Here is a 69626-nt window from a genome sequence, read left to right on the forward strand (position 1 = left end):
ACATAAAAACTGTTTCCTTTTTTTTTTTTTTTTCTTTTTTTGGCTGCACTGCACAGCATTTGGAATCTTAGTTCCCTGACCAGGGATCGAACCCAAGCCCCCTGAAGTGGAAGCCTGGGCTCTTAAACCACTGCACTGCCAGGGAAGTCCCTATAAAAACCTTTTTTCAATAAAACATAAAATTGATAAAATTTGTAGGGATTTGTTTTTGAGCCTACACTCACCAATCACAGCACAGAGCACCCAACTGCTTCCTACCTTACATGGCCCAGCTCAGAGAAGAGCCATTTTGAACTCAGGAGCATTTTCCCATTTCATTGACTTTCTGGCGAAACTCCTTCCAGAAGAGGTGCCTTGATCACAAGGATCTTTCTGGGGAAAGCATGGACGTAGTGGAAATCAATTCACTGATTAGACAAACCCTGAGCACCTACTTTTTTTTTCAATTGAATCATAGTTGCTCGACAATGTTGTGTTAATTTCTTCTGTACAGCAAAGTGATTCAGTTATACACACACACACACACACACACACACACACACACACACATATCAGTTCAGGTCAGTCGCTCAGTCGTGTCCGACTCTTTGCAACCCCATGGAGACTGCAGCACACCAGGCCTCCCTGTCCATCACCAACTCCCGGAGTTTATATATATGCATCCCTTTTTATTTTCTTTTCCATTATGATTTATCACAGGATGCTGACTATAGCTCCCTGAGCACTATAATAGGACCTTGTTGTTTATCCATTCTATATACAATAATTTGCATCTGCCAACCCCAGACTCCCAAACCATCCCTCTCCCAAGCCCACCTCTTGGCAACCATCCATCCATTCTCTGTATCTGTGAGTCTGTTTAGTAGATAAATTCATTTGTATCGTATTTTAGATTCCACATATAAGTGGTATCACATGGTATTTGTCTTCCTCTTTCTGACTTGCTTCACTTAGTAAAATAATCTCTAGGCTCATCCATGTTGCTGCAAATGGAATTGTTTTCTTCTTTTTTTATGCCTGAGCACCTGCCTTGGATGTGAAGGCTGTACGATCAGTGCTATCCCCACTGTTCTCCAGGCCCCCATCAGGACAGAAACCATGCAGGGAGGAAGGGACCCAACCCCACCCACCAAGGCACCCACACAGACCACCATGGAGACAAGCCAGGAAGATTCCACACACTGTCTTCTGACCCCTTCCCGCAGCTCATCAGATTCTGCTTACCATGTTCCTACATAGACACCCACACACAGACATGTATTCTTTCTTTTCTTTTTTGGCAGACGTGCATTCTTAACCGCTTGTTCTCTGTCTACAACTTTCTGTCAGGCTAAACTCCTCCAGTATGTGTTTTCATTTCTGGTTTCTTTCTAGACTCCAACTCTCATTCCAAAGACAATGCCACCTGGGTCCAGCAGGTGTCACCCTTCACTGGGAATGATCAGCACCTCTCCAGTTCAGCTCAGTTCAGTTTAGTTCATTCGCTCTGTCATGTCTTTGCGACCCCATGGGCTGCAGCACACCAGGCTTCCCTATCCATCACCAACTCCTGGAGTCCACCCAAACCCATTTCCATTGGTCAGTGATGTCATCCAACCATCTCATCCTCTGTCGTCCTCTTCTCCTCCTGCCTTCAATCTTTCCCAGCACCAGGGTCTTTACAAATGAGTCAGCTCTTCGCAATCAGGTGACCAAAGTATTGGAGTTTCAGCTTCAACATCAGTTCCTCCAATGAATACCCAGGACTGATCTCCTTTAGGATGGACTGGTTGGATCTCCTTGCAGTTTGGACTCTCAAGAGTCTTCTCCAACACCACAGTTCAAAAGCATCAATTCTTCGGCGCTCAGCTTTCTTTAAAGCACCTCTCTTGTCCTGTGTGAAATCCAGTCCCAAACAGTGGATGCCCCATGGGCTCCAGGTGGAGGGAATGGAAGGAGGGCTCTGAAGAATGGTGTGTGCGCCAGCAGGAAAGTCCTCAGAATACAGCAGCCTAGTTACTTCCAGCTCAGGCAAACTGACATCCCGTAGAGAATTTGCTGTTCGACCTTGGGCAGGCTATTTAACCTCTCTGAACCTCACTTTCATCTTGGGACTTGGAGGCAGACCATTTCCCCCTTACCGGGTGATTGTGGAGCATGAATGAGATGCAGCGTAAAGCACCTAGCCCACTGCCTACATCGTGACAAGCACTCGAGCTGTGGTCCCTTTCCCATGCTGGTTGTGGAAGGAGTAACGGCCCAGAATTCAGATCTGAAGTTGAGCTCTGCCCCTTGAACCCTGCCTGAGGGTCTGTCAGAGTTGTGATGAAGATCAAATGAAACAGAGCAAGTAAAGCACCTGGTAGGAAGCCTGGCCCGGAAGGCAGAGTGACCGCTAACAGCTAACTTCACGGCGGCGGGCTGGCTGGGTGCCAGGTAATGTTCTTGGCCAATTACAAGCATGAACTCATTTAAGCCTCATTAAGATCCCTTATGAGTTCAGAAAACTGTTAACCTCCTACTATCTCTGACTCTGTGACTCCCTCCCACCAAAGTTTAAAGTCTTCTTATGAATTATCCAGCAGAAAACAGCCCCCAGTTCTGTCGTGTCCAGATGGGAAAATGGGAGGAAACACCGACTGGTGCGAATCAAGCCCAGCCCGACTGCCCGCTGTCCCTCCCCAGGACCGCAGGAAAAAGCATGGAAAAAAACAGGATTCCACCAGTTTATTCCTCAGAGACAATCAACAGTGACTCACGCCCTCTGTGACACAGGGGGGCCCCCAAGAGGGTCTTTAACCTTCCTCCCCAGATGATATTCACCCCAGATATTTAACCCTGGGGTCTGCCTATGGACAGCACCTTGGTTACAGAATATTTTTACCAGGAATGAGTTTCCCCAAGTTACTAAGGTTCACATAGGGAAGTGAAGTGAAGTGAAAGTCGCTCAGTCGTGTCCAACTCTTTGTGACCCCATGGACTTTACAATCTACGGAATTCTCCAGGCCAGAATACTGGAGTGGGTAGCCTTTCCCTTCTCCAGGGGATCTTCCCAACCCAGGGATCACACCCAGGTCTCCCTCATTGCAGGCGGATTCTTTACCAGCTGAGCCACCAGGAAAGCCCTCACATAGGGAACACTGGGAAATTCAAAGAATTAAATAGAGAAACCATAGGGTCCAAGAAGATGTGGAGGGCCCCAGCAGCATCCCCAAGAGTTCAGACCTCCTCCTCACGTGGAGGGAAAGCTGTAGGGTTCTGCCTCTATCAATCGTGATGACCTGCAGAGAAATGAAAAGGAGATAATAATGCTTCGAGCCAACTTGACCCCATCGTTTGTCCCTATAACCATCCATGCCAGAGCCCTTAACACAGTGATGTGGAAAATTCTAGATCACCAAGCACTAGAAGCCACTTTCAGACACACTGTCGGGCAGAAGCGGAGGGGGCCGGTGCTCCTGCTTTCTGCTCTTGAGCCCAACAGCAGCAGCTTCAATCACACTCAGCCTGATCCCAGCGGACGCGCACCGCCCCCGCCATCAGCCCCAGAGATAACGCCCTCTGTCTCCCCCTCCAAGGGACCAGGAGGCGCACAGACCAACAGAGACATTACCTTCTGGATAAGTGGACCCCGGGAGGAAAATGTAGCCTAGGAGAAGAAAATATTTGCGTTGAGGACAGTCTTTTCTTTTCTTTTTTAATTTGTATTAGACTATAGTTGATTTACGCTGTTGTATTGGTTTCAAGTGTACAGCAAAGTGCATACATCTACCTATACCCCCTCTCATCTTCGATTCTTTTCCCATCTAGGCCACTGCAGAGTACTGGGGAGTTTTCTGTGTTATACAGCAGGTTCCTGTTAGTGATCTGCTTTATCCATAGTAGTGTGTAGATGCCGATCCCCACCTCTCAGTTGATCCCTCCCGCCCAGGACAGGCCTGGTGGATGAAAGTCTCCTCCATGGCAATGGGGGACGCCATGGGAGAGCCAGTCACAAACACAAAGTGAGCAGAGGTTGGGTCTGACGTTTCGGGAGGCTCACTCACCGGAGGAGGAGGCTCTCTGCCAACTGCGCAGACCAAAAACGAAGACGATGAAGCCCAGGACCAGCGTTACCAGAGACAAGGAAACCTTCACCGTCTGCACAGGCAACAGTCCAGGAGCTGCAGACACAGGAACTGAACTGCAACCAGTTCCCAGAGCTGGTCCCCAGAGCGCCTTCGCTGACTGCGACCTCCGCCCAGAGGTTCAGAGGTGCTCATCCGGGGCCCAGGGCTCACACCAATCCAGGCCTGAGCAAGTGGCCTTTCCTCAAAACCCCTGTCCCGTGGGTGTCTGTTCCTGAAGGTCCCTGAGGAACCCCTCTCCCCAGGTTTGTACCCCGGCTTCCAGATGCTCTCTGAGACCGTAGGGCCCTCCAGGCTTCCCGTTTTCTTTCTTCACCCCAAAGGCACCCTGACCGGAGAATGCAGGGCCCCCCACTCCTCTCTTCACTTGCCTGTGGTGACAATACTTGCCCCCTTGACTGCTTTATTCGAGCATTTTCCCATTAAATTTTCTTTCCACCTTTCCTTTCTGCAGTTCCTTGCTATCCGAGGGCTTAGGTGTCTCTGCCTGTCTACTTTCAGATTGGCCATGGGTCCTTCCAGAACCTGTGTCTATCCCACCTCCACAGCCCCCACATCCTGGAACTGGTCCTAGTCGGAATCCGGTGCCCCTCCCAAATTCCTTTCCTTTAACCACTTCCAGTCCTGGGGTTCAAACAGTGATGATTGGCTTGACGCGGTAGCCCTCAAACGTGCACATCAAACCATCTGTCAGCCTGGGCTTCCCCCCTCTGACACCAAGAGGCTCCTCGCTCTCCTGCGATCTTTATTTCTTCAGTTCCCATCCCTGACCTGACAACGGAACAGTGGGAATTTGAAGATCCTAGAATACTGCATCACAATCTGGGGCTCTGAAAATATGGTTACCAAATCGACATCCTCTTCTCAGGACAATCAGGCTCCCCTCCCACCTTCCAACAAGCGCAGAACACCAACCACAGCACCATAGCAACGGCAAGGATGATTAACTCTTTATGCCCCAGTATCCCCTGGCCCCATCTCTGGTCAAGCACGCTCCACGAGTTCCTCCAGACTTGCTCATTTTCAGCATCTCCCTCTCTTTCCTGTACCGTGGACCTCTCTACAGCTTCCTCCCTCTGCCAAAGTACCGGTGTTTTTTTTTTTTTAAACCACCTACTTGCAGTGCTGCTGCTGCTGCTAAGTCGCTTCAGTCGTGTCCGACTCTGCGACCCCAGAGACGGCAGCCCACCAGGCTCCCCCGTCTCTGGGATTCTCCAGGCAAGAACACTGGAGTGGGTTGCCATTTCCTTCCCCAATGCATGAAAGTGAAAAGTGAAAGTAAAGTCGCTCAGTCGTGTCCAACTCAGCGACCCCACAGACTGCAGCCCACCAGGCTCCTCTGTCCATGGGATTTTCCAAGCAAGAGTGCTGGAGTGGGGGGCCATCGCCTTCTCCAACCCACTTGCAGTAGCTCTCTGCTTTTTGTTGTTATTGTTGGCCACGCTAGAGCAGCACGTGTGGGTCTCAATTCCCTGACCAGGGATCAAACCTGGGCCCCCTGCAAGTGGAAGCGAAGAATCTTAGCCACTGGGCTGCCAGGGAATCCCAGTAGCTCTCTGCTTTAACGCTAATTCCTCCCGCCTGCTGCACACTTACTCCAGTCCTGAAGGATGAGTTCAGGAGCCCCAATGTGCTCAACCACACAGGTGTAGGTGTCCCCAAAAGAGGGGGTTGTGGCCAGATGGGAGACGGTCTGGTACGTCCAGTCTCCATTGGGCTGGATGATCCTCCAGGCTGTGCCGTGTGGGAGGACCTCCTGCCCGTTCCTCCTCCACGTGATGGCCACGTCCGCTGGGTAGAAGCCCCACACGTAGCAGGCCAGCATCACAGACTCCCTCGTGTTAAAAGGAGTGGTTCTGGCTACCTGCACGGTCGGCGGGCCTGCACAGGAGGAAGAAACAGTCACGAAGGAGGGTACCACCCTGGCTTTTCCTCCAACCTGGTTTCTCTCCTACTTCAATGCTTTTAGGATTTTGCCCACCCACCCTCCCCGCCCTCACCCCAGGCCTGCACACATCCCTCTGAAAATGAGAGGCTGGAATATATTCCTCTGTACTCTTTCCTGTCTCCCACTCCATCCCTGCTCCTTCCTTTCTCGTTCCTCCAAAATCCTGTTTGATCACTGTAAGTAGAAGCTGGGACTGAACTGCAAGCTGTTTCAGAAGGCATTGTATTCATTGCAAGTACTTAAAAGCAAATTGTCATCCAGACTTATAGATGGGGGTGAGCAAAAGTAGGAAAACACCCTTGTCCTCAAATCACATTGAACAGATTAACTTGGTAAAGAAAGTATTTTTTTTCCCTTGAAGAGTTTAAGGCCTGTGTGCGTGCTCAGTCGTGTCTGACTCTTTGCGAGCTCAAGGACTGGAGCCTGCCAGTTTCCTCTGTCCATGGGATTTCCCAGGCAAGAATACTGGAGTGGGTTGCCATTTCCTACGCCAGGGGATCTTCCTGATCCAGGGATTGAACCCCTATCTCCTGAGTCTCCTGCACTAGCAGGCAGATTCTTTACCACTGTGCCATCTGGGAAGCCTGAATAGTTTACGGAAGCAAGACTAATTCAGGACTAACTCTTAAATTTGGATGAGGGTGGACCCAATTCATCAGATCGTTCATATTGCCCTCTGTTAGTTATTTATTTTTCTAGGTGACCCTTCAGCTTGCTTGGGTGTCTTTCAAATAAAATCCTCAATAAAAATCCAAGATATTGTGTTAAAATGCAGATTCCCTAGCCTGCATCCCTGGATATTTTTATTCAACAGATCTGCAGTAGCTCTCAAGGACTTACATTTTTATTTTTATGTTTTTATTTTAAATTTACTTCTGTTTTTGTTTTTGGCTGTGCCACACAGCTTTCGGGATCCTAGTTCCCTGACCAAGGGTTGAACCTGAGCCCCCTGCACTGGAAGCACTGATTCTTGACCACTGGACCACCAGGGAAATCCCAGCACTTGCATTTTTAACAAGCACCTTCCCCAGGCAATTCTGAGAAATGATATCTTGAGATACAATACTTTTTAAGATAGAGAACTTCAAGTTTGGGGTGTTTTTTTTTTTAACCAATCTCAAGTCATTCTCTATGCAAGTGATTAGGGAGAGAGTTTGCTTCCCTTGTGACTCAGCTGGTAAAGAATCCGCCTGCAACGTGGGAGACCTGGGTTCGATCCCGGGATTGGGAAGATCCCCTGGAGAAGGGAAAGGCTATCCACAATATTCTGGCCTGGAGAATTCCACGGACTGTATAGTCCATGGGGTTGCAAAGAGTCGGACACAACTGAACGACTTTCACTTTCACTTTACTTCAGAATTCCCTGGGAGGCTTTCCAAATTGTCCCATGCCTGGGCCCATCTTAGACCCGGGACACCAGAACCTGGGATACAGAGGCACAAGCATTTCGAGGAAAGCCATTCTGGTTATTCTGACAGTTCAACCCCTGGCTGAACTTGGATCTGTCTCCTGAGATGCCCTGAATCGAAGAGCATTCTTACTCTCCCTGCAGAAGCTCCTTGCCTGCTCAAATATCACCACCCCGTTCGCATCCCATCCCCACCCCTGTCAACCCCCTTGCTTCCCTCTCTTTCTACATCACAGGTCCTCCCATTTATCTGCTTCTTTTCTGCCCACATTAAACCCCCTGTCAGTGGAGGGAGCCTTCACGGCCTCCCCTCTCCGCACCATCCCTCTGCTCCCCTCTCTCCTTACGTGTCCTGTGGGTCAGAGAGCTCCAGAAGGGCTGGGTGTGCACGGCACAGTCCTGCAGACCACTGGACAAGCGCTGGATCAGGACATCGTTACTGTTGAGGGACTCTGAGAGGTACTTGGCCAAGCCGTTCAGCACCCCAAATTCACGAGGAACCATACTGGCCTGCAGGGGATCCCAGCAGGTCAGCAAGTCCTTGTTGAAGGAGACGCAATACGTGAACTCTTTTGGACTCCCATCATCGTCCAACAGACAGGTGCTTTCCACGTGTGCCACAAAGCCACCTGCAGGAGCCAGAGAAAGGGGGAGGCTCAGAGTCCTCTGCAGGAGCCCAAGCCTCAGTTACACCTGGTGAGGAGGGTACAGAATTCCTGCCTGAGGCATCATCTGCTCACCAAGCTCATGAACAGGAGTCTCTGCAAGTCTTGATGCAGGCCCTAGGTAATCCTAACAGAGAAGTTCCTAGATCCCATTTCCTCTTTACATAAGACTCAGCATGGAGACACAAGTGACCCAAAATTATTTGTATGTTTAAACACAACAATTTACCCAGGATTAAGATTTTCAGTAAGACCAATGACTGAGTGAGAAAAGGGGGTTAAAGGAAAGAGTCAGGCTTGTTCTGTGCTGGATACATTATTAAATATCCATGCCACGTGTGTATCTGGAGGACTCGCCGTGTGCCGGACACCACGCAAGAAACTGGGGACACAGCAGCCATCAACAGGGCCGTCATCACCTTTGCCTACATTCCAGCAAGAGATATCTGTCACACAAATAATTACACAGCTTAATTACACTAAATTTGCTACACGGATGAACAAGTTTCTACTGTGTAGCGCTGGCAGCTATAGTAATATCCTGGGATAAACCATAATGGAAAAGGATATAAAAAAGAACTATACATGTGCATAACTGAGTCACTTTGCTCAGCAGAAATTAACACAATATTGTAAATCAACAATACTTCCATTTAAAAATATAAATTCAAAAAATTGCTGCAAAGCTACAGTACAAAGTGTGGTGGGAGTATATAATAGGGAGATAGACTGCTTTGGGGTATCCGAATCCAATAGCAAAACAGAACCCCCCAATCCAAAGGGAGCAGCGGAAGGGAGAGTCCTTACCTGCTCCGGTGCAGCCCAGGCTGAGGCCCAGCAGCAGCGGCAAGAGGACAGTCATTCTTTGCTCTGGGGAGACACGGGGAGTTCGGTCCCCTGGACCAGCGCCTCCAGGGGCCCTGGGTCTTCGTCTACCCCAAAAGTCCCAGCCTGGGTAGAGTATCTCTACACACTAAGTGGGAATGTGGTACTGCCCGGGGCCCCTTGATGCTGTCTAAATGAGCAGTCTGGGGCTACTAAGGCCCGAGATAATAAACCTGTTCCTTGCCAGATCATCTGAGCTTTCCAAACTGAGAATTGTCAGACTGCCTAGGTAGGCGGGGACAAGTATAGAGACAAATCATTGAGCAGCTCAGCCCAGCATCATCAGTTACCAGGTAGATCTCATCCTGCCCTGGGCTTTTAGCAACTGGTCTCTTACTATCCCTCAGAACAACCAGTCTGCAGGTGGATTTCCCTTGAGAAGGAAATGGCAACCCGCTCCAGTGCTCTTGCCTGGAGACTCCCTTGGACAGAAGAGCCTGGTTGGCTGCAGTCCATGGGGTTGCAGAGTCGGACACGACTGAGCAACTCTCACACACACACACCTACACACACACACAGGAGGATTTCCCTAGATTGGTGGAGAGAATAACCCTGTATTCCCAGGATGTATGCAGCCTAGACTGCCCACTGGTCTAACTGTTTTCTATCAAGGTCTCCCCAGATACTGAGACAAGGTCACCTCTCTTGCTCCTTTAAGGGAAGTTACTGGGGAACTTAACCCTTGATTACATAACCCATGGTCTGTCCTGTCACCCAGGAAACAGGTGGACAAGAGGCCCTTCTGGAGAATGGGGTAGAGACAGGGCTGCTAAGAGTGCAGTTGTCTGGCGTCAAAGCAAGATGGCAGAATAAGAAGCACTGTTCCTAAGAGCTCAGGGCCACAGCCCTGAACAGTCCCTCCCTGGGCTCCCATTGCTTCTTCCGTTCTAGCCAGATGAGTTTCATTTTCCCCTTTCTGCTTTCTGGAGCCAGGGCACCCTATCCTTTGAACCATCTCAGGGCAGACCGCTGGGCAACCCCACTAATCTGCTTGATAAATAGCTGGTCATGAGCCAGTGCCCAAAGCTCGCTTGTCTCCCCCAAACTCAAAATTCCCCTATGTGTTTGCCTGACAGGTCCCATCTGTCTTGGGGCAGGCCCTCCTCGCATGTGAAGCCACTAGGAAAATGAGATAAACGGTCCCTGTTCTTCTTCCCCAGGAAAAGACGAACTTCACGTAGCAGTCCATTCTCACCTGTGACCTATACAACTGGTAGATTTTTCCATTACAAAGGTAAAACCCTCAGTTGACTTCCCTGTGGTCCCCACCAGTCTTCAGGGCTGCCTCTCCCCAGCTTGGTTCCTGAAAGCTCTTGAACTTGGCTTAATAGTGAGCTAAACAAAAGAGGATGAGGAGGGAACCCCTTAACACCCGTCCTCCCTCCAAGTCCCTGACTCCAAGAGAATATGATATTTCTGAAGAAGAGAGGAAAGGGGAAACTGTATCCTCCAAATGAAAATATAGACGAATACCAGGAACCAAAGCCTGGTTTTGTGTAATTAGTTGAGCTTCACTGATGCTCTGACCGTGTTTTCCTACCACCCCCGCCCTCAACCCCCCCTGGTTACAAGATTGTTCTACACTTGAACTTCTCTAATCAGCCGTGAAGGGTGTTGAATGAACCGAAAACGGAGGAGGTGGGGGGGAGTCCAAAATTTGTTGAGCTTCTACTTTGTGGCGGATACTATGAGATCCACACCATTTCATTTGATCTTAAAAGTCCTGTTAATGGTCCTTTTTATAATTTGGAAAACAAGTTGAAGATTCACACCAAAGGTTTCAAGGTACACACACACAAACATTTGAGTGTGCCCACACGCTCACTGCCCTAGGACTGAGAGGAGCACATAGAGGTAGCCTGTGGTGGCCCCCGCTGAGGAAAGGGAAACGGGAAGAGCCAGCACATGCCTCTGAGTCTTCTCTCTCCAATGCTCAGAGTTCCTCCCACTCTGAACCAGCGTCTCTTCTGCTTTGCCTTTCAACAGTCTCAAAACTGTGTGAGTTCCCCTGCACACATGTTCACTTCCCCTTTGAAAGTCTCTCCTCCACCGCCAGGTAGGTGGTGACCCTAACCTTAGGAACCAGGTCTCGGGATCCTTATCAAGGTCTCCAAAGCCTGCCTGGAACCGGAATGCTCCCTGCGTGGCCCTCCGCCAGCTTCTGGAGGCTCGGCGAGCTCCCTCTTGTGCCTGGGTCTCTGCTCAGGCAGCCAAAGATGTGAAACCTTCCATAAGGCAGCAACAGGAAACGCAGGCAATTTCACTTCTCTATTAATGAGAAGATTGAATGTGGTTTTAGAATTAAGCTGGACAGAAAAACCCAGCGACCTGTGCTCAGCGAAGTGGTTTCTTCCTTCCCTTTTTCCTCTTGACTCTACTTTTTTGTGTTTGTTTTTACACACATAGCTCTGTCCCCACTTGTAGTCAACTCCAAAGAATATTTCAACTGTCTTGAGCATTGTTGGTAATTCACTTCAGTTCAGTTCAGTCGCTCAGTCGTGTCCGACTCTTTGCGACTCCATGAACCGCTACACGCCAGGCCTTCCTGTCAATCACCAGCTCCCAGAGTCAGACTCATATCCATCAACTCGGTGATACCATCCGACCATCTCATCCTCTGTCGTCCCCTTCTTCTCCTGCCTTCAATCTTTCCCAGCATCAGGGTCTTTTCCAATGAGTCAGTCCTTCGCATCAGATGGCCAAAGTACTGGAGTTTCATCTTCAACATCAGTCCTTCCAATGAACGCTCAGGACTGATTTCCTTTAGGATGGACTGGTTTGATCTCCTTGCAATTCAAGGGACGCTTCAAGAGTCTTCTCCAACACCTCAGTTCAAAAGTATCAATTCTTCAGCACTCAGCTTTCTTTACAGTCCAACTCTCACATCCATACATGACCACTGGAAAAGCTATAGCTTTGACTAGACGGACATTTGTTGGTAAAGTAATGTCTCTGCTTTTTAATATACTGTCTAGGTTGGTCATAGCTTTTCTTCCAAGGAGCAAGTGTCTTTTAATTTCATGGCTGCAGTCACCATATGCAGTGATTTTGGAACCCAAGAGAATAAAGTCTGTCACTGTTTCCATCGTTTCCCCATCTATTTGCCATGAAGTGATGGGACTGGATGCCATGATCTTCGTTTTCTGAATGTTGAGCTTTAAGCCAACCTTTTCACTCTAAGCTTTCACTTTCATCAAGAGGCTCTTTAGTTCCTCTTCGTTTTCTGCCATAAGGGTGGTGTCATCTGCATATCTGAGGTTATTGATATTTCTCCCAGCAATCTTGATTCCAGCTTGTGCTTCATCCAGCCAGGCATTTTGCATGATGTACTCTGCATATGAGTTAAATAAGCAGAGTAACAATATACAGCCTGACGTACTCCTTTCCCAATTTGGAACCGGTCTGTTGTTCCATGTCTGGTTCTGTTGCTTCTTGACTTGCATACAGATTTCTCAGGAGGCAGGTCAGGTGGTCTGATATTCCCATCTCTTGAATTTTCCACAGTTTGTTGTGATCCACACAGTCTAAGGCTTTGGCGTAGGCGATAAAGCAGAAGCAGATGTTTTTCTGGAACTCTCTTGCTTTTTCAATGATCCAACATTGGTAATCCATTTTGAATCACCAGATGTTGGTAATTTGACCTCTGGTTCCTCTGCCTTTTCTAAATCAAGCTTAAACATCTGGAAGTTCATGATTCACATACTGTTGAAGCCTGGCTTGGAGAAATGTGAGCATTACTTTGCTAGCATGTGAGATGAGTGCAATTGTGCAGTAGTGTGAGCATTCTTTGGCATTGCCTTTCTTTGGGATTGGAGTGAAAACTGACCTTTTCCAGTCCTGTGGCTGTCGGTGGTTGGATGACCATTTATGTAGAACCCAGGACTGACATTAGGGGACCCCAGGCAGCTTCTCTTGCGCTGTCCCTCTGTATTTATTTATTTATTGGCTATACCTGGTCTTCACTGCTGCTCATGGGCTTTCTCCAGCTGTGGTGTAAGGACCTCTTGCTGCAGAGCACAGTCTATAGGGCTCGCGGACTTCAATAGTCCTGGTGCACGGGCTTAGTTTTCCTGTGGCTTGTAGGATCTTCCTGAATTAGAGATCAAACCTGGGTCCCCTGCACTGGCAGGTGGATTCTCAACCACTGGGCTACCAGGGGAGTCCCTGTCCCTCTTTTACTGCCGCTATAGAAGGGCCCAAAGAGTGAGTCCCCTCCTTGCCTACTGCCTCTTCCACCAACCTAGCCACCAAGGCCAGAAGTGGACTAACTGTGGTGTGTGTGTGCAAAGCATTGTACAGACTCCCAAGAGCTAAGAGATGTGACCTCTGCCTCCATGTCGTTCACTTGCAGGTCAGTTGGAGAGTGAGAAGAAACACCTAGAAAGAGAAGAGTTTTTGTTAAAGCAGGCAAGCAATCTGGATGGTGGACTTAAAAGAGAAAGGAGAAGTCATTGAGGGTCTGGTGCACAGGAAGTCCTCTCCACTGAGTAGGCCTGGAAGTGGGCTGCCTTCACATCAGAGAAGAGGAAGGCGGTTGGTGTATAACCGCACAAGCTTGGAAGTGTATGTTTCTGTTGAGGGTCTACCAGCCACCTGGACTGGTGAAAACAAAACCAACTACAATGACATCATTGGCACATGGATGAAATTCACCAATGTGGTCTTACGCTTTTTCCGAGAGGCTGGCCATAATACTGGAGCTCTTCTAGGTACTTCCTAGTGTCCCTGCATGCACACAGGCTCCTCTTCTGGACGGATGGTTTTCACTTAAGCTTCCGTTTTATAAAGTCAAAAATTGTTCAATCCATCCAACATCTGTAATTGAAAACCAAGAGTAAGAGACCACATTTGTGACTTCCTTCAGTGTCTTCCCAAAACTACACACTTCTGCATTGGGTCAGGATTACGTGACTTCCCCGTCTGTTCAGCTTCACGTCCACCCACCTGCCATCTCCCCTCTTCCCACTCCCCATCTTCTCTGGTAGGATTCACTGCTCTAGACCCTGGCCTTTGGGTTACAGTAGCTATAACTAGTTCAACACCTTTCTGTCCTGCAGCCGGCTTACTTGAACTACTAGCATATGTTTTACCTGATTTGCCACAAGTCTTTTTAAAGAAATATTTAATTTATTTGACTCAGCCAGGACTTAGTTGCAGTATGTAGGATCTTTAGTTGTGGCATGTTGGATCTTATTCCCTGACCAGGGATCAAACTCGGGTCCCATGCATTGGGAACATGAAGTCTTAGACACTGGACCCCCAGGGAAGTCCTGCCACCACCACTCTTGAATCATGTTATTACCTCCCCATCTTAGCTATGAAAAAATGGAGGCAGAGGGAAGTTAGTGATTGCTCAGCTTTACCCAGATGCTGGGTAATAGCACGATGACTTGAACTCAGGATTTATGATTCAAAATCCTACACTATAATAATATCTTGAAAAAGTGAAAGTATTAGTCATTCAATCCTGTCTGACTCTTTGCAACCCCATGGATTGTAGCCAGGCTCCTCTGTCCAAGGAATTCTCTAGGCAAGAACACTGGAGTGGGTAGCCATTTCCTTCTCCAGGTGTTCTCCTTGACCCAGGGATCAAACCCAGGTTTCCTGCATTAGAAACAGATTCTTCACCATCTGAGCCACCAGGGAAGCCCTATAATAATATCTTAATAATCAGAAAATAATTGAAAATTGTCAACCATTTCTAATAGGAATTTAAAAACCATAATATATTTATATATTTAGAAATTAATATACAAAAGTATAAGAACTTTATGGAATAAAAGGAAAACTTCATTAAAGTACATAAATGAAGACCTCAAGAAGTGAAGAGACATACCATTATTCATGGATGAGGCATCCTATCACAATGAAGAAGTCAGGTTCCCCCCATATTCCTAACTAAAATCAAAGCAGAATTTGGGGAGAATTTGACAAACTGACTCTAAAATATATATGATAATAAAGTCCATGAGAATCCTAGACAATTTTGATAAAGAAGAGCATAATGTAGTTATCTGGGAAGTGAGGTGGCAAAGAAATGGAAACTAGCATTGTCAAATATGAACACATTTTTAAAAAGCCGTAATAATTTAAACATGTTTAAGTGAACAAGAAACTGACAAACCAATTGAACAGAATAATTCAGAGACAAATCCATGCATATGGAGGAATTTGGCATAAAATTTCTGGGAACAAATCAAATAGTTTCTAAATGACATTAATGTCAACTTAGTGTTTGGAGAAAAAGGAAGCTGTAAACATACTCACACCATATGCAAAAACTCCAGATCAGTAAAGATCCAAATGTGAAAGGAGAATAACAAACACTGATAGCAGAAGGCTCGGTGCAACATCATAGATGGCCAGATAAATACAAAGCACAGCATTTTTACCCAAAATTATTCATCAGAAAAGAGAGAATTACCTTCGATATAAGTCCTTAAATTCTTCCCTTTCCAAATTATGGCCACTCTTTCAAAGTTCTCTGGAGAAGAGACATTATTCTAAAATGATTTCAATTGACAAATAGCTGAGGAGCCTGCATACTGTTTTCCAGAGTGGCTTAACCAACTTCCATTCCTACCATATTGCATAAGGATTCAGCAACAGTACAGAAGTTCCTCAAAACAATAAAAAACAGAACTACCATATCATCTAGCAATTCCACTTCTGGGTCTTGATTCAAAGAAAACAAAAACATTAATTCAAATATGTGTATATATATATACCCCCATGTTCACTGCAGCATTATTTACTATAGACACAATATGGAAACAACCTAACTGTCCATCAGTGAATGAAAGAAAAAAGAAATTGTCGTGTGTACATATAATCGGATACTATTCAGTCATAAAAAATAAAATGTTGTCATTTTCAACAACATGGATGGACCTCAAGGGCATTATGTGAAATGAAATAAGTTGGAAAAAGAAAAACACCATATAATCTCTTTATTATGTGGAGTAATAATAATAAACAAGCTTATAGGAATGGAAGAGAACAGATTTGTGGGTGCCAGAGACAGGGGCCGGGAGATGGGAGAGAAGAATAAACTGGTTTTGGTGGGGCATTTTAGGTTAAATAGATGGATTTATTTTTAAATCAATCAATCAAATAATCTAGAAACCATTAGCATAATCAAAAATAAATACATGAGAAGAATTAGAATAAAAATTATGGAACATGAAAGTGGAAACAGCAATATATGTTAAAATACTATGTTATAAATTATGTGATTTTAAACTTGTGAGTAACTAAATAAAAGTAGTTAGCAGACGTTTGACTACTTGCCTATAACTTCTATATACCTAAAGCTTTATATTTTGAAACTGGTCAAAATGTTTTAAAAATATTCTCACTGAGAATATGGAGACTCACCTTATCGCTTTATGTTCCAGCAAAAATTATAACTTTATTGCCCTGGGTTTGGAAAGAATTTCTTAAGATTATGAAAACACAAACCATATGGGCTTTTTTTTTTTTTTTAAGTTTTTGGTCACATCAGGTGTATGTGGTATCTTAGTTTGATGACCAGGAATTAAACCAGTGCCTTCTCCATTGGAAGCATGGAGTCTTAACCACTGGACCCCCAGGGACTTCCCACCATATGGGTTTTGATCATGAAAATGAAATCATTCTATTTAGGGAAGGGACCATATACAAACTTAACTGATGAGCAGCAAAGTGGAAGAAGGCACTTACAGTATTTATATACTGACATAGGATTACTATACGGAATATATCAGAAACACCCATCCCCACAGTCACATGAAAAAACCATTTTTAAGATAGATGAACAACAACAACAAAAAAGATAGATGAACAATATAAATCAACAACTCACACAGAGAGAAACCTAGGAGATGATGTCCAGCCTCACTAGTAAGGCAAAAAAAGCAAATTAAAACATGAGACCACTTGACACCCACTGAATTGCCAACATTTGAAAGTCAAATAATTTCAAGTGCTAATGACAATAAAGGAAAGTGAGAGTTGGTGAGCGTGTAAACTGTTTATGGTCCCTGAATCACTGAAATGACAAAGCAATTGTGTGAAAAAACTAACCCATGAGCCAAGACAGCATAGCCGTGAGAGCAGAGTCTGGGCTGAGCGTATCACGTCTTGGAAGACTTCAGTCAAGGTCAGATAGGGCTGGAAGATTAGGCATAGGTTCATGGAAGAGGAGGCACTAAGATTTTTATTAAAAGGGGGACATCAGATGAGAGAAGGTCTGGAAGGCTTCTTGAATATTATAAGTGACAGTATCACAGAATGCTTGATCAGAGAGCACCTAACCTAAGCCCACCGCTTTACAGATGAGGAGTTTGAGGCCCAGAGAGAGGGTGTGACTTGTCTAAGGCCACACAGTGTAGTTTAAAAAAAGGTTTGGAAACTTTCTGGTGGTCCAGTGATTTTCGACTCTGCACTTTCACTGCCAAGGGCCCAGATTCACTCCTGGTCGGGGAACTAAGACCCCACAAGCCGAGAGGTGCAGCCAAAAAAATACTCACAGATAAATAAATAAAACCACTTTTAAGGCTTGAGTGGCAGGAAGTTTCTGGATAGGTTGGAAAATGGAGAGGGAGAAATCAAGAAGAACTAGAAAGTAACAAGGGACAGATGCAAAATGGTAAAGTGAAAGGAAAAGGTCTCAAAGAGAGACCACATAATACTTGAAGGTAGAGTCAAAGTTGTTTCCAGAAAAGAAGTTAATGATGCTGCTGAATTCCCCAGTGAAAATCTTGGCTAAGTTACAAGCACTTTTTCTACGTGCCAAGCACTGTTCTAAGCATTCTGCAAGATATTAATTTATTTAAGCTTCACAGCAACCTTATTCAGGGAGGCACCACTGTTAACATCATCCTTTTACAGAAAATGACACCAAGACACAGAGAGGTTGAGGAACTCATCCAAGGGAACACAGCTACAGTCATGACTGAGTCCCCAGTGGTCTGGTTCTGCACCCCATCTTCTTAACCAGTACACATGCTGCTCTTAGCAGTAAGGTGGTTCAGAGGAGGTGCCAGGTTCTCAGAAGAAGTGAATATTTTCCCTTAGATTCTGATACAATGCAGAAAGCAGAGACTCTTGCACCAACACCAAAATAATTTCACTTTTCGTCTAACGCCACTCCCTCCTTGAAAGCAACTCCCAGACCTCGAGAAAAGCAAGAAAGAAAGTGCAGACAAAGGGAGTTACTACCATTCACCATGTGCCCCCACCACACCACCACCGCCCTCCCAGGGCAGCAGCAGCATGGTTCTCCCTGGATAGTCCCCTCAGGCCACGGAACAGGTCATCGGAGAGGACGCGTGAGTTCTGGGCCCTTCCAGGCTGTTCACACTTCACTTCAGTGATTTTTGATTATACTGTTTTCACAAAACCAAGATGACTTAGAACAGCATCTGAAGTCGTATTTTTCCCACTCTGAAGCTCTTGTTTTCCCAGCTATGGTGAAGGTTGAAAGTAGTTATATATTCCTCAAGGCAGCCTCTACTAGGCATGAACACTTTCACAAACAGTAGAGTGCAAAAAAAAAAAAAAGAAAAGCAAGCAGCTTCCTCCACTATTGTGTGAGCAGATTATCAGAAAGAGGCTCCGATTTCATTACTCACATATTTTGCACAGACTAATAGGAGTAAAAGCCGTCATGCTGTGTGGAGACCAGGAAGCGGGAGTCAGCCAGGAGTTGGGGGTTTTCCCATTTCTCTCCCTAATGAGGGCAAACTGTGTCAGGTGAAGGCATGTTGAGTTTGACATGATAACCTACTCGAGTTAAAATATCCAGAAATAAAATATCATGAGTTAAAAAAGAAGCCACATCAATATTAAGAAATGAAATTTATTGCCTTGACACAGCAGGGGTGTGGTTGTGATCAGAAGGCCACTCTGGGTTCCCCTGGATGCAGAGCCCTCAGCTGAGAAACCTGGGTGCAACACATGCTCGCACAGACAGACAGACAGACACACACACACACACACACACACACACCCCAGAGGAGTCCCAGGGCCTCCTGCTCTGAGAAGGAGAGATCCTGGTCAGGATGTGAGAACCTGAACACCTCCTGGTTGCATGGCTGCAGCTGTTGGTATCAGACTCTGGTCAGGAAGAGTCAGCCTGAGGAGAAAGAAGGATGGAGAAAATCCATCAGGGGGATCCTTCTCATCCCCAAAGGCCCTTCCCCACCAGCAACACACCGTCCAGAAGTTGCTCTCTCCTTATCTCCAGATCATCTCCAAACGCCCTTCCTCCAGCTCCCTCGCTGCTCCTCCCCCATGCAAAGACATCCTCCCGACCTGTAACTGTGTATGTGCAGCCGGGGCCTCAACCAGGAGGATGGGTGTGCAGATACAGGCCTGCCCACCCAAGGGCCACTGTGTGCTCCCTGGGTCACAAGACGGTCCCCGGCAAACTCACATGTGCGCCACTGTGTCTGGCTCTCCCGTACCCTCCAGATGCCCCAACGTACCCCCTGAGCACGGCTTCCGGGAGTAGATGATGAGGACCACGCCAACAGTGATGCCCAGCACACCAAGGCCCAAGGCCACGCCGCACAGCACATTCTCCAGAAGATCAGAGGGCAGCGCGTTCTGGGGCACTGGAGAAAAAGGGGAGCTGATCAGCCCCGAGACCTGGTTGGGGATGTCGTGGCTGTCTACGACAGGGCAGACCCCGAGGCTGGGAAGACTGAGGTTGGCGCAGAGCGGGAACGGCCTGAACAAGGGCCAGGTGGAGAAAGAAGCCCTCCCATGGGTCTCCCTCTCTTCTGCCCCACAAAGGAACCAGGCTTCCAGGGAGAAGGGTCTCACCCCAAAAAGCGATTGCTGTGTAGCCATCAATCTCATGTGTCACGATGCAAGAAAAAAGATCAGAGGATGCGGGTGTGAAGTTTAAGTAGGAAAAGGCCTGGAAGGTGAGTCCTTCAACCGCCGAGACAAAAGTGGGCCCGACTCCTTCCACGGGCGCCGACTGATGCTGCCACTCCACGGTCAGTGTGGGTGGAAAGAGGTTACTGATGAAACAGACCAGCGTGTTGGGCTTGCCAAACTCCAGGGGCTTCAGTGTGAACACCTGAATGATGGGGAACCCTGTGAGGGGATTGAGGCGTGAGGGAAGGAAGCTCAGATGGGAACCCCGTTTATGGAGGGGCCGTGGCACGTGGAGGAGAAACGAGGAACTGGGGCTCTGGGGGAGGTCTTTGCCCAGGCAAGAACCAGATCTGGACCAGAGGCAGACCACGCCAGCCCCGCCCTCCTAACTGGACCACACGGGGGGCTCCTGACCATGAGCTGTCTTCTCATTAAAAATGCAAGCACATTTTAACCAGGAGTTTGGGATTAACAGACACACTACTATATATAAGATCAATAATCAGTAAGGACCTACTTTACAGCACTGGGAACTCTACTCAATATTCTGTGATAACCTATGTGGGAAAAGAAACTGAAAAAGAATGAATATATGTATGTGTGTGAGGGAACCACTTTACTGTACACCTAAAACTAACACAACATTGTACATCAACTACACTCCAATATAAAATAAAAATTAAAAAATAAAGGTAACCACCGGGAAAAAAAGAACCAATTGCTAAAAAAACATTGAAAACACTGATTTGAAGGATAGTTTCAAGAACTATATGTTTGGACATATTTGAAAGACGTGCTGATCACATCCATATATGTTTTTTAAGTTACCTTGTCATCCAATTAATGTCAACTCAGTTTTGATGTGGTATTGTTTAAATCTTGAAAAATGTACATTAAAACACATTATGATTGCAAACTATTTCCTTTAGAACGGTTGGACAACAAGGTGCTGCTGTGTGGCATGGGGAATTATATCCAATCTCCTGGGATAAACAATGATGGAGAAGAATATTAAAAAAGAATGTATGCGTGTCCATGACTGTGTCACTTGGCTGCGCAGCAGAGATTGGCACAGCACTGTGGATCAACTATATTCCAATTAAAAAAACACATTGTGATGTCCAAACAATTATGGCAGAATAAGAAAATAAATATTAACAGAGCTTACTTAATTCATGTAGTTAAGCCTAGTTTACCAAGGCAGTTAACTACCATTTCATTAACTCAGCTAGGGTTTTCATCTACTATGATCCGTCAGTATTTCCTAATAAACTCAAGTTTTAAAATATATAAATAAAATGAAATTCAGACACATTATCAGATACTTCCATTCTCCCCTTCCATCTTGCTGAGCATCAATCATAACCCAAGTGCTAACAGTCAGAAGGCATCAGTTGGTCCCTGCTAAATTTATCAAGTTCCATAGTTTTGCATCCTACTACACCCCAGGGACTTTTCTTCTGCCCACAACAAAAACAGAGTGCAGACCATGGGTGGTAAAAAAATCAAGGTTCAAGGGGAGAACCAGAAAGCATGAGAGATGGGGAATTGGTGTGAAAGGGAAAAATTCAGTGTATAATGAGGTTAAGAAGGCAGCTCCCCTCCCCACCTCTACAGAAAAATGCCCTGACCTCTAGACACAGGGATTTTCCCTTCAAGTTGTGGGCCAATTTCCTCGATCATGGCCCGGCAAAAACCTTTGTCAAACATAATGTTGGAAGTATCTCCATGCTGGTGAGCCCAGTCAGCAAATTCAGGCAAGCGAGGCACTCGGATGGTCTGGGAAAAGTCGAAGGAGAAAAGCTGGTCCCCGTCGTAGGCCTCAGAGAGCCCCACATTGGGGCTCCAGTCCTGGCAGTACATTGTGTGCAGGAACGTGTGGTTTTGTAGGTCATCCCTCCACCCTGGAGCAGGAGCTGCAAAAGAGACAGGCGGGGTTCAGGGAGGTGGGATCCCCTTCAGCTTAGAAAACAGCAAGGGACTTCCTTGGTGGCAATGCAGGGGACTTGGGTTGGATCCCTGGTCGAGAAACGAAGGTCCTGTAGCTGAGAAGCAACTAAGCCTGTGCACTGCAGCTACTGAGCAATAGTTCAGGGGCCTTTGCGCCACAACTAGAGAATCCACTTGCTGCAACGGAAGATCCTGCGTAACCTAATGAAGATTCTGCTTACCTCAACTAAAATCCAGTACAGCCAACTAAATAAATATTTTTTAAAAAAGAAAACAGCAAGCCCTGCTCCAGGGAGGAGGGGGGCAGTAGTGGGTTTACAACCCCTCTTGTGTCTGTCTCTTAGACTCTGAAAAGGGCGAAAAAGAAATTACAGAATTTCTCCAGACTTTCCCAGTCCATAAAAACATCTAAAGCTGTAACAAGTAAAAGGTTCTAGGATCTAAAGTGACAAATTCAGTTGACAGAGTCACAGCATTGTCTGTATTTTTGTGCCCCAAAGCACCCAGCCAAGGAGGTAAGTTATGGCTGAAATTCAGCTTGCATTTTGCTTACCAAGCCATGCATCTTGGCACAGAGTTGTGTGTGTGTACGTGCTAAGTCCATTCAGTCGTGTCCAATTATTTGCGACCCTATGGACTGTAGCCAGCAGGTTCCTCTGTTCATGGGATTCTCCAGGCAGGACTCACCTCCTGCATTGGCAGGCAGATTCTTTACCGCTAGCCCCACCTGGGAAGTCCTGGCACAGGGCTACTTTCTCCCACAGAAGAGACCTTTGTGTAATTCCCAGGAGGCCATCCTGTTGACTTGTGAAGGGCCTGTATGGGTTTCCCAGTCTTCATGTGGATGGAAGAATGGTGATCTAAGCCATAGACAACAGTGCCCTACCCAACACTCAGACACACACAAGTGAAGTTGTTCAGTCGTGCCCGACTCTTTGCGACCCCATGAACTGTAACCTACCAGGCTCTTCCGTCCATGGGATTTTCCAGGCAAGAATAGTAGAGTGGGTTGCCATTTCCTTCTCCAGGAGATCTTCCCGACCCAGGGATTGAACCCGAGTATCCCGCACTGTAGGCAGACACTTTACCATCTGAGCCACCAGGGAAGTCCATGGCAGACTATAAAACCACACTCCAGGCTTCTTTTCAGGCACTTCATTGGCACCAGGCCTCTCTGAATATGTCTTCCCTCCCTCAGCCCTGCAGATCTTGCAAAGACAGGATTGGGGGAATAGCACCATAGCTGCAGGAAATAATCCCTAATTCTTTGAAACTCCTGGCAGGAATCTCCCCAGCCAGAAAGATTCTACTCAAAACCCAATACCCATAATGATAGACAGAGTAAGAGAGATCTTCCAGGTTCTTCTTCCATTCCACTCCATCCTTTTCAGAGAAAGAAACTAAGGACCAATAAAGTTAAGAGGTTTTTCAAGAATTATAAGGTGAATTGATTTCAGAGTGCAGGGTTCCTAAGTAGGAACAGTGGAGATAACATCTGTTTTGTTCAAATCCCAGCTCTACCACTTACCAAAGGGGTGAACTTGCCCAAGTTACTTAAACTCTGAATCTCATTTCCTTCATCTGGAAAATGGATATAATAATCTCTGCTTCAAGAGACTGTCTTCAATGGAACCTACGAAGCACCTCTGGCATTGTTTACCATCCATCTATAGCATGGCTCTCTTTCCCAGTTCTGCTATCGTTTTGCTCTCTCGTCACACTTTCACCATTTACTAAGCACTCTTGTCACTTTCAAATACCCCGGTTCCCTAGGCTCTACCCCAGTCAGGATGGAAGTCAATGAGAGGTACTGTCATACCTTCAGGGGCGGTCCAGGACAGGGGCAGCAGCCACAGAAAGGAGAGCAGCTGTAGCAGCGCAGTTTCCTGGCTCGGCTCATGATCCATATCTTCACACTTCCCCGGGGGGCTAGGAACTACCAGCCAGCTGACCCAGGTCCCCAAATTCCTTCCCAGATCATGTTTCTCCAGCTCACTTCCCACCACTGCCCTTGTCATTTTGGATAAGCCAATCACAAAGAGTGTAGGGTTTGACGTTATTAGTCGCTGGGGAGAGACCTGGAGCGAGCCACCTTCTTAGGACCTGGCTCTTTCACCCGGGCAGGCGTGGGGTGTAGCTGGCGGAGGAATGTCTGCCTCCTGGTGGGGGTCCCTCTTTAGCATCTGGCTGTCAGCCTCAGCTTGTAACCAGACCGAGGGACTCTTCTGAGCAGCACCACCCCGTGGCCAAATAATAAACTGAGGAAGCTCATTTTTCCATAGCAAACCCCACCCCCTCACCCAGACACAGGGCTCTTCAGACTGTTTGAGGATGGAGGAATAGGTGGGATGTAATTAGGAAGGCTGATAAGAGTCTTGAAGGAAAAACAGGCCAGCAGAATGTGAGGAGAGAAAAAAAACAACCAGGGTAAGGAGCAGGCAAAGGGGTGAAGGTCAAAGGCATTCAGAGCTCCTTTCTTTGGAGACCTCTGTATAGTTGGACAGTAATAGTTGGAGGTTGTTCACGTGTTCCTGTTTGGTAACAGGCAGGGGATGAAGGTGGAATGTCAAGAGGAGCTAGAATTTTTTTTTTAGGAGTTACTTTTTTATCTTTTTTTTTTTTTTAAGTTTATTGGGGTATAGTTGATTTAAATTGAGCTAAAAACTTAGGCAAGAGCTAGATCATATAGGCTCTGTTACACCAGAAGGCAGGTGGGGTTTTTGTTTCTTTGCTTCCTGCTGCACCACACGGCATGCAGGATCCTAGTTTTAAGGCAGATGCCCAACGCAAAGAAGGACGCACCGTCGGCTACTCCCATCCCTTCCACCTCTTGATGACTAAGTGTCCAAGACAATCCATATATCCAGCACCAGAGGAAAACCTGAGCCTAGTCCAAGTCCTGAGTTTGAAACTCCTGCCTAAGGCATAAATATGAGCCCATGCCCGCTACTGAATCTAACAGGAAGCCCACCTCCCAGGAAGGCTGGGAAACGCACACCTGGCAGACCCCTAGACAGAACAGTCTAGGACACAATACAGGAGACAAGGCGTGGCGCCGACACCGCGCGTTAGCCAGGCCACCGAAACACACTGACTTGTATGAAGCCCATGGCAGGAGGAGCACCCCGGGAGCGAAGGGAATAAAGGACGACGAGCACTCAGAGAAACAGAGGCGCTCCACGACGAGGGGCGAGGTCAGCACTGTCGGATGCTGCTCGGAAGTCGAGGGAGCACTGGAAAGCGTCCTTAGGTTTGGCAGTTATGAGATGGGTGAGAAACGTGCTGGGAGCAGTTTCAGCACTGTAGTGGGAGTGGACTCCAGATTGTGGTGGGCTGAGAAGTGGGAGACGAGGAAGAAACTGTCAGTGTATATGCTGCAAGTATGATAGAGAAGAAAAAGAAAGACAGAAGGGGTTTGAGGGGGAGGCAGGAGAAAAATCTAATGTGGCAATTAAGTAGTAATCTTAAAAATCAATCTATGTGAACACAGTCCTTTCAAAATCCATACTCCCTTCTGAGAAACAAACAATAGCAGTCGTTAACAGTCCCAAACACTCCCCCATGACTTTCTGCATATTCCCAAACACTAAAGGGTACATACATGTGTGTGAGTGTGTGTGTGGTGGTGGGTAGAATGCCAGGGTTGGGGTAGGCTTCCTTTGTGGATTAATCCATCAGTAATTCCTGTGGTGGGGAAGATTCACCCCTTAGGAAAGTAGTGTTAGTCTTCAGTCGTGTCCGACTCTGCAACTGGACTCTGCAACATGGACTAAGCCTGTCAGGCTCCTCTGTGCATGGGATTTTCCAGGCAAAAATATTGAAGTGGGTAACCACTCTTTTCTCCAGGGGATCTCCCCAACCCAGGGATAGAACCCACGTCTCCTGCATTGCAGGCAGATTCTTTACCATCTGAGCCACTAGGAAAGCCCTAGGAAATTAGAGAGGAGGTGACTCAGACAGTAAAGAATCCATCTGCAATGAGGGAGACCTGGGTTTGATCCCTGGGTTTGGAAGATTCCTGGAGAAGGGAACAGCTACCCACTCCAGTATTCTGGCCTGGAGAATTCCACGGACAGAGGAGCCTGGCAGGCTACCGTCCATGGGGTTGCAAAGAGTTGGATATGACAGCAGCTTTCACTGTCTCTGTCATATTAACATCACCAAAACTATCGGTGGAGACAGATGGCACATGGCCACCTACAGCTCTACACCAGGAGTGAGCAACCTTTTTCTATAAAGGACCAGATAGTAAATCACTGAAAATTAAATTTCATATAATTTTGATGAGTCACAAAATATAATCCTTTTTTTATGGGGGGGCGGGAGAGAGCAAGGGTAGTCAGGCAGAGTCTTCAAATCATTTATTTATTGGTCGTACCACAAGGCATGTGGGATCTTAGTCCCCTGACCAGGGATCAAACTTGAGTCCCCTGCATTGGAAGTGCAGAGTCTTAACCACTGGTCAGCCAGGGATGTCCCCAATTCTTTCACTTTTTTTTCCAATCATTGATAAACAAAAAACCATTCTGAGTTCCCGGGCCATATAAAAGCAGATGGGCTGAATATTACTCAGACCATAGTTTGCTGCACACGGTTCTGTGTGGTCAGAAATGGGGTAGGGGAACCAAAAGAAACCCACCCTCCAAAGAGCCCCAGTCCTCCTTGGGAATGGCAATTCATTAATGTGTCCCAGATTAACACTGTTCAGGGGGAAGTCTCGGGGAGGAGCACAAGGATTAGTGGGAGGTCTAGGAACACGTGGGGGCAGACACTGCAATACACTGGGTGGAGGGACAAGGCAAAGATCCAAGCTCCCCACCAAGAGTACAGTGTAGACAAGTCCAGCATGCAGAGAAAGTCAACCGTCCATCATTAAGATGGAGGCAAGGCTGTGGTTAACTATTCTTTCCCTGTACAAATGGGAACAAGTTAAAACATCTCTAACTACCCTTCCCTCTATGTAATTCTTCTTCCTCCCAGGACCGTGCAACAACCTCCATTAACAGATATCTCAAAAATAGTATGTCATCAGTTCAGGGAAGTGGGAATTGCAGGCAAGAGGAGGTGGCCAGTTCTGTGTCCCAGTAACTCACTGTCTTTGATGATAAGAACGCCTCTGAAAATAGAGCCCTCATACCTCTGAACCCAACAGGTCCCGGCTTTCTAACACCCAGCCCTTCATGTGTCTGTACTCCTGCCCCATTTTCTATTTCTTGACAGAGCCAAGTTTCCTGAAAAAGTTGTGGCCAACCATCTCTCTTTCATATTTGCCATTTAATCCTTAACTCTAAACAATGAAACAGTTCAACATCTTTGTGTTGCTAAATCAAATGGACTCTTTGCAGTCTCAGCAACATTTGACATGCCCTGCTTCCTGAAACGGTTTATTTTTCGGCATCCCTGACAGCACTCTCTCCTAGTTTTTCCTCCAACTTCTCTGGCATCCTGTCACCTTTATGGACTCCTTTCGGCTAACCCTTAAGTCCCTGGAGTTCTGTCCTCACCCTCTTCTCTTATACTCTACACCTGCTCTCGATGGCATTTACCCTCACTTATCTTCCATTAGCACCTATTTGCTGACATTTTCCAAATTCCCTTCTTTGGCTGAGACCTTGCTGATTCTACCATCCTTACACCAAACCTAAAGGAGACGATGCCTTTACGCATCTCCACTTGGATGTTGTACACAGTGGTTCTCAAATTGTACCCACCACAAAATAGGGTCCCACAAGAAATTTTTGTAAATGTAAATTTGATAGTAGGAGTTTTTATTTTTAAATGTATTCCAACACAGAGGTAATAAGACAACAAAGATGTTTATACAGTAATTTTTATTATGCAAAAATTATATTTAATCAGGTTATTTTGATTTTAAGCAACAGAAACCAATCCTAGCTAACTTAACTTCTAAGCGAAAAGTCAAAGCGTTAGTCACTCTGTGCTATGCTTAGTCGCTCAGTCACATCCGACTCTTGGTGACCCCATGGACTGTAGCCCACCAGGTTCCTCTGTCTGTGGGATTCTCCAGGCAAGAATACTGGAGTGGGTTGCTATGCCCTCCTCCAGGGGATCTTCCCAGCCCAGGGATCGAACCCAAGTCTCCTGCATTGCAGGTGGATTCTTTACCATCTGAGCCACCAGGGAAGCTCAAGAATACTGGAGTGGGTAGCCTGTTTCTGCTCCAGGGGAACTTCCTGACCCAGGAATTGAACTGGGGTCTCCTGAATTGCCGGTGGATTCTTTATCAGCTAAGCCCATTAGTCGCTCAGTTCTGTCCAACTCTTTGTAGCCCCAGAGACTATAGTCCACCAGGCCCCTGTGTCCATGGAATTCTCCAAGCAAAAGTACCAGAGTAGACTGCCATTTCCTGCTCCAGGGGATCTTCCTGACCTAGGGATCGAACCCAGGTCTCTTGCATTGCAGGCAGATTCAGCCCTGCAGATTCTCGGCCACCATGGAACCCCTTAAAGGGGAGATTTATTGGACGGATATAGAGCTAGCTCACAAAATCAAAAGGGATAAATCAGCTAGTCTCAGGAAGGGGAGTCACAGGGGCCTTAGCAGCAGGGGTTGAGTTGCCAGTAATATACCTCATCTTCAAAGGCCTCCAGCATCTTATCTTTCAAGTTTCATGTTGCTACAAGAGACAATCTGACTGTCTCAGCTTGTATTAGGTATGGACCTCTGGATCAATTAGTGGTGGCCAGGCAGAATATCATCTCTATGCCTTAGAGCTATTCCTGAAGAAAAGAGAATTATCACAAACCAAACCACCACCTCAACATAGCTATCTTGAACATACGGCATCCCAGACAATGGCATGAGATCACCTGAGGCATAAACATAACATGAAATCTGCGTATAAATATTCAGACAGCATTTCCCAGTCAACTCCCAAATGATATCTATCATCTACTTGATGACTTCTGGTCTATCACAGGTCTTGCCACAAATTCAAAATATACTTTATGACTTGACTCAATGTTGATTAATTAATTATAATATTTATATTCCACTAAATGATTTCCTTTGGATCTATGACCAAGTTTGAATTTTTTTAATTTATTTGGCTGCTCTGGGCCTTAGTTGCAGGATGTGGGCTCTAGTTCCCTGACCAGGGAACCCTGGTTCGAACCCTGGCTCCCTGCATTGGGAGCTCAGAGCCTTAGCCACTGGACCACCAGGAAAGTCCCTGAAATTTTTTTTTTTTTATCATGGAAAATTTCAAACAAACACAAAAGAATAGTAAACCCATACACACTTTTTTTTTTTAATTAATTTGGCTGCATCAGGTCTTCAGTGAACAGACTCTTGACTCAGTTGGGCTTCCCTTGTGGTTCAGATGGTAAAGCATCTCCCACAAGGCAGGAGACCTGGGTTCGATCCCTAGGTCAGGAAGATCCCCTGGAGAAGGAAACGGAGACCCACTCTAGTACTCTTGCCTGGACAATGCCATGGACAGAGGAGCCTGGCAGGCTACTGTCCATGGGACTGCAAAGAGTCGTACACAACCAAGCAACTTCACAGGCTCAGTAGCTGCAGCACATAAGCTTAGCTGATCCACAGCATGTGAGATCTTAGTTCTCCATCCAGGGGTCTGACCCTGCTCCCCTGCATTGCAGGACAGATTCTTGAGCACTGGCTCACCAGTTTCCCAGAAGCACTGGCTCACCAGAAGTCTCCCCCTATATGCTTGCAGTTTCAATAATTTAAACATGCTAGAAGTCTTCCATTCTTGTAACATCTATTCTCCTAGAGTGGTTAAATGCTATCATTATATTTCACAAGGAAACATTTCTAAGAGTATCTATAATAAATTTTCTTTAACTGCCATACTATCACTACAAGTAACAAAATTAAAAATGATTGCTTAACTTAACCCAGTCTTGTGTTCATTTCTTCCCCCTGCCTATCTCAAAAATGCCTAAGAGAAAGTTTGAAATAGAAAGCACTCTTGTGGTTTTCAAATTGTGCTTTTATTTTTTAAAACTACTTTCCTATTTTACATGATGTCTCATAAACCTGTTAAATGTTCAGTAATGAATTTTTAGGCAAATTAAGTTCAGGAATTACTACACTGAATGTACTTCTATCTCAAAATCTACAAAACTAACCTCACCGGCTTCCCTTCCCAGCATGATCCAGCTCCCGTATTCAAGAGCTCAGTGTGTAGGCTGACTGTCTACCCAATCAGATGAGTCACAAATGTGGGAGTCAAGTTTGACAACTTCATCTTCCTCAAACCATCCTGCCCAGTTGTTCACTATCGATCCTACCTCTTCCGTATCTCCCGAGTCTGTCCTCCATTCCTACTGGTTCAGGCCCTCGGTGGTTAATTTTTTTCCTGGATTACTGCAGTTTTCTTAGAATTGATCTCTCTGCCTCCAATCTCTCATTTACCAGTACTGCCATGGAAATCTTTTTACTAGTACATTTGATCACATCATATTTATATGAAAACCTTCACTAGTTCTCTGCAGTCTGCTTTCCTTGACATGATACTTAAATGATCGGGACCCTCTTAATCTATCTCTGTATTAGTCCTTTGAAATTTCAGCTCCCTCAGAAAGCCTTGGAACCGAGTGGAGATGAGGGACCTCCTCAGTATGTGTCCATAGCACTGGCCTGCCCTTCCATCTGTATTTTATCATTCTGTTAATGTCTGCTTTAGTCACCTCACTCCCACTGCAGGGTCTCAAGGGATCTTATCCTGTTCTTTTTAACACTCTCAGCATGTACCAAGAAAACCCACCAGCAAGTGACTGCTCACTGTATGAATAAATGGGCTGTAGGTTATTGAAGGTGCAAAATTGGGCCTGGAAGAACCTTCAAGCCTTAAATGAATTTCTTCTAATACTGGTATTTCAACAGTAAATCTCACCAGGCATGTCTATGGGCCACTCTACAAACATCTTCACTCCCACTGCCTTCCCCATGCATACCACCCCTCTTCCCATTTTCTTCTCCCCCTCTGCCACAGCCCAGAGTAAACCTGGCCACCCAGCTCTCACCCTCCCCTTCATTTCCTGCTCCAGGTATCTCTTCACATCCATATTCACTCTTCCTTTTTGGCTGCATTATTAGAATATAGTAATGCTGTCAACTACTCTACAAGGTTGGAATTTACTATTACCATTACATAAATAAGAAATCCTGGGCTCAAAGAGGTTCATTCATTTATTTAGCAAATATTTATGGACTGTCCTCTATGTACTTGATAGTATGCTGGGCACCAGGCACCTACATGATCAAACTTGTAATCTAGTGAAAACTTATCTCTAATGTCTAGAGACATTAAATAAGCAAACACACAAACCTACAAAAGCAAATTGTAAAAGGCAGCATAAAGGAAAAGAACTGAGATCCCATAGAAAGACTAACTGAAATGGAACCTAGTGATGTTGTGACGGGATATGAAGTGTGAGTAGGGGTTAGCGAAGCGGTGGGAAGGAGAGAAGGCGCTGAGGCAGGCGAGGGGCTGGTTCCTTCATGGAGGAGACCTGTGTGGCTGGCGTACAGTAATTAGTGATTAAGAGACAACAGACAGATATGAGGCAAAAGGCAGGAAGAAGCAAGACCACACAGGGCCTCCTGAACCACAGTGAGGTTTCTAAGTGCAATTAGTTCTAATGCTGTGACAACTTTATTCCTTTTCATTTCATGTGTGAATGTATGCTGTGGTTCCTGACCTGCCTCCAGTCTCTCCAAAGCCAATCCACGCTGTTAAGTAAGTCTTCCTATAAAAGTAACTCTAGCTTCTCCTTTCAGAAAAGTTAAGCAGCTCCTCCCTTTCTACAAGATTCAGTCTGAATTACCTGGCCTGGGTTTTCAGATCCCCTGTACTTTGACCTCTATCCCTAGATGACAGAAACTGCTCTCCACTGCCAGTAACAATCCCCAATTACCAACCTAGTGAGTTTGCCCCCTTTCTTCATGCTCTCACACCCTGTGCAGGATCTTGTCTCCTCTTTCAATCAGTATAGGGGTTCTTGGGAATTCCCTGGCAGACCAGTGATTAGGGCTTGGTGCTTCCCCTATCTGGTTCGATCCCTGGTTGGGGAACTAAGATTCACAAGCTGTACAGCACAATCAAAAAAGAAAAAAACAGAACACGGGTTCTTAACCTGCAGTCCACATGCCATAAAATTCAGGGGTCCATGAACCTGGATGGAATAAAAAGAGCCACCTTTATTTTTAAGAACATCTAACTAACTGAAACTTAACTTTATCAATGAAAAGAATAAGTCTTTGTAGTATCAACAGTACCAGTAATGTTGTCATCAATAGAGATCACCATCAATTAAATTTTCATATCACAGTCTCAAAATGGATATCTCTACAATTATGAGTTGTTAGACTTGAAATAAATCATTTAACTTAATGTATTAGCATTCTATTAGTAAGGGAATACATATTACTAGGTGATCACCCTGTTCTTTAAATACTTTGATAACTGCATATTTTATTTATGCCCTTACAAATATTATCATCAGACAAGGTCCAAAGGCTCCACCAAATTGCCCAAGTCCATAGCACAGACAAGCTTAAAAAACTCCTGATTAGTCATACATTCTGTAAACATGAGGTCCTCACTGGAGCCCTCTCTTGTTCTGGGTTGCTCATATTACATTGTTCTGCTTTTCCTTCTTGTTTGATGCTCTTCCTCTGGTTCCACTTCCTATTCTTGCTGCCTGTGTGAGGATGTAACCCAGATCTCAATGTTTAACCTACAACTAAATTGTCCCATACTTCCTCCCTTACAAATCTCACCTACTTGCATGACAGATTCAAACTATACCCCAAAGGTGACTCCCAAATCTACCTCTACCAATCTTTTTTCCTCAAACCTCAACCTTAGACTTTAGGTTAGGATTTGGTGCTTCCCCTACCTGGTTCGATCCCTTAGCCTAACAACCAGAATAACATACCATTCAGTGGCAGACTTCCTGGGTTCAAATCCCAACTCCAGACACTTATTAAACATGCAACCATGTTTATTTAATATCTCTTGCTTTAGTTGCTTCATTTGAAAACTGGGAGTGATAACAATAGAATCTACTTTACAGGGTTACAAGGAGTAGAAGAGTTCATACACATAAAGCACTTTTAATAGGGTCCGAGACATTTCAACTCAATAAATGTTAGCTACCACTAGCCTCATCTCCTTCCAACACCTGACATTTTTATTTGGTGTTTATTAACAGGTACAGTGATAGCCACCACAGATATGAAGACAGAATTCCTATCCAATGATATAATCCTGATCAAGCTGTTGCTCAATAACTTTCAGTGGTTCCCTATTAGGTCCAAACTTAACAGCACTGGAATTCATCATGTTGCCTCAAATAAATGTACCTTCCAGTCTCTTCCGGCTCTACTTCTTGTAACTTATTCTGTCTGGCCAGACTGAACTGCAATGCTCTGTGAAAATGACCTGCTCTGTTCTGTCTTTTCTCACACAACCCCAGTGTCTCAAATGTTTATCTGATAACAATAATTTTGTCTCACTACAATTACTTCTCCCACACTACGCATGGAGCCCCCCAACCACAAACATTACAATCTTACCTAAGTCACGTACTTACTTAAACATCAACTTGCTTCAACATTTGCATACTCTGTGAGCACCTCTTATTGGCCAGATCCTGAGCCAGAAGCTGGAAGTTTGCTGCTGTTGTTGTTTTAAAGACTATAGCATGGACCTGTTCTCAGGATCGAAATCAAGTAAGGGAGGGAAACGTGGCTCACATAAATGCCATTCGCTGTGAAAGGTGCAATTATGAGAAAGAGACACCATCTCAATTTGGAAGGCAAAGGTAGTAGGCTTTTTGGATGATGGTATTTGGGCTTACATGGACTGAGCAAAAAAGCCTATTTCACGTAGTGAGAGCAGCGTGTGTAAAATATAGTGTAAAACAAAATGGCGTGTTGGGGGACAGTTCAATATGGCTGGAGTATAGGGCCCACAAACAAGTGGCTAGACATGATGCTGGAGAGGTAGGCAGACCTTTCTGGCCAGCACAGGAATTTGAACTTTATCACACAGGCAATGAGGAATTAATACAGGGCTTAACAGTAGCATATGGCTCCAGTTGTATTTTGGAAAGCTCATTTCTGGCAGTGTTGTGGCAGAGGCAGAGACGAAAATCTAGAGCAGCAGTGTCCCAGAGAACTTTCTCCAGTGATGGAAATGCTCTGTAATTTGTCCTGTCCAATACAACAGCTGCTAGCCACACAGGGCTAATGAGAACTTAAAATGTGGCTAGGGCACCTGAGGAACTAAATTTAAAACAATATTTAGTGTTAAACAGCCACGTATGGCTAGTGGCTACCATAATGAACAATGCAGCTTTAGAGACAAGCAAATCAGTTAGGAAGCTGTTGATATAGCTCAGGTGATCCGACTAGGGCAGAGGGTGAGTCAATAGCTGTATCAGAGGCACAATGGTAAGTCAAGGGGATACAAAACCGTGAGAAAAATAAGTCAAGAACGGCTCCCAGATTCTAGGTTTTTTGGCTGAATTTCTGCTATCAGCCAGGATAATACATTAATAGGAGCAGGTCTAGGCTGCATATTGGTTGCACCGTTTTGAATGTGTTGAAGTGTCTGAGGGCTAAGTGGTAAAATCAAGTACTGAGTTTTGCTCAGGAGAGTTGACTGAACTAAAGATACAGATTTGAGAGGCTCTGAGCCACTGAGTGAGATTACTTAGAAAAGATGAACACAATTAGAAGCAAACTGAGGCAAAATCCAGGCAAACATCAACACAGGCTAAAGAAGAGTCCACAAAGGACACCAGAGGAACAGTAGGACAAGCAGGAAAAGAATCAAGTGAGAAGTAGTCACAGAAATCAAGGGTGTAGAGAATCTCAGGAAGGAAGCCTGATCAAATGTCAAATACTTCAGTGAGGTCAAATAAGGTGAGAGCTGAAAAGTGCTTCCTGATTTTGCCAATTAGAAGGTCTTTGGTGACATTTGCCAAGACAGTGTCAGTAGTGGAAGAAATGGGCTAAAGAATGGGAAATGAGGCAGAGAGAGGAAAATTAACACAATTTCAGGTCTTGACTGGGAAGAGGAGCTGACAAGTACATAAGAGAGTCCATAAAGGGATATGATATTGATTAAGGTTATTTTCTTTCCTTATTTTTAGAAGGGGAAAAACCCCTAGAAGGGAGCAGTTTAAAACGCCAATTGGTAGAAAATGGAAAGCTTCAGAGTAACAGATAGAGTTGACAGGTCGAAAGGAAAATACGTGTCTTTAATCCGAAAAGAGGACTTCTAGTACTGATAAAATGGTAAAGAGACACATACAGGCCGTTTACAGGTGGGAAATGGAAAGCCAGAATTGTCGGGCAAGTTGGCCTTTCTGCTCCGGTGTGTGGGAGGGGAGTGGGGTAATGAACTACAGACTGAACCACACTGAGGGTCATGGGTCGGATTACTGCCCAGGAACAAAGCTTTAGGTGCCAACCATCCCTGTTACCGAATTCGGAAGCCCCTGTGCCTCCTGCACAGTGAGGCTCATCAATCTAAACATCAGAGTTTGTAACAGGGCAAGGTTCATTACAAATTCATACCTGGGTGGCTCCTGCCCTAAGAATCCCAAAGTTGCTCAAAGCAAAAGGAAGCGATCAGAAGGCTGTTAAGTTTTGCAACATGCAGAGTCCAGACACCTTCCCTCTCCCTCTCGCCCCGCAGCATTCAATGAAGGAAGTCTAGGTAGATTCAGGCGAATTGAGAGGTTACGGGCCTAAGACAAAGAGGCCGAACACAAAGCCCACACCTCCGCTCCCCGCCGCAGGCACGACGAGGGTGGTGACAACACTCCCGCTGTGGAACCACACTACACCGCGGAGGGACCCCACCCTGCAAACCCTCACAACTCCAGGTCCAGGCCCCATCCTCCTCCACTGACTACAGCTCAGCCGCGCGCTCCCGCTGGACTCGGGGCCCGGGCGTCCCAAGCCACCCCTCACAACTGCGGAAAAGGAACCGAGTTGGGCCACCTCAGGACGCCCCGCGCGGCCGCCTGCGGTGGGGGAGGGGCTGCTGAGGCGGGAGGGCGCGCGCCGCGCCCGCTTCCGCCCCACCCACTGCGCGCGCTCCGAGCCCAGTCGCCGGGGCCACGGCTGACGCCTGCGCACTGCCGCTCTCCCGTCACCTCCCACTCTCCTTTCCCCTCCCCCAAGCCGGTCGCACCCTTGCGCCTGCGCTGTGCACGTTCCCGGGCTGCGGCAGCCATGCTGAACCCGTACGGCGCGACTAGTGGGGGGGATAGGGTTGAGGACAGCGGGATAGGCAGCTGAGGATGTGAAGCGGCGGCTTTAGGGTGCTTTGGGTCTGTAGAGAAAGGCCTGGGCCATGCGGCCCCCTTGGCCCCTTGCGCGACCCCCGAGAACCTTCGGAAAAACCGGCCCCCGTGGCGGTGGGGAAGGGGGGTGGCTGGCACGTGACCCGGATCAGCCAATCTGGGTGACGCTGACGTGGCCGCGCGGTCCCGATGCTCTCCCCACCCCCCAGCTCGGCCGGGAAGGGAGGGGCTGGGGGCTACGCCCCCTCCCCCAACGCAACCTCAGTTTCCGGGGGGGGTGACACCCCGGATTACATCCTCCCCCCGCACCAAGCCAAGGGGAACAGTGGAGCCCCCCTGGAAGGTTCCGGGATCCAGGTGAGAAGGGGCCCTTGCCGGGCGGGCATGTTGACAGTCATTTAAATGCCTAACCAATGTGGGGAGTCGGAAAGGGAGATTCTTGGGGTGCAGAGAAAAACCGTGAGGGTGGGAGCACTTGTCCTTCAAACAGTTTACAACCAATAGGAGCGGGGAGGGGGCGAGCAGCCGAGGGCCCCTCGGGTGGGGGAGGGGAATGGCCAACCTCTGTCCTCTTACCAATTGGAGGGCAAAGGGGCGTGGGGGCTGTGTGTCCCCCCGATTCCATTCGTCCCTTAGGGGTACAGGAGCTTGGAAACCAGGTGAGAAGGGATCCTTTTGGCGGCCGGAGGGTGGGGTGATCTAGTGGGCTGAGGAGTGGCAGTGGTGACTGTAATTCCTACTCCTAGAGGGGAATACCGAGAGTTGGCAACCCAGGCTGTGAACTGAAATTGTTCCCAGGCGCCCACTCCCTTTCTCCCCAGAGGCTCTAGAAGGAGCCTTTCTGTGCTGCTTTTGTGTCAGCGGTAGGAACCTGGCAGTCATCACATGGCATGGTGGAGGTTACGCTTCGAGTGGGTTATCGAATTTGTGTGCATTCACGTGGACCTGGCCTGCGGAGCCTTCTGAATAAACCTTGGTTGCCCCGGCGGGGTCTTAGCTGAGCATGTGTCTGTCACCGGCTGAGGAGAGTTTGCAGGCTAGAAGCTTGGGGTCTTCTTTGGATCAGGAACCAGGCCCAACGAGGGTCTCGGGAGAGGTTGAAAATCGTGGCTTGAGACACAGGAGAGTGAGTCTTGGGACCTGGGATGATTTCACAGCGCCCAAAGTTTCAGTTTTCTCCTGGGTGGTGTCTTTTGCCTCCTTCATCCCCTCCCCCATTCCTGAACAGTCTCTCCTTGTGTATTGCGGGGGAGGGAGCGGAAAGGAGGGAAGAGTTACTTTTCCAAATTACTGAGTACCAGTAGCCTCCCGTGTGACTCATTTGGGGGAAGGGACGATTGGGAGGCAGAGGAAAACAGTGATTTTCCGGAATGCAGGGAAATAAGCCAGAATGTCTGGCTGCACTTCTACTTTCTAATAAGGCCCTGTGGTCTCTCGACCTCTTTTTCTTCCCTGACTGGCCCTCAGATAGGCCTCGGTGCAGACTTGCAAGGCCCCTCATGGAAGAATGGCAGATTGGGGAGGCTGGGCCACGAGGGGGAGGGGAGAAGGCCTCTGGGCGAAAGTTGCTGTGTCATTGCTCTCCTTGCTGCAGCCACCCGGGCGGGCCCGCTTGTACTTTTGAGGCCGAGGCCTGATCGGAGGGGGGGAGGAGAGGAGAGACTGCCGTCCCTGTGCGTGCTTCCCCCCACCCCCGCAGGGTTTGCCCGAGTTGGTGGTCTAGAAGACTAAAGGTTGACGGCCATTTTAGACGCAGTAACCGAGGTTAAGGCTCCAGGGCTGCTACGAAGGAAAGAGGGTAACAGTTCGAGGACTTATGCCTTCACGAAGCCCTGCGGTTGGGGGGTGGGGGGGGGCTCTTATATTCGTTGACTTTCGTGATTAATTTCCTTATTCAGATACGCATAGACTGTTTTCTTACTTGGTAGCCAGAAAAGGGGACAAGGAGGAGGGGGGAGGGCCCCCAACTAAAGGCTGGGCGGGGGAAATTCTTTCCCTCTCCAGTGAAGGGGACCGGGGGAGTCCAAGAGATGGCTTTAGCGATCCTAACCTTGCGCTGCGGCTCTATTCACACGTAGTCTGTAACCTCATTCGGGTTACTAGGTGGTGGGAAAGATTTGAGTGGGCTTGGGGGAGGGGGCGAAATTGAGCTCCCAAAATGGCTCCTGCCCCTCCTCGGAGGCGGACGGCCCGGGGGAGGGGAGAGGAGGAGGGGGAGGGCTAGTCGGAGCTGCAGCCGCCGCCGCCTCCGCTCGCCCTCCTCCCTGGCGCTGACCGATAGACCAGCCGCTCCGTGGGGAGGACTCCGGACCCTCGTGGGGGGGATGGGGGAGCCCTTCCGCCCCCCCGACGCCAGGACCCTGAGAGGGGGTGCGGGCCCGCCTTCGGAGTGGGGGGAAGGGCGGGGAGCGTGGGGAGAGGTCTGAGCTCGCCAGGAGGGGGAGGGTGCGCACCCTGATTCGCCCCTCGAAGGCCTTGTTTTTTCCGCTCTGAGCCAGACACTGGAGAGAAGTTTGGGGAGGAGGTGGGTTTCATTTTACAGGGTATACGGGTGCTTTTGTTGGAGATTTTGCTCCCACTAAAGGGTTGCCGAGGTTTTGTCGACCAGGTAGATATTTGTATTGGTAACTGAAGGTATCAGAGGGAGGGATTGAAGAGGTGCTTGGGGTGCAAGTATTTAGAACATGGTCTATGTTTAGTTGCCTTGGAGAGAAGCCTTGAGTTCACAGAGGGTAGATTCTGGGGAGCGTTTTTGATTTCGACTGCTTGGCCTGGGGAAGAAAGAGGAGGATTTGAAGGCTCTGGTAATTCTGCACTTTTGATTGCGAAGCAGAGGAACGTTAGGTTCCTTCCTCGCTGTGTTTGGGAGCCCTCGGCCGTTTGCCACAGTGGCAGGCCGCGGCTTCTAAGATGGCGTCTTCTTCCTCATTTCAGGTTCTTCACTGCGGCGGCCGCCTCAATCCCGAGAACAACCACCGCCGGCGTCCTGTGGCCACACCCCGGCGGGCCGATCCTGGCTACGCCCACGCGGCCCCCTCCAATCCTGCCGGCCTGGCCAATGGAGGAGCTACGAATGGCACGACCTGCCCAAGCTTGGCAGTCGGCAGTCGCACTGGGCTTGGACGGCTGGAAAGACTTTGTTGGAAGGGGAGGCAGGGAGAGGGTGCTGCACCCCTGCCAACCTCCCTCTTTCTCTGGAGTTGCCGAACCACAGCGCAGCCAATTGGCTCAGAGACGTGGCGGGTTGCCGCTTCCCTGGGGGTCTATGCGGCACTCTTCTGCCTGGTGACTGACGCTTTGGAAATGAGGTTTATGACGTCATCGCTTCCGCCGACCAATAGAAAACGCTCCCGCGGAGAGGTGTTCCTCCCCCTTCGACTCTGCTTCTTCACGCGCGTGAACGAGCGAGCGCGCGCGAAGGGGGTGGGGGAAATCGCGAGCACGGTGGCGCGCATGAGCGGCGAGGCTCCGCCCCCTTGCCTATATATAAAGGGCTGGCGCGGGGCTCGGAGGCGCCATTTCGCGCTGGAGTGGAGCAGCCTCTAGAACGAGCTGGAGGATTCTGCGTATCTACACAGAGCCTTCGAGTCGTCTGGGGCCGCCATTACAATCCACGTCCATCCGCTTGGAAATGGCCTTCGTCTCGGCCTATGACCGGCCCCGGCGGACAGTACAGACCCCATAGAAGCCCCCGAAGCTCCCCTTTTTCGGGCCCCGCCCAGTTCTCGGAGTCTGTCCACCCCCTCTACTCCGCCCTCAAGAGGATTTCAAAGATGGAGGCGGCGGCTCCCTAAACCACTTTTCGTGTTCATCCGCCTCCATCCGAGATCGAAACGGGACCTCGTCCGCCCCGGACGGTCCCGGCAGGAAGAGGGGATCCTTGCAGACCAACGGCGGGCAGTATTGGCGACGGTGTCTGGGATCGGGGGCCATCCTGGGGTTTGAAGAGCCCGTCCCCTTTCGTTCGCCCGCCTCAGCTGAGGCCGCCGCCATTTTCTCGCTGTCCGCCTCCTGCGGAGCGCGCCAAGCTGCTGGGAGTTCTCCGAGGAACAGCGGAGGAGATTGCTTTCGTGCCAGCCCGGCGGGGTGGGTTGTCGCCTGGAGGGCCGAGGGCAGCGGCCCCCGCCCTCCCCCCACTTCCCAGGTTATGCTGGACCGGGAGGTAAGGGGAACCGAGGCCACCCGGACTTCCCGCGGCTGAGGGCAGCGCCGGTTCCCCGTGATCAAGATGCTGCAAAACGTGACTCCCCACAACAAGTACGTCCCTGCGAGCCGCGTGTGGGAAGGGGGCGTTAGGGGGCTGCGGCGCGCGGGTGTGAGATGTCGGGTTCGGAAGGAGTGTGGAACCGACTCGGGCGCGTTTCTGTTTCGTGGCGCAACTGTTGGTTGTCGAGGCTCGCGCAGGGGTGAGCGGCGGTTTGGGGACCGTGGTAGCGGCCCCAGATCCTGCGTATGGAGGGAGCCCAGGTAGTCAATCTACACGTTACTTTCCCGCTGTGGTCAGATCTTAGCTGAGTCGGGCAGAGCGAGGTGGCGGCGGAATATGTACCAGGGGAGGACTTGGATTGGGCAGCGGGTCCTGAGGGTAGGAAGTCTGCTGTCTAAGCGACCGTTTGTCGGGCCTTATGGGGCGGCGGTTCGTGTTCATATCTTGTGCTTCACAGGGTTGCCATGGTGATAGAGCTTCGGGGACTGGAAACGGGGATTCCCTGAGTAGGGTACAAGGACCACTCTTACTGTGGGTTCCTAATGTCGGGGACAGGTCTTTAAATTCTTCATTTTCGGTGAGTGGTTTGGTTTTGTGTTGAGAGGTGTGTGTTGTGTTGCTGAAGATTGGATTTCTTCTCGTGTGTGTGTGTATGAGAGTGTGAGGTACCATTGAGAGTTTCCTTCAGGGTAGAGAGGTGGAGCTAAGCACTCTTTAGTCCTGCTCTGGGGATGTAAACAATGAGATCTTGGGCCTTGGGTAACACCTGGTCTTGAGGAGCCCCTGAGAGAATGTAAACTTGATGCACTGTTGGCCTTTGATCTCTAGAGGTGATGCTACAGTGGAACCAGTTAATGGCATCGCAGTTTTTGGCAGAGGTTGGGTAGGGGGAGGTCTGTATCACTTTTACGGGGGAATTTGCTGACCTTGACTGTTCGGACAGCTCTATTTTTTGAGTCCCTTCGAGGGAGGAGACTGAATTTTCGAATAGTTAATTCCTGGAGGCTGGTACCTTGAGGTATTCCAGGCTGTGAAGTCTGACAAATACTCCCTTGTCTGGTTTTTTTTTTGGTATGGATCCGTTAGATTGCTTGCCCGTTGTTTGGAGTTAACCGAGCTTTGTGGTGAATGCTAATTCCTTTTGCACAGGTGGATTCTTAGGTGTCTGTCTCATCAGCGATTTATGATATTTTTCTATTTTGTTTCTTTTCATCCGTTCCCCTCAGGCTCAACCACCATGGCAACCACCAAGCCCCTAGTGAGGAGGAAGCTTGGGGCTTGAGTTTCTTGGCTCCACCCATTTTACTTGAGTTCTGTCCCTGCAAGGCTGTGATTCTTAAATGGCTGGGCCCTATGAGAAGCTACTTGGGCTTCTTTTTCCGTTTAAAACAGGTGAAGAAGCCTATTAGATTTTAAGAACTCAGAAGATAGGGCTTCTGTGGGTATCGAAAAGGTAGTAGAGGTACAAGAACAAAAGCTCCACGGATTGTTTGGATGCTAGATTCGTTTTCATAATCTTTACCACTGTTTTCACTCGATTCCAAGCCTAGATGTGCTGAGGGTACATAGTGCAAATCTGTGAATTGTGGAATTCTACTAAACTCCACCAGATTACCACATCTGATTTTGTTTCCTATCTTCACAGGCTCCCTGGGGAGGGGAATGCAGGGTTACTGGGCCTGGGCCCAGAAGCAGCAGCGCCTGGGAAAAGGATTCGAAAGCCCTCTCTATTGTATGAGGGATTCGAGAGCCCCACAATGGCTTCAGTGCCGGCTTTGCAACTAACCCCTGCCAACCCACCACCTCCCGAGGTGTCCAATCCCAAAAAGCCAGGACGGGTTACCAACCAGTTGCAATATCTGCACAAGGTGGTGATGAAGGCTCTATGGAAACATCAGTTTGCATGGCCCTTCCGGCAGCCTGTGGATGCCGTCAAACTGGGTCTGCCGGTGAGTAGAGAGGTTGGAGTGGGGAGGTGTGGAAATGAAAAAGAATGCGTGTGCGTGGAGGTGGGCTGCCTAGTGTAGGTAGGTGCTGCGGCCCCTAGGGAGTTCCCATTTCTACCCTATAGGGCAGATAGCCACCAGAATTCTAGATTTTTGGTCCTTTGTGATTGATCCAACCGCTTGCTATCTAGGATCTCTCATTGTGCCCTCCATGTGTCCTTAACTTTTGTGCCCTGGCTCCATTTTACAGATTCCCACCCCAGGTTGGGAGAGGACCACGGTGGCCAAAATTCTTAGCTTCTTCCTTTCCCTCATGCAGCCCATGGATAGCCAGCCCCAGAGGTAATGTCACAGGATGGGAAACTTTTCCAGAGTGGGTGGGAGATGGGTGGTTAGAGCAAGGTGATAGGGGTCTCCTTATGGGTGATCAGAGTCCTGTTCCATTTTTTAACCCTATCCCATAGTTTTGATTGGGGCCGCAGTTGAGGAGACTATGTACTCCTCTGACAGACTTGGGGGTGTGTGTGTGTGTGTGTGTGTGTGTGTAGGGGTTGGTAGTTTGCCTGAGAACAGGCATTTTTCTTTCTGTGGTCTGACCTACCACTTTTTTCTTTAGGATTATCACAAAATTATAAAGCAGCCTATGGATATGGGTACTATCAAGAGGAGACTTGAAAACAACTACTATTGGGCTGCCTCAGAGTGTATGCAGGATTTCAACACCATGTTCACCAACTGCTACATCTACAACAAGGTGAGTTCTTGTGTGTTATCAGTTGGGGAGAGAGAGTGCGATTCTTATCACTACTTTATCATTGTAAAGTTTAAATCTTTTACTGAAGGTGTTCTCAGCAGTTTGGTATCTAGAAAGTCTGTTTGCAAAGGTGCCACTGAAAACTGATGTGGCTTCAGAGATCCAGGATTAAGAGATGTTTAAATACAACACTTCGCTCACTTGTTATCTTTGTTGCATTCTGAGGGGCAAAGTTGGAAGAGAGAAAAGGGAAATGAGTGGCCCAGTATAGGTAATTTTTAGTACTTTGATGGAGTTGTGTAAGGAAGTAGTGATGATGCCTGGGGCTAGGTATTTCCCAGAGAAAATGGTTTTACCTCTCTTCCTAGCATTTGAACTTTTTGTGTTTCCTGTAGCCCACTGATGATATTGTTCTGATGGCACAAACGCTGGAAAAGATCTTTCTGCAGAAAGTGGCATCAATGCCACAAGAAGAACAAGAACTTGTGGTTACTATCCCTAAGAACAGCCACAAGAAAGGGGCCAAATTGGCAGGTAGGAAGAGAAGGAGTTTTGCCTAATAGAGACCAAGAGATGGGAGTGGTAATCAAACTAGACTCTTTGTCTCCCCTGCAGCGCTCCAGGGCAGCATCACCAGTGCCCATCAGGTGCCCGCTGTCTCTTCTGTGTCTCACACTGCCCTGTATACTCCACCGCCTGAGATACCTACCACTGTCCTCAACATTCCCCACCCGTCGGTCATCTCTTCTCCCCTTCTCAAGTCCTTGCACTCCGCTGGACCCCCACTCCTTGCTGTCTCTGCAGCTCCCCCAGCACAGCCCCTTGCCAAGGTATACATCTGTGGATATCTTTGGGGTAATGAGGAGGGGAAGGTCTTAAATGGGGTGGATCCCCAGAGTAAAAGGCACCTGTCTTTTCTCCACAGAAAAAAGGGGTAAAGCGGAAAGCAGATACTACCACCCCTACACCTACAGCTATCCTGGCTCCTGGGTCCCCAGCTAGCCCTCCAGGGGGTCTGGAGCCTAAGGCAGCCCGGCTCCCCCCTGTGCGTAGAGAAAGTGGCCGCCCTATCAAGCCCCCACGCAAAGACTTGCCTGACTCTCAGCAACAACACCAGAGCTCCAAGAAAGGAAAGCTGTCTGAACAGTTAAAACATTGCAATGGCATTTTGAAGGAGTTACTGTCTAAGAAGCACGCTGCCTATGCCTGGCCTTTCTATAAACCAGTGGACGCTTCTGCTCTTGGCCTGCATGACTACCATGACATCATTAAGCACCCCATGGACCTCAGCACTGTCAAGGTACCCACTGCATGGGGCAGATGGGATACTCAGGCAGTGATCGGAGCCTAAGGATCAATAAAACAGTCACTTTTTATGGGCATGCAGCTATCTTGGCGTTTTACTTTTACAAAATAGTGAGGCAAAAGGTCACATGCTCTAATGAGTCTGTATTTTCTGGAATTGGAAACAGTGTGGTGGGTTTTACGTTCAGAGCGTCACTGCTTATACTCAAGTCCTGTCTATTGGAGATGTTGGGTTAGGGTAGGGGAGTAAAGGGGGTAGCCCAATAGTTGGAGGCCACACCCCCCCCCAACTTTCACTTAGAAATAATGATTTTTTTTTCTTAGACATAGACATTTGTTCAGCCCAGCCAAATTCCTTTGACTTCAAACTTGAGCCCCAGGGTATAGGTCCTTCCCATCACACACATCCCGCCCCCCACTGTTCTGTCTAGAGGGCTGTTCTTGGCAGTGTCTGGGCCTGGCAGGGAAAGGTGAGTCTCCCTGCCTGTGCAGCTTCTGATGCTGCCTCCTTCTGCAGCGGAAGATGGAGAATCGCGATTATCGGGACGCACAGGAGTTTGCTGCTGACGTGCGGCTTATGTTCTCCAACTGCTATAAATATAATCCTCCAGACCATGATGTTGTGGCCATGGCGCGAAAGTTACAGGTGAGTGTCAAGGTCGGAGTCTGAAGGATAAATGAAGCTGGGGGAAGGAATTTTGCCATCTATGCTGCATAGCCTGAACATGAGGCTCTCCCAGTTTTTGCAGTTGTACCTTGGAGCTGCCAAATGGCTGGGTATGATCAGGGCATATCTATTAGCCTGGTTTTGAGTCTGCTGTCTCTTTCTAGGATGTATTTGAGTTCCGTTATGCCAAAATGCCAGATGAACCACTGGAACCGGGGCCTTTACCAGTCTCTACTGCCTTGCCCCCTGGCTTGGCCAAGTCATCTTCAGAGTCCTCCAGCGAGGAAAGTAGCAGTGAGAGTTCTTCTGAGGAAGAGGAGGAGGAAGATGAGGATGATGAGGAGGAGGAAGAGAGTGAGAGCTCTGACTCCGAGGAAGAAAGGGCTCATCGCTTGGCTGAACTACAGGAGCAGGTATTTTGTCATTGTTGAGTTTACTGGATGAGGTTCATGCAGTCTTTGGCTTAATTTTTTTTTTTTTCATTGCTTTACCTACGTATTTTTTTTCAAATTGTTTTTTTTCACCCTCAAGCTTAGAGCAGTACATGAACAACTGGCTGCCTTGTCCCAAGGCCCAATATCCAAGCCCAAGCGAAAGAGAGAGAAAAAAGAGAAAAAGAAGAAACGGAAGGCAGAGAAGCATCGAGGCCGAGCTGGGGCTGATGAAGATGACAAAGGGCCTCGGGCACCCCGCCCGTCTCAGCCCAAGAAGTCCAAGAAGGCCGGTAGCGGTGGGAGCAGTGGCGCTGCCACGCTGGGCCCTCCTGGCTTTGGACCTTCTGGAGGAGGGGGCACCAAGTGAGTTCCAACGGGAGCGGAAGCAGAGATTTCTCCCGTTGCTTGCAGTTTTCTCTAAATGGGGGGGCCAGTGATTGGGTTTTTTTTTTCTCCTCTGACAAGTGTCCAGATGATGAAGTAGACTTTGAAGAACATAGGGTCTTTTGAAGCTGCTTAACTCTTGACAGTGTAATCTGCCTACCTCTTCTCTAAGCCTTTTTGTATGTTTTTTTCTGTAGTCGGGGATGGGTTAGTGCTTTAGGTACAAAAAAAAAACAATAGACCTGTGCTGACGTACTTGTATTTATTTCTCAACGCCCAACCGAGATTAAAATATTTGCTGTGTAAAGAAGCTCTGCTCCCCTGATAGACAAGTGCCCTGTAGCCCATCTCTGACTCACTTGCTCATTTGCCTTAATGGAAACAGTTCTTCACGTGTGAAATCCAGATCACTGGATTGAACAGTGAGAATGTATTGAGATAATGTGTTCCCCCAAGTGATAATTTTCTTTTGCTCAGGCTCCCCAAAAAGGCCACAAAGACAGCCCCACCTGCCCTGCCTGCTGGCTACGACTCAGAGGAGGAGGAAGAAAGCAGGCCCATGAGTTACGATGAGAAGCGGCAGTTGAGCCTGGACATCAACAAGCTGCCTGGGGAGAAACTGGGTCGTGTTGTGCACATAATCCAAGCCAGGGAGCCCTCTTTACGTGACTCAAACCCAGAAGAAATTGAGATTGATTTTGAAACACTCAAGCCGTCCACACTTAGAGAGCTTGAACGTTACGTTCTTTCCTGCCTGCGAAAGAAACCCCGGAAGCCGTATAGTGAGTATGAAATGAGATCCCCAAGTTACCTTGGCAAATTCTTGTGTGATTCTGAGGACAATTTAGAGAAGGAGGTGGGGGTTATGCTTGATGCACTTGGAATCATTAGTTCCTGGGATGATGGGTTGCATTAGTTGCCTGCTTAAGTTCAAGAAAGGCATTTGGCAACGACATGCATGGGACAGGGAAACCGGAGTGCTCCTGGCTATGTTAGTCCTGGTTTGTTTCTTTTCTAGCTATTAAAAAACCTGTGGGAAAGACAAAGGAGGAACTGGCTTTGGAGAAGAAGCGGGAACTAGAAAAGCGGTTACAAGATGTTAGTGGGCAGCTCAATTCTACCAAAAAGCCCCCCAAGAAAGGTGAGTGTCCCGTAAGCCACTGTGAGTTCATTACATCCTGCTGTCTTGGTTCTTCAAAAGTGGAATATAGGCTTACATATCTTTAAACTTCCCCTCTGTTCTTCAGCGAGTGAGAAAACGGAGACATCCACAGCACAGCAGGTAGCGGTGTCCCGCCTCAGTGCTTCCAGCTCCAGCTCGGATTCCAGCTCCTCCTCTTCATCGTCCTCCTCTTCAGACACCAGTGATTCAGACTCAGGCTAAAGGGCCAGGCCAGATGGGGCAGGAGGCTCCGCAGGACCGGACCCCTAGACCGCCCTGCCCCGCCCGCTCCCTCCCTGTGCTGTGACACTTCTCATCTCACCCCCTCCCCCCTCTGTGAGAGAGCTGGCTCTGCAGGGGGGAGGGATGCAGGGACAAGACTAAAGGAGGGACGGAAAAATGGACAAAAGAGGACTGAGCTCCCAGCCCTGTGAAGAGTGCCCCCTTAGGCATAGAGCCCCCATTCAAAATGGCTGGGGCAGGCAGGGGTATCGGGTGGGAATGGGCAGAGGCCCTAATACGGGCTTACCTGAGGCCACAGCTGCCCTGTTCACTTAGAAGGGCCCTGTTTTGAGATTGTTTGTTCTAATTTATTTTAAGCTAGGTAAGGCTGCAGAGGGGTGGGGCCATGGTCCCTCAGCTTCCATGGGGAGGGAGGAAGGGGGAGCTCTTTTTTTACGTTGACTTTTTTTTTTCTACTCAGTTTTCCCTTTTCCTTCTGCTCCCTTTGGGGCCCCCAGGGGTTTCAGTCATCTCCCCAGTTGGTCCCCTGGATTGTCTTTTTTTTGTCTGTTGATTCTAACTTGTAAATAAAGAAATACTATTCATGTTCTGAGTTCATTACCTTAATGACGGTTGTTTTTGTAGTTGCTTCAAAACAAATGGAATGTGTTTGAGAATTTTGAGTAATGTATTGGGGGTCGGGCGGGAAGCAGGATCATCCTGTTTTAAATAAATCAGTAGGCAGTTGCTGTGATAAAAAGTGCATCTGCCCTTTGTAAAGTGAATCCTCCAGAATAACAAGGTTCACAATCTGCTCTGATTTAGATGAAGCCAATACCTGGCTCATTTGGCCAAGAGTTTCAAACTCAGGACTTTGAATAGGCTCAGATTTTTCGCTGGTCCTGGATGTGTAGATTGTCCCCTGAACACTTGAAGTTACCAATTAGATGTGAAAGGGATGAGAGTAGCCAACAATGGGTACTTTTTTGCACTGGGCATCTGCCTTAAGAGGCGGGTGTGCCTATTTTTATAATTTCCTGGTTTGGCTTCAAATTGCGTGTGTGTGGAGCTTTGCAAACTTGCCTAATTTATAGGATTCCGGCAGTCTACCAAATGGAAATCACGAAAACTGCACAAGTCTAGCCCTTTTGCTAAAGACAGAAGGGCTGTAGTTAAGAACGATGAAACATTTGGGTACCAGAATTTGGGGCCTTAGACCACACAAAAGCAAGAGCCTTCAGTATAACAGGTATGGTAGAAAATCTTTAATTTTCTAAGTGAAGGCTGGCTTATTCGGTATGTTGCCAGAAACATACAGAAATGGTGGTGGTGATTTTGGAAATTGCAAAAGGTTGGTTTCTAGCAGATTCTCAACTCTTGAATCTTTGGTCTCCAGAGCCACTGAAAGCTAGTAACTTGAAATTATATCTGAAAATTGTTTTGGCCACACCCTGTGGTTCGTGTGATCTTAATTCCCTGGCCAGGGATTGAACCCATGCTGGCAGTGAAAGTACTGATGAGGTCTAACTGCTGGGCCCCCAGGGAATTACCTAAAGTCTTAAATTGAGGCCTGGGCAACAGCTCAGAGAGTAACACAGGCAGGGTTGAGATCGCTTGTTTGTTACACTTGTGCAAGGGCCTTAGCTTTTTAAATGAGATCTTGAGGGGGTTTTGAGCCAACTTGTGAGGCTCAGTGAGTGAACTCCAACTGTTTTTTTTTTTTTTTTTTTCCCCTTTTTTTTTTCCCCAACTGCATTTAAATTCTTGTCCTGAAAGTTCAGAAGTACTTAAGTGAAAGTGAAGTCGCTCAGTCGTGTCTGACTCTGCGACCCTGTGGACTGTAGCCCACCCGGCTCTTCTGTCCATGGGATTCTCCAGGCAAGAATACTGGAGTGGGTTGCCATTTCCTTCTCCAGAGTATCTTCCCAACCCAGGGATCAAACCCAGGTCTCCTGCATTGCAGGCAGATGCTTTAACCTCTGAGGCACCAGGGAAGCCAGAAATACTTAATTGGAGTGGGATAGAATTTAAATCTAGAAGGATAAATGGTTTCAATTAGATGTGTGTCTGTTTGCCTAGCACTATGTCACATTTAAAAGGGAACTGAAGGTTTGAGTTAGTTTGGAAAGGAGACCAGTTAGAATCTTAACGTCTATGGCTGTATCCCCTTCAAGTATTTCTAAATTGTGGTTTGGGAATATAAAGATTTCAACTCTCAGAAGCTAAGTGACTTTACCTGTTCAGTTGCTAAGTCCTGTCTGACTCTGACCCAGTGGACTGCAGCACGCCAGGCTTCCCTGCCATTCACCATCTGGAGTTTCCTGCAACTCGTCCATTGAGGACATCCAACAATCCCATCGTCTGTCACCCTCTTCTGCCCTCAATCTTTCCCAGTATCGGTCTTTTCCAATGAGTCAGCTCTTTGCCTCAGGTGGCCAAAATATAGCTTCAGCATCAGTCCTTCCAGTGAATATTCAGGATTGATTTCCTCTCAGTCCAAGGGACTCAGTCTTCTCCAACACCAGTTCAAAAGCATCAGTTCTTTGACACTCATCCTTCTTTATGGTCCAACTCTCAGAGCCGTACGTTACTGTTAGAAAAACCATAGCTTTGACTATACAGATTTGGTAGCACAGTGATGTCTCTGCTTTATAATATGCTATCTAGGTTGGTCATAGCTTTTCTTCCAAGGAGCAAGCATCTTGTTAATTTCATGGCTGCAGTCACTGTGGTGATTTTGGAGCCCAAGAAAATCTGCCAGTCTTTTTTTTCCTATTTGCCATGGCTTCCCTGCTGCTGCTGCTGCTGCTAAGTCACTTCAGCCCACCAGTCTCCCCCGTCCCTGGGATTCTCCAGGCAAGAACACTGGGGAGTGGGTTGCCATTTCCTTCTCCAATGCATGAAAGTGAAAGTGAAGTCGCTCAGTCCTGACTCAGCGACCCCATGGACTGCAGCCCACCAGGCTCCTCGGTCCTTGGGATTTTCCAGGCAAGAGTACTGGAGTTGGGTGCCATTGCCTTCTCTGGGTGGCACAGATAGTAAAGAATCTGCCCGCAATGCAGGAGACCCAGGTTCAATCCCTAGAGAGGATTCCTAGGAAGATCCCCTAAAGAAGGAGATGGGAACCCACTCCAGAATTTGCCTGGAAAATCTGATGGGCATAGGAGCCTGGTGGGCTACAGTCCATGGGATCACAGAGTCAAACACAGCTGAGTGACTAACATTTGCCTTGAAGTGATGGGACTGAATGCCATGCTCTTAAGTTTTTTGAATGTTGAGCTTTAAGCTTTTTCACTTCCCTCTTTCACCTTCATCAAGAAGCTCTGTAGTTCCTCTTCACTTTCTGCCATTAGAATGGTGGCATCTGCATACCTGATATTTCTCCTAGCAATCATGATTCCAGCTTGTGCTTCATCCAGCTGGGCATTTTGCGTGATGTACTCTGCATAGAAGTTAAGTGAGCAGGGTGACAATAAACAGCCTTGATGTATTCCTTTCCCAATTTTGAACCAGTCAGTTGTTCCATGTCTTGCTCTAACTTGCCTCTTGACCTACATACAGGTTTCTCTGGAGGCAGGTAAGGTTGTCTGGTATCCCCATCCCTTTAAGAATTTTCCACAGTTTCCACTGTTGTGATCCACACAGTCAAAGGCTTTAGCATAGTCATTGAAGCAGAGGTAGGTTTTTTCCTGGACTTCTCTTTTCCTATGATCCAACAGATGTTGGCAATTTGATACCTGGTAAGAGAAAGCAGCCTGGCTTATCCCCTTGACTGCAAAACAGGCTGAGACTGGGCGAGAGTGCCTCTGGACCTGGTGTACACCTCCTGGAATGTGAAGTCAAGTGGGCCTTAGAAAGCATCACTACGAACAAAGCTAGTGGAGGTGATGGAATTCCAGTGGAGCTATTTCAAATCCTGAAAGATGATGCTGTGAAAGTGCTGCACTCAATATGCCAGCAAATTTGGAAGACTCAGCAGTGGCCACAGGACTGGAAAAGGTCAGTTTTCATTCCAATTCCAAAGAAAGGCAATGCCAAAGAATGCTCAAATGACCACACAATTGCACTCATCTCACATGCTAGTAAACTAATGCTCAAAATTCTCCAAGCCAGGCTTCAGCAATACGTGAACCATGAACTTTTTAGATGTTCAAGCTGGTTTTAGAAAAGGCAGAGGAACCAGAGATCAAATTGCCAACATCTGCTGGATCATCGAAAAAGCAAGAAAGTTCCAGAAAAACATCTATTTCTGCTTTATTGACTATGCCAAAGCCTTTGACTGTGTGGATCACAATAAACTGTGGAAACTTCTGAAAGAGATGGAAATACCAGACCACCAGATCTGCCTCTTGAGAGAGGCAGACCTATATGCAGGTCAGGAAGCAACAGTTAGAACTGGACATGGAACAACAGACTGGTTCCAAATAGGAAAAGGAGTACGTCAAGGCTGTATATTGTCACCCTGCTTATTTAACTCAAATGCAGAGTACATCATGAGAAACGCTGGGCTGGAAGAAGCACAAGCTGGAATCAAGATTGCCAGGAGAAATATCAATAACCTCAGATATGCAGATGACACCACCCTTATGGCAGAAAGTGAAGAGGAGCTAAAAAGCCTCTTGATGAAAGTGAAAGAGGAGAGTGAAAAAGTTGGCTTAAAGTTCAGCATTCAGAAAACAAAGATCATGGCATCCGGTCCCATCACTTCATGGGAGATAGATGTGGAAACAGTGTCAGGCTTTATTTTGGGGGGGCTCCCAAATCAGTGCAGATGGTGATTGCAGCCATGAAATTAAAAGACGCTTACTCCTCGGAAGAAAAGTTATGACCAACCTAAACAGCATATTCAAAAGCAGAGACATTACTTTGCCAACAAAGGTCCATCTAATCAAGCTATGGTTTTTCCAGTGGTCGTGTATGGATGTGAAATTTGGACTGTGAAGAAAGCTGAGTGCTGAAGAATTGTTGCTTTTGAAGTGTGGTGTTGGAGAAGACTCTTGAGAGTCCCTTGGACTGCAAGGGGATCCAACCAGTCCATTCTAAAGGAGATCTGTCCTGGGTGTTCTTTGGAGGGAATGATGCTGAAGCTGAAACTCCAGTACTTTGGCCACCTCATGCGAAGAGTTGGCTCACTGGAAAAGACTCTGATGCTGGGAGGGATTGGGGGCAGGAGGAGAAGAGGACGACAGAGGATGAGATGGCTGGATGGCATCACTGACTAGATGGACTTGAGTTTGGGTGAACTCCGGGAGTTGGTGATGGACAGGGAGGCCTAGCGTGCTGCGATTCATGGGGTCACAAAGAGTTGAACACAACTGAGCGACTGAACTGAACTGAAGAGAAAGCAGCCTGGCGTACCCCCTTGAGTGTAGACAGGCTGAGGCTGGGAGAGGTGCCTCTGCACCTGGTTTACACTTCCCACCTTGCCACCTTGAGTAGGCAGCTTACCAGTGTTCGTGGATTTCCCGAGCATAAGTCTGTTGGTAGAGTCCTTGTCTTGGTCCCTGACCTTTGAGGTTGCCATAGGGCCCTTCAACTTACTTTTTCCCTTAAGTTTACTGGTCCAAACCTTAGCTCTACCCCCCATCCCATCTGCTTGAGGCATTGTAATGGTTTCAGGAGTCTGATCCCCATCTTGATTGAAATTACTGCCTTCCAGAATAACAAGCCACTTCCCCGGTGGCTCAGCCAGTAAACCATCTGCCTACAATGTGGGAGACCCAGGTTCAATCCCTGGGTCAGGAAGATCTCCTAGAGAAGGAAATGGCAACCCACTGCAGTATTCTTGCCTGGAAAATCCCATGGACGGAAGAGCCCTAGGCTACAGTCCGTGGGGTCCCAAAGAGTTGGACATGACTGATCGACTTCACTTTCACTTTAACAAGTACAGTCCCCAGCTCAACCGGGGGAGAAACAACTGTGGGGTCCGACTGTGGGCAGTATTTCCTCCCATGCTCTTAATTTCCAGCTCCTTCTGTAAGCATCAGTTCCACTGCTTCTGCTTTTATTTTTCCCTATCTCATGCCATTTACTCATCTTTAATGCTTCCATTTATTCAATCACCACATTTTATTGAGTTCCTTTGATTGTCTTTATTTTTCAACAAACAGCATTACAGCAATACACCTAGATGTTGCCTAACTGTTAAGTCAGGAGGTGCGAGAGTGACGATACAAGGCCCTTACCTTGTCTTTGAAGGTTTATCAGTGCAGTTAACTTTCGTGGTGCAGTTATTGAACTGATCTGCTTCAAAATGAAGGTGTGACTTGTTCTTCCAGATGATTCCTTCTAATTGAATCCCAGTGTGCACACAAGTCCAAGCCCTGCCTGCCTTGCTCTTGCGTTCTCTCAGGACTATCCTGACTAAAAAGCCTCACTTCCCTGAGGGGCTCCTAGGATAAGCACCAAAGCTGGTTGGAGTTACTCACTGAGACTTGCCAAGAGTAAGGTGGGGGAGGGCTCCCTGAGCAATGAGAAAGGGACTCAGAGAGCTGGGAAGGCTGAGCACTAAAGAACTGATGCTCTCGAATTGTTCTGGAGAAGACTCTTGGGGCTTCCTGGTGGCTTAGATGGTAGAGAATCTGCCTGCAGTGCAGGAGACCTGAGTTCAATCCCTGGGTCAGGAAGATCCCCTGGAGAAGGGAATGGGAACCCACTCCAGTATTCTTGCCTGGAGAATTCCATGGGCAGAGGAGCCTGGTGGGCTACCCATGGAGTCACAGAGTCGGACACGACTGAAGTGACAGCACAGAAGACTATTTTGAGAGTCCCTTGGACAGCAAAGAGGTCAAACGAGTCAATTCTAAAGGAAATCACCCTGAATATTCATTGGAAAAACTGAAGTTTGAAGCTCCGATACTTTGACCACTTGATGCTGGGAAAGATTGAGGGCAGAAGGAGAAAGGGGCGACGGAGAATGAAACAGTGGGGTGGCATCACCAACTCAACGGACATGAGTCTGAGAAAACATCAGGAGATGGTGAAGGGCAGGGCAGCCTGGCGTGCTGCAGTCCATGGGGTGGCACAGAGAGAGACACGGCTAAGGGACTGACAAACCGCAACAGCGAGCTGGGAGAGGGGCCAGAAAGGGTGGGCGAGTCCGACCTGATGACGCAGTGACCGCCGTCTGCGCCTCTTCCCCTTCCCTGGATCATCGCCCCAGTGCCATCTCGGCAGAATCCCACTAGCAAGACAGCAGGTCTTTCTGTCCTCATACTTCACGTGCTGGGAATAGGGACGGGGTGATATTAGGCAACCAGTCCCAGTTTTTAATAAAAATTGTAAGTGGTAGCAGCACCATAGGCAAAGGTCTGCAAAGAATGTAGAAGAGAGGGTTCTGATCTGAGAGACTTTTGAGAACTGTTCATACAGATCTGGAAACTGTGTCAGGAAGGATGGCAGTGAGTGGTGCCAGCGGAGGAAACAGCAATGGGAGTTTCCTAGGGTCCAGAGGTTAGGACGCCACGCTTTCACTGCAGTGGTGAAGTCCTGCTAGCCAAGCAGCCAAAAGAAAAGAAACCGCGATGAGAACTGCCTGAGAGCAGGCCATGCTGAGGCAGCAGGAAAGGGTGTGGGCTTCCAGATAAGGTCAGAAAGTCGCGCAGAGCTGGACCAAAGGCTGCCGTCAAAGTTTGAATGTTTATCCTGAAGGTTTTCGTAACAACTCTCATTTATCAAGCAATTACGGTGTACCAAGCACTGTGCTGGAAGCAAACTAAGCTCATTCAACCTCATTCTAGTTCTGTGAAGTAAGCCTTTCTTACCTCAACACAGCCAGTGAGTTGGAGGTGGGGGATTTGAAGCCAGCCCGACTGGGTGACAAACATTTTTCCCTTTCACAACCTGGCTAGGAATCCCAATGCCACGGGTCGGTGGGGAGCTGGGAGACGCACTTCCTCGGGAGAAACTGCAGTGAGGAGAGTCACGTCGGGTTAGCAGGGCAGTGAGAGTGGAGGCAGGGCGGCATTTAGAAAGCCGAGGCAATGTGGGCCCCCGCCTATGGACAGCAGTTTGGAAGAGAAATGAGCATGAAGAGGCACAGATGGCTTAGAAAACTACGCAAGAGACAAAATGGACGGGACTATTTTCTGAAGGTTCTTATTTGACCTCCACATGCCAAAGGAAGAGTGTGTGTACCCGTACCCCTCAGAGCCCTTCAGCAGTGGAAGCCTGATGGCTCCTTACTGAAGGAAGGCCTTCAGCTGACTGTCAGGTTTGAACGCAAGTCCGGGAGGCTCGCCTAAGGAGCAGCGATGTTGTTCTGCAGTCATGTCTGACTCTTTGCGACCCCGTGGACGCCAGACTTACCTGTCCTTCACTGTCTCCCGGAGTTTGCTCAGACCCGTGTCCACTAAGTCAGTGATGCCATCCAACCATCTCATCCTCTGTCGTCCCCTTCTCCTCCCGCCTTCAATCCTTCCCATCAGGGTCTTTTCCAGTGAGTCAGCTCGTCCTGTCAGGAGGCCAAAGTACTGGAGCTTCAGCTTCAGCATCAGTCCTTCCAATGACTATTTCGGCTTCCCTGGTGGCTCAGATGGAAAAGAATCCACCTGCAGTGCAGGAGACCAGAGTTCGGTCCCTGGGTTGGGAAGATCCCATTCCAGTAGCCATGCCTACCCTCTCCAAGAGAATGGCTATCCACTCCAGTATTCTTGCCTAGAGAATTCCATGGACAGAAGAGCCCGGCGGGCCGCAGTCTATGGGGTCACAAAGAGTTGGACATGGCTGAGCGACTATCACATCTGGAAAGGATGCTTCAGTTCAGTTCAGTTCAGTCGCTCAGTCGTGTTCGACTCTTTGCGACCCCATGAATTGCAGCATGCCAGGCCTCCCTGTCCATCACCAACTCCCGGAGTTCACTCAAACTCATGTCCATCGAGTCGGTGATGCCATGCAGCCATCTCATCCTCTGTCATCCCGTTCTCCTCCTGCCCCCAATCCCTCCCAGCATCAGAGTCTTTTCCAATGAGCCAACTCTTCACATGAGGTGGCCAAAGTACTGGAGTTTCAGCTTCAGCATCATTCCTTCCAAAGAACACCCAGGACAGATCTCCTTTAGAATGGACTGGTTGGATCGCCTTGCAGTCCAACGGACTCTCAAGAGTCTTCTCCAACACCACAGTTCAAAAGCATCAATTCTTCTGCACTCAGCTTTCTTCACAGTCCAACTCACATCCATACATGACCACTGGAAAAACCATAGCCTTGACTAGACAGACCTTTGTTGGCAAAGTAATGTCTCTGCTTGTGAATATACCATTTAGGTTGGTCATAACTTTCCTTCCAAGGAGTAAGCATCTTTTAATTTCATGGCCGCAGTCACCATCTGCAGTGATTTGGGAGCCCCCAAAATAAAGTCTGACACTGTTTCTTAACACGTGTTAATCTCCGCGGAGGGTCTTTGGCGCCACCTGGTGAGCATGTTGCCCATGACGTCCTCTTGAATTTCCATGCTAGGTACTTTTGTGTCCACCCTTCCAGCTTTAGGTCTGTCTTTCCTGCTCACCTCCTCTACTTCAGCTCTTGAAACATGAGCCTTCTCTTTTCTGACCCAGAGACCCTTGTCTCCCTTTACGAGCTCTCAGCGTCCCTGGCCCCGGGTTCTCAGCACACATCCTCGGTAGTCAGCCCTTCTTGGTCGTTTTCTCCAGAGTCTCTGCTTCAGCTTCCACATGTTGTTGTCCATCCTGTTACTTCCCTTTCCCTCTTCTTACTGGTGCAGTATTTCTAAGCGATTTCCTCCATTCCTCTGGAGGCAACTCCCACTCATAATGTCTATCTCTGTCTAGACCTTGTTCCAGAGTTCAAAGTCTGTTTTTCAATGTCCCGTAGGCTCCTGGCACTCTACACACATCCAGAAAAGATCCTGTCTTTTCCCCAAACGTGTCTCTGTGAGTTACCCATTTATGTAACAAGCACTTTGTACAGAAGCCCCTTGTTAATGTGCCAGACACTTAAAATCCCTTTAAAATGAAGTCCTGAGGGGAGGGGGGAAGGGATAGATTCAGAGTTTGGGATCAACAGGTACACATATGTTATATTTAAAATAGGTAACCGGCCTTCCCTGGTGGTCCAGTGGTTAAGAATCTGTTTTGCAACACGGGGGACACCTGTTCAATCCCTGGTCCAGAGAGATCCCGCATGCCGAGGGGCAGCCAGGCCCGTGCCCCACACCGCTGAGCCTGCCCTAGAGCCCCTGCTCCCTAACAAGACAAACCTCTGCAATGAGAAGCCTGCGCACCATCACTAGGGTACCCTCAATCGCGGCAATACGAGAAAGCCCACGTGCAGCAATGAAGACCCAGCACAGCCAAAAATAAACAAATATTTAAAAACAAATAAAACAGATAGCCAGAGATAACCAACAAGGACCTACCGCATAGCATGGGGAACTGCTCGATATTCTGCAATAACCTAAGTGGGAAAAGAATGTGAAGAGTAGATTCATGTAATAAGTGAATCCCTTTGCGGTGCACCTCCCGAAAGTAACACAACACTGTAAATCAACTCTATACGTCAATTAAAAAAATAAATTTAAAAATAGAAATGAAGTCCTCCACTTTAATCAATGTAAAGACCTGTATAGGAAAACAGTCTAGAAAAGAGTGGATGTATGCATATGAGCACCTGATTCACTCTGCTGTGCAGCAGGACCCAACAGAACATGTACGTCAACCATACAGTCAGTCTTTAAAAAATACGTAAATAAAATGAAGTCCTCACAATAATCCCACAAACTGATATGCATCAGCCTTTTACAAATGAGGAATCTGAGGCTCAGAGCCGTTGAGTAGCCATCCCGCAGCAGGTCAATAGCCGAGTCAGTGTCACTAACGCACTGCACTTCCCAGGACGCTCCAGCCAGACCGAGCCTGGTGAGCGGCCTGCCGCCGCCCTGCTCTGCTCAGCCAGTGAGGCCTCCCGAGCCTCCCTCTGTCACTTCTCCCCTTTCGGTGCTCCCTCCTGCTGGACTGTCACAACTCTCTCTTTCCTAGTTATTATTATTTGGGGGTGGGGGGGCTCCATGGTTTGCAGGATCTCAGTTCCTGGACCAAGGATGGAATCTCGGCCCTTGGCAGTGCGAGTGCCGAGTTCTGACCGCTGGACCACCAGGGAAGTCCCTTCTTTCTAGTCTGCAGTCTCAGTCCTGTTGCCACTGAGTCCACCCCGCGTGGGCCCCCACCTGCCCGCCCTGCTGCTGCCAGGAAGATCGCTGAGGAAAGAAATCCGGTCGTGTTGCTTATCACCTCTAAGGTTTAAACTCCTTTGCAAGGCCTCGCTCCAGCCCTTGCTACATCCAGAAATTTATGTCCCTCATCCACCCTCCTCTGAACCCTGTGCTCAACTCAGCCAAAGAGAGACCTTCCCAGATTCTCCCCAGCTTTTTACTGCCACTGGGTCTTGGCACATGCTGTTCTCTCTGCCCAGAAGATGCTCTTTCCACCATCAGCAAGTCCTACACAATCTCCACAAACAGCTCGTCACCTCCACTGTGAAGGTAACGCTGCCTGTCCATCCCCCATGACACGTCCGTCCGCACACGCCTTCCAAGGGGCCCCGCTGAGCTTGCAGCCACGTCCAGGCCCCTCCTTCACGCACTTCGCAGACCCCAGCAGCAGCGTCGAGCTCTGCGGCTCCTCACACAGCGTCCACGTGGTTGTTCCCACCGGCCTTCGAGGGCTCTCTCGGTGCACAGACGGCCACTTCCTCTCTCACTCCACATCTGGCTTCCTTCCCCCTTAATTTTGCCCCCTTGGACACGTTTCCCACAGCTCCTTTGTGAAGTAGGAACTGTGTCTTATTCTCTAGATCTTTAACCTGCCCAGTGCCTGGGGAAAGTCTTGAAGCATGGACAAACCATAGGGAACTTCCCTTGTGGTCCAGTAGCTAAGACTCCGAGCTGCCCATGCAGGGGGCCCGGGTTCGACCCCAGGTCAGGGAGCTGGATCCCACATTCAGCAACTAAGAGTTTGCACTTGGCAACTAAAGATCCCACATGCTGCAATTAAGACCCAGTGCAGTCAAATATACAAATATTAAACAAATAATAACGGTTATGAGACCACCTTGGTATCCGCATCCATCCCTGTGCCCCAGCATAGATCCCCAAACAGTCTCCCCGGCCCTGCCTTAGGGCTGGCAGGTGGGGAGCTGACGTCAGGACGGGCTCATCATTAAGGTGGGGTAAAGGTAGGGTAGACAACCCTCCTGGGTTTGCCCAGGGTTGAGGAGTTTTGCTGGACATGCAACTTTTAGCAATAAAACTGAGAAAGTCCTCTGGGCAAACTGGGATGGGTGATCACGTCAGGAATGGGAGACGTAATCATCACTCGGAAGTGAAGGAGACAGACCTGGTAGACACCAGGCTGGACCACTGTCCAGGTTCTGCGCTCGTCCCTTACAGACTCCATCTCATGATGTGCCTGGCATTCGACTCCTGGTCGTTAGAGCCTATTATACCCACTTCGTAGAAGAGAAAACAGGTTCAGAGAGGCCTATTAACGTGGCCTAAACCACTGGTTCCGTAGACCATGTCCTTCTGCTAGACGTGTTGTCTCCAGGGTCCTTCAACCGACTCCTTCCCTGGTGCCTGCGCCCTCCTCTCCACAACAGTGGCCTCCCCTGGTGGGGTACCCGGCCGGTCACCCCCAGGGGGGCCTCACCTCAACCTAATATGGCCAAGATAAGACCAGCTTCTTGTCAAAGTAAGAGGAACCCACTGTCCTTGCCAAACTTCAATTATTTGTGTGTCCTTGTATAGCAAGTAAATGTTGATATGCAATAAAATATTTCTCATATGCGTCTGCCAGATGAGGACAGAGCTATTCTTGTCAAGTCACTTTTCACTTTCACGCATTGGAGAAGGAAATGGCAACCCACTCCAGTGTTCTTGCCTGGAGAATCCCAGGGACGGGGGAGCCCGGTGGGTTGCCGTCTATGGGGTCGCACAGAGTCGGACATGACTGAAGCGACTTAGCAGCAGCAGCAGCAGCAAGCTAATGTTTGATTAGAAGTTAGAGGAGAAAAGGGATTTACGTCTCCAGTAATAAGATTTTTCTGCCGGGTGTTCGTTTGAAAAACCAGAATTACTAAAATGCTATCAGCTGTACTCACAGAATCATTGCTTTTAAAATTTCTGAGACTATGAGAACACAACACTGGCTAGGCACCAATACTTTCTTCTCTTCTGCCTCTGCAATGGGCTTCCCCAGAAAGGCAGGTTGTAGAGACACTGAGTTCCTCCCAAAATGATGATTTCCTGTCTTCCTGACTAGACTTTGCTTTTCAGACTTTGCTACAGAAAAAAAGGAGACAGTTTCATATTTTCTCTCATCCTTTTCTTCTCTTTCTTAAAACCAACCAACCAAACAAAACAATGGTTTTTTAAGCCTGCTTGTATGTTCCTAACTCTAAGTAACCCCAGGGAAACGAAAGCTGAAAAGTTACTAACAGGATGACAGTTCTAAGTGGTCAGAAAGCCCTGTATCTCCATCCGAGTGAAACTTCCTTCTCTGTGATGGGAAGTGGGGGTGGTTGTTCTCCTGGGTTCCTGGCCACCACGATCTGCCGTTCTACTTTCTTGATTTGAGAGAGAACAAGTGCCGTCCAACATGCCCCACCCCGACACACTCACACACACACACACACACACACACACACTCACACACACTCATACACACTCACACACACTCACACACACTCTCACACACACTCTCACACACCCACACACACACACTCTCACATACACACACACTCACACACACTCACACACACTCACACACACACACACTCACACACACACTCACACACACACACGTCTCGGTTCCTATACTGGATCCCTTGCTGCACCTTCTGTCTTCCATAAGGAATTCCCCTGACTTGGCCCCTAGGTCCCTGAGGTCTGGTCAGTGACTTGGTGCTGATACTGGCCGTGAACCTTTGCTTATATCTCCACTTAAAATTCTGCACCCCATTCCGGATTTGACCCCAACCACAATGACCCGACCCCCAGACATGCTGTTCTCAAGCCCACCTCCCACCCCTCAGGCTGGTCCCAGGATTAGGCTCTTCCATCACTGCCTTTGATCTCACAAATAGACCCTGCTAAGCCCCACCGTGATTTAAGCCATGATTCGGCCAGGAAGAAAAATCGAATGAAATAAAGAATGATGAGCAACCGAGGCAGCAGCTTGGGGTCGAGAAGCAGGTTCAGAGAGCAGCTCTGTGAGTGGGAATAGCGGTTCGGCCTTACTTCAGAGCAACGTGGAAAACCAAGCAAAAAGGGCCTTGTTTCTGCCAAGTCTGGGCAAGCTGAAAGAGAAGGAGAAAACCAGGGAAAAGGAATTGACGCTTAGCTGAGACAATGCTGTCAACCTTATTGTAGTGATCTCTTTAGTCCACAGAACATCCCTATTATATATGTTTTAGAGGAAGTACTGACTTGATGTGTGTAAGATCATGGAATTGGTGAGACAGGGAAATGCTGATTTCAAAGACAGCATTTTATACCCTTTTTTCTATGCCCATTGTTTCTGGCTATATTATAGATATAAGCAAAAAAGGAATTCAGAAGTGAAACTTTGAAAAAAAAAATCAGATATTGTTAACTCCGCCAACCAGAATGGAAGAACAAGGCTGGACATACACACACACATCTGTCTGTCTGGCTATCTGTCTATCTGATACATCTACTGATGTATCAACATTTTTTAAACGTAGCTCCTGCCCAAGATTCCACCATGCAGTAGAAAATTAATTTTTTTTCACCAAGCCCAACTATACTGAGCTTAGCAGGAGAAATGCTAAGACGTGTGAAAACACAAGAGAAGTCAAACAACTTGGTTCCAACAGTGCAGCCGAGGGAATCCCCAACGCTGACTTTTGCTGTGTGGAAAGGAACCGGGCTGAGTGGAAATTACTCACTTTGAGTGCTATTTACCCAGTGATGTCACTGACTAATATCTGAGTGATGAATGTTCATACCCACCATCCCTCCTAACCATTCCTTCAGGCTTGACTTAGAGACTGGGAGCTTCTTGAAGGAAAAAGGCTCCCAGGGAATAGGCGATGGATGTGAGGGGGTGAAGCTGTGGCCAGATGGACAGGGTCCATGAGAAGAAAGTGGGGAGGGGTATAGCTCACCTCCTTTTGACCATGTAAGAAGTAAAGGCATGACAAAAATATAGACCAGAAAAAGCAAAAACAAGCCCCCCAAGCCTCTCCAAAATTTAAAAAAACAAAAATAAGTAAGAATAAAAATTACATGAACTTTGTAAGATTTTGAAAATTTTGCATAATTTTTCTTCCTATCTTTATTAATCTTCTCTCTTTTCTGGTTGGGATTGAAAATAAAAATCTCAAACATGGATAAAACTACAAAATTTCAAACCATCTTGATATTTTCACAGTTGAACTTATTCTTGGTGTTCCCGAGATGCAGTGTGATAATAACTTTTGACCGCAGAGCATTTTTCCAAAGGAAAAAATGAGGAAGCAATTGTAGAGCTCCCATGACAAAATGGAGAGTGTGCTTTGAACCTGAAGGTGAAAAAGTTGCTGGAAGAAATGGTCAAACTTGACGTATGTATTTAATAACCAGGTAATGGAACCCCAACAAGGCATTACATCTTCCGTCTTTATTTTAATTTTAAAGAAAAAACAATAGATTAAAATTATTTATATGTAAATTACAAAATATCAATTATTATCGTTCAGTCACTAAGTCATGTCCAGCTCTTTGCGAGAGGAGTAATTATTCAATAAGTGGCAATATAGTAACTCATGCATTGAGGAATCCAACGGTCTCGCCTTTAATTTCCTGATATTTTCAAGAACAGCATGCAAACATAGACACACTCACAAACACACACACTTTATGATGCAAATCCCAAATCAGAAAATCCAGAAAAAGCACAAAGGATACTTGACTACCTGTGCACTGGTTTAACAACTATTAAGATTTTCCCATATTTATTGCAACTGTGTGTGTGTGTGTATCTACATCCTATTCAAAATAAAGACATCATGGCATTTTACCTTTAAATACTTAAAACTGTCTTGCTACATAACCACAGGAAAGTAATCGTGCTGAACAAAGTTGAAAATAATTTCCTAATATCATTGATTATCCGGTCTATTTCTTCATCTATCTCGAAAGTATCTTTATATCTGTTTTCCCCCAAAAGGGTTGCCAAAAATCACCCTCTAAATTTGATTGTAATGTCTATGCCGTCTCTCTTAATCCCCTCTTCTCCTTTTTTATATGATTTTTCAAGAGGTCAGACCACTTGCCTTATAGAATATCTCATATTCTGTGTTTGTATGGCGGTTTTCTTCCTGGCTTCATTTGACTTATTCCTGTATCCAGTGTATTTTCTGTAAACTAGAACTTTGAGCAAAAGGCTTTATTAGATTCCGATTAAAGATTTTTCACAGTAATTCTGCATACGTGATGCTGTGTACTTTTCCTCTCATCAAGACGCGTGTGATGACGGTGCTCTTTTCTCGTTATTGGTGAAGTCACGCTAGACTGGTGAGCTGAGGCAGTGGCTGCCAGATGTCTCCGCTATGAACATACATTTCCATCCGCAGCAAGCAAGCTGCAGGCTCGACACTTTGGCGAGAGGGGACTCTCCCTTTTCAGGCCTCTGTTTCTTAACATTTAGACACCTTCCCTGAGTCAATTCTCACATTAGGGTTACAAAATGCTTATTTAATCATTCTATTATTTCTTAGCTGGCCTTCATCTGAAAGGAAGACATTTTCTCATCCAGTGAACTATATGGTTATTTCTGAAAAAATCAGGAAATCAGGTAGCTTCCTTTAAGTATCACTTCTCTTTTTTAGGAATAGAATATCACCCACAGTGGTCACAGAAAAGTTCTATTGCTGTTGCTTGCTTTATCTTTATTTTGATTATTATTAGGGACTTGTGCATTTTTATCCATTTGGTGTGCTTACGTTGGTTACAGAAAAAAATTTTTTAAATCGTCAAATTGCCCCAAATTTGGCCAGTTGGAGCTCCTTCAAGCTGGCTGCTCTTTTCTTTCATTTTTTATAAATATATTTTTATTTTTAAACATATATATTTTTATTTTTTAAACATATTTATTTTTATTTTGGTTACACTGCGTTTTCATGTGGCATGCAGCTGAGTTGCCCTGTGGCATGTGGGATCTTAGTTCCCCAACCAGGGATCGAACCTACGTCCCCTACGTTGGAAGGCAGATTCTTTACCTCTGGACCACCAGAGAAGTCCCTACTCTTTTCTTTGGATGTGATTCCAGTAGTCTTTGAGTACTTTCTTGCTTTCTGAAACAAGCTTGCTTTGCATATTCCCTAATCCAGGCCTGAAATAAGTCACTTCTCTGAGACGCTCCAGTTCCTTTTATCGGGTGATGATATTAAGAAATCACAATCTGCATTCTAGGAACAACCATCACTCCTGAAGGACCATTGCCTCCAAGTTCTATCACTTGCTAGAGCTAGAAAATATATATACTTGTAAATCATTAGTTTAAATTAGCCATTTCCAGTTCAAATTTAATATTAGTGTTTTAATTTAGCTACTTTTTTATTTCCTTTTATACACTAAAAATCATGCTTCCCAAATACATTACATCAGTCATTCCTGCATTACTTTATCCTATAATATATGTAAACATAGTTTCAAAATAATAATACAATATTATTACTAACGATAAAACTACTGAATGACTTTCAATGTTTTTAGTAGTTCTTTTTGTCCTTGGAATATAGTCCACTGGGAATATACAGTATTGTTTTCTAATAGGAGTTAAAATAATTCTTGTCTCTCTGGTTCAGTCGTTTATGCCTGTTTTAAATTTTAGGGGGTTTTGTTTCATGTTTATAAAAATTATAAAGTACTTATTTATTTCCAAAGTCAGTATCCAGTTTTATCCCTGTTTCCTCAAGTGCATTCCCTCTTTTCTTCCTTCCCCTCCCCATTTTTAACAATTTCTGGTTTATCCTTTCAGTGTGGTTTTTTGCAAACATCTCCCCTCTTTCTTACCCCAAGGGTAGCACATACTGTATGCCTTCTTTTGTATCGATATCTTGCAATTTTTCCACTACATCCTAGGGATCCCTCCATATCAGCTCAAAGAGACCTTCCCCATTCTTTTTAACAGCTTTGTGTTTCTCCACTGCATGGATGTACCGTAACTCTTTCATCTAGGACATTCTTACTGGACGTGTTTCCAGTGTTTTGCTATTAGCAAACATGATATGTCCTTTTGGAAGGGCAGAGTACTATAAACTAACAGCTACATGTTTGGCATTTCCTTACCCATATTAAAATATGCTTTAGAAGAAAAAGATTACTTACATTGCTTTACGTTATTAACATCCTTCAGAACATTTGAGTTTCATGGAACAGTTTAGGAAACACCGTGGTAGGTATGCAGACCCATAGCTCTGACGGATATAAGTGTTTAGACTACTGCTTGGCACACTGCAAGTGATCAATATGTGAAAATCTTCCCTGGTAGCTCAGACGGTCAAGAGTCTGCCTGCAATGTGGGAGACATGCGTTTGATCCCTGGGTTGGGAAGATCCTCTGGAAAAGAAAATGGGTACCCACTCCGGTACTCTCACCTGGAGAATCCCCATGGACAGAGGAGTCTGGCAGGCTCCACGGGGTCGCAAAGTTGGACATGACAGTGACTAACAATACATAAAGCTAATAGTATTCAGAAAAGCAATAGTATTGATAACAGCAGAAAGCTTTTAAATGTTTCCTTTGTTTGGGCATGTCATCAAGGAATCTGAGAGCTGAGTGGGCTACGTCTTACTCTTAGGTCAGTCATTTGAGCAACACGGGTTGAGTAACTGCTGCATTGCATTTGGGGCGATAGGGTAAGAACTCATACCTGGAGCTGGGGCATACAGTGCTGGCCTGTGGGAAGGAATGAAGGACTACAGGGAGTCAAACCAGGTCTCGGGAGTGGCACTGAGGACCCAGGGGCGAGGCAGCAGAAAGTTTCCAGGGGGCAGAAAGGCCAGGGCGTCTTCTCTTGGGAAGAGGAAGTTGACTCAAATTCAGAGCCTCCACTGGAGTTGGGATCAAGCCACAAGACACAGTCAAATCACAGAATTAGTGGCAATAGCCAGAGACAGGGGAGGGGAGGAGAGGGGGGAGGAAGTGGCAGCTCCTCTGCAGGCCTGGCCACTCAGAAGAGGAAAGGAAGCCTGAGAGAAGAGGCTGCATGCTAGGAGAAACGTCTGTCTATGGAGAGCAACAAGTCACGTGATCGAGAAGGGTAGAAATGGGTGGTTTATTCAGCAAAGCTCATCAGACTGAATTTTTACCACGGGCCTTATGAATGGATGGTAAGTTGGAAGCACTGATGTTAAGGTTACAGGCAGGAGGATTCTCAGGCAAGAGAGTGTGGCTGTAGCATCATGAAAAAAGGACAGCTGCAAGGAGGTGAGGTTGGAGAACCTTGGCCAGGAAGGAATCGAGAGTCTAAGTGAGAAAGAAAGTCTGATCAAGGGGATCTACATGAATGGTTGGCAGAAGTGACAGCTCTGCAGTAATTTCTAAACGTGGTCTTTCTGTGAGCTGGATACAAGAAACAGGTAATGCAAGTGTTAGTCGCTCAGTCGTGTCAGACTCTGCGACCGCATAGACTACAGGCTGCCAGGCTCCTCTGCCCATGGAATTCTCCAGGCAAGAATACTGGAGCATAGCCATTTCTTTCTCCAGGGATCTTCAAACCTGGGTCTCCTGCATTGCAGGCAGATTCTTTACAGTCTGAGCCACCAGGGAAGTCAAGGTCCAACCCAAAAGACAAGGATGGTAAAGGGTGTTCCCCAGATGACAGCTGTCTCACTGAAGACATTCGTTAAGACTGAAGCCAACAGAAGGTTCTTGGAGGTGTTTTTTTGGGGGGTGGATTTTTGTTTTTCTTTGCCACGCCTTGCAGGATCTTAATTCTGTGCATAAGGATTGAGCCCGGGGCCCTCGTCAGCGAAAGCATGGATCAGGGGCGGTTCTGGAAGTTTTTATCTGACAATAAAATGGACAGAATACCTGAACCAGCTGGTTGTATTAGTGAAACTTGCAATTCACTAATGCTAGGTACCAAGAAAACCAAGCAAAGGAAGTAAGGCAATTATTTATCCTAGGGAAAACAAAAAGCTGTATAAGAAAGGAAGTTTGGCTGTGAACAGCCTTTACAAATTAATAATAACAAACACTGAACACCAACCTGGTGAAAAGTTACAGTATAACTATATTAAAGGAAGGAGTGCAAGTGTGTGGTATGAAGATGAAAAAAAAAAAAATTAAGTCTTCTTCTTCCATAGCGAGAAGTAAAAAGGCCTAAAGCTGAAAAATCAACATGGAGCTAAACAAACATGCTATTTACAGACAGAAGGTCAGTACCAACAGAATTAGTTAAAAACAGTTGAAAAGGAATTCCCAGGTGGTCCAGTGGTTGAGAATCTCCTTTCAGTGTGGGGAATGCAGGTTGGATCCCTGGTCCAGGAACTAATATCCCACATTCCACAAGGCCACTGAGCCCACAGGCCACAGCTGCTGAGCCTGCATACCACATATGAGATCCAATGAAGCCAAATAAATAAAGAAGTAAAGAAAAAAATTTTTTTAAGTTGAAAGTTTTCAACTCTGGGCTTCCTTCATAGCTCAGTTGGTAAAGAATCCGCCTGCAATGCAGGAGACCCCGGTTCAATTCCTGGGTTGGGAAGATCCGCTGGAGAAGGGATAGGCTATCCACTCCAGTATTCTCGGGCTTCCCTTGTGGCTCGGCTGGTAAAGAATCCACCTGCAATGTGGGAGCCCTGGGTTTGATCCCTGGGTTGGGAAGATCCCCTGGAGAAAGGAACGGCTACCCACTCCAGTATTCTGGCCTGGACAATTCCCTGGACTGTGTAGTCCATGGGGTCGCAAAGAGTTGGACATGACTGAATGACTCTCACTAATCAACTCTGGGGGCAAGGACAGGATCAGAAGGAAGACAGTGACTAGAACTTTTTAAAGCAAATCTGGCAGAACTATTGGACTCTCTAAACTGTGTGGTAAACTTAGTTAAAAATTAAAATTTTAAGAAAGAAAATCCATCAGAAGAGGAGCTATGGAGGCAGCTGGTGCAGAATTCTCCTTCAGAGAGAGCGGCTGGGAGGAGCCTGCAGGGTGGGGTGGGGGTTACGGGAGAGAGAGGAGGCTTCCTGATCTCAATATATGAAAGCGACGGTAGTTTTATTATGTGTGGAGGGGAACCCTGCGAAGGAGCAGAGTTTGAAAATACAGAAAAGAAGTTGACTATCTACTCTAAAAGAGACTGAAAGAAGTCAGATCAAAAATGCATAACAATATTTTTTTTTCAGAGATCCGAAGAGAAAGACTTTGAGACTAGAAGAAAATAATGTGAGTGTAAGGCCAAAATACATAAACCTTTGGAATTACTCCACATTCCTTCCAAATTGCTTCTAGTGACTTCTGGGTAATATAGGCATAGTGAAGAGTCAGACACAACTAAGCGACTCAGCAACAACAAAAATTGAGTATCGCTCCTTGTGCCATACAGTAAGTAGGCCCTTGTTGTCTATTCCATATACAAAAGCTTACATCTGCTGACCCCAATCTCCCACACCATCCCTTCCCCAACCACCTGCCCCCTTGGTGGCCACCTGTCTGTTCAAAAGAGGACAATTTTAACAACTTTATTAAACATTAGGACAGAGATCAGGGAAACACTTTTCCAAGGATGCATCAAGTTAAGTTTTAAGTAAGACAGAGATCAGGGCACAGTGGAGCCAGACATCTCTCATGGTGTCTTCCGAGACCCTCTTCTTTCTCTGAGGACAACCTGACTCCTCACCTCGGGGGTGGGCGCCAGGCATCGTGTTTGTACCGTGGGATCTGATCCCCGTGGGGCGGGGTGGACACTTTCCCTAAGTTTGTTGTTTCAAAAACTTTAAATTGTGACTGAGACAGTCTCCGTGCGTGGCTAGGGCTGAGGTGACATACACACACAGGACCCACAAGACTGACAGGTTGGCTGAAAAGGACAGTCAGTCCACACAGAGAGAACACAGCTGACGCGCTCAGACACCTAGAGAGCAGGGGGTCTGCGGCCCGGAGAGGGCTGGGCGCTGGGCTCTGCTGGCGCTTCAGCTCTGAGTTCTGCTCCCTGCGCGCCTGACTCAAACTCACCCTTGGGTTCTGGGTACCACTCTGGCGTCTTTATTGTAAATACCCTCTCTTGTGTCTGTGATTATTCTAATAGCGTTTCCGTGACTGACAAACAAAAATCACACCTAGGACAACCCTCCCTCACTCCCACACAAGTCCACTTCTGGCCTGTGACTCCCCACCTCACTCTCTCCCGGGAAGCCCACAGAGTCCCCATAATCTCTT

The 69626-nt window shown here is 47.3% G+C and overlaps 3 protein-coding genes across 5 annotated transcripts; 1 reads left to right on the forward strand and 2 right to left on the reverse strand.

Moving 5' to 3' along the window:
• Positions 1 to 2715: 2715 nt before the first annotated feature.
• Positions 2716 to 9173, reverse strand: LOC138069535 (HLA class II histocompatibility antigen, DM beta chain). Of its 2 annotated transcripts, XM_068960859.1 has the most exons (6): positions 8935 to 9173; positions 7810 to 8091; positions 5703 to 5987; positions 4026 to 4142; positions 3593 to 3628; positions 2716 to 3260 (listed from the first exon to the last, which is right to left on the reverse strand). In XM_068960859.1, exons 1-6 carry the CDS (start codon positions 8987 to 8989, stop codon positions 3247 to 3249), a joined length of 789 nt encoding a protein of 262 aa, XP_068816960.1. In that variant the 5' UTR covers positions 8990 to 9173; the 3' UTR covers positions 2716 to 3246. The 2 variants fall into 2 exon arrangements, with proteins under 2 accessions (XP_068816960.1, XP_068816961.1); XM_068960860.1 differs by lacking the exon at positions 4026 to 4142.
• Positions 9174 to 18892: 9719 nt separating this feature from the next.
• LOC138069576 (HLA class II histocompatibility antigen, DM alpha chain) lies at positions 18893 to 23770 on the reverse strand. The gene is made up of 5 exons (XM_068960914.1): positions 23651 to 23770; positions 21513 to 21797; positions 19822 to 20100; positions 19482 to 19610; positions 18893 to 19129 (listed from the first exon to the last, which is right to left on the reverse strand). Exons 1-5 carry the CDS (start codon positions 23736 to 23738, stop codon positions 19125 to 19127), a joined length of 786 nt encoding a protein of 261 aa, XP_068817015.1. The 5' UTR covers positions 23739 to 23770; the 3' UTR covers positions 18893 to 19124.
• Positions 23771 to 36114: 12344 nt separating this feature from the next.
• Positions 36115 to 47746, forward strand: BRD2 (bromodomain containing 2). 2 transcript variants are annotated; one of them, XM_068961119.1, is made up of 13 exons: positions 36115 to 36500; positions 39078 to 40400; positions 41996 to 42299; positions 42913 to 43050; positions 43446 to 43584; positions 43666 to 43880; positions 43976 to 44350; positions 44873 to 45001; positions 45187 to 45435; positions 45554 to 45819; positions 46318 to 46622; positions 46859 to 46981; positions 47088 to 47746. In XM_068961119.1, the coding sequence occupies exons 2-13, from the start codon at positions 40372 to 40374 to the stop codon at positions 47222 to 47224; spliced, it is 2409 nt and encodes an 802-aa protein (XP_068817220.1). In that variant the 5' UTR covers positions 36115 to 36500; positions 39078 to 40371; the 3' UTR covers positions 47225 to 47746. The 2 variants fall into 2 exon arrangements, with proteins under 2 accessions (XP_068817220.1, XP_068817221.1); XM_068961120.1 differs by lacking the exons at positions 36115 to 36500; positions 39078 to 40400 and adding an exon at positions 42547 to 42638 and having other exon boundaries at positions 42191 to 42299.
• The last annotated feature ends 21880 nt before the right edge of the window (positions 47747 to 69626 follow it).

The sequence above is a fragment of the Capricornis sumatraensis genome, chromosome 22 (genome assembly GCF_032405125.1).
Source record: "Capricornis sumatraensis isolate serow.1 chromosome 22, serow.2, whole genome shotgun sequence".
NCBI lineage: Eukaryota > Metazoa > Chordata > Mammalia > Artiodactyla > Bovidae > Capricornis > Capricornis sumatraensis.

What these genes read in the sequence shown, in the direction of transcription:
- LOC138069576 (XM_068960914.1), bottom strand. Translation starts at nt 23,738, where the DNA reads ATGGATCATGAGCCGAGCCAGGAAACTGCGCTGCTACAGCTGCTCTCC. An exon ending in GTCCTGGACCGCCCCTGAAG is followed by an intron (nt 21,798 to 23,650) that starts GTATGACAGTAC and finishes TCTCTTTTGCAG; the next exon opens with CTCCTGCTCCAGGGTGGAGG. An exon ending in GAAAATCCCTGTGTCTAGAG is followed by an intron (nt 20,101 to 21,512) that starts GTCAGGGCATTT and finishes ATCCCCTCACAG; the next exon opens with GGTTCCCCATCATTCAGGTG.
- LOC138069535 (XM_068960859.1), bottom strand. Translation starts at nt 8,989, where the DNA reads ATGACTGTCCTCTTGCCGCTGCTGCTGGGCCTCAGCCTGGGCTGCACC. An exon ending in CCTGGGCTGCACCGGAGCAG is followed by an intron (nt 8,092 to 8,934) that starts GTAAGGACTCTC and finishes TGGCTCCTGCAG; the next exon opens with GTGGCTTTGTGGCACACGTG. An exon ending in GCAGAGAGCCTCCTCCTCCG is followed by an intron (nt 3,629 to 4,025) that starts GTGAGTGAGCCT and finishes TTCTTCTCCTAG; the next exon opens with GCTACATTTTCCTCCCGGGG.
- BRD2 (XM_068961119.1), top strand. Translation starts at nt 40,372, where the DNA reads ATGCTGCAAAACGTGACTCCCCACAACAA. An exon ending in CAGCACAGCCCCTTGCCAAG is followed by an intron (nt 43,881 to 43,975) that starts GTATACATCTGT and finishes TTTTCTCCACAG; the next exon opens with AAAAAAGGGGTAAAGCGGAA. An exon ending in CAAAAAGCCCCCCAAGAAAG is followed by an intron (nt 46,982 to 47,087) that starts GTGAGTGTCCCG and finishes TCTGTTCTTCAG; the next exon opens with CGAGTGAGAAAACGGAGACA.